Source organism: Canis lupus, chromosome 3, assembly GCF_011100685.1.
Source record: "Canis lupus familiaris isolate Mischka breed German Shepherd chromosome 3, alternate assembly UU_Cfam_GSD_1.0, whole genome shotgun sequence".
Classification (NCBI taxonomy): Eukaryota; Metazoa; Chordata; class Mammalia; order Carnivora; family Canidae; genus Canis; species Canis lupus.
In genome coordinates this window covers 82,560,868-82,632,956 of record NC_049224.1, presented here as the reverse complement: position 1 = coordinate 82,632,956, position 72,089 = coordinate 82,560,868, and the positions used below count along the sequence as shown (strand labels likewise).

Genomic DNA, 72,089 nt, shown 5'->3' with positions numbered 1-72,089 from the left:
AATGGGAATAATGATATTCTTCAGCTCGACTTGTTAACTACCTATTTCCTGCCTGTAACCTCACCAAGGAGAAATATAGAAAATCTTCAAGAAAGGCTTTGTTGTTATAATATTAGACTTTTAAAATTTCTCTTTGACCTCTTTGAATCAGGTTTCTTATCTGGGAATCTGACCAAAACTGTTCATATCAGTAGTTTTGATCTGCACTAAATATAGGGAAAGAACCAAATTTTCAAGTTCATTATTTTAGCTCTTTTAAGTTGTTTCTGATATCAAGGCAGAAGGGATTATATTCTCAGGGATAGAACACCGTCCATGACATGCTCGTGTAAATTCTTGGAGATGTTCAGTGTCCTGAGCCCTCCATATTCATTCTCAACTCATTATTGAATTATTGAACTTAAGGAACTTTAGGATTCAAGGTCCAATATTCTTATTTTATAAATAGCAGCATTAGGAAAGAAGAAAGGAATTTGGGAGGGAAAGAACGAAAAAGGAAAAAAGAAGAAAGATGGTTCAAAGTAATAAAACAATAAATTGACATAATTATTTGCCATGTTATGTATATTACACTTGTCATATATGCTGTCATGGTTGATGAGTTCACGATTAATGCTCAATAACTCAGATAAAAAAGTAAGATTTCAAATACAATAAGGAAGTTGTCTGGGCACTGAGGAGGGCACTGGATGGGATGAGCACTGGGTGTTATACTATATGTTGGCAAATTGAACTTCAGTTAATATATATATATATATATATATATATATAACAATAAGGAAGTTGTCATAAGCATGTTTCATGGGACAGTATTAGACTGAAGTCTAATAGGGTTTTATATCATGTTGCTCTTCATGATGTTCAACAATGTTAGTCTTCTTCAAGGTCACAAATTCATGAAAGATCCAAAATTTGAGTTAGTTTTTCTGTTTTCTACCCTAATGCCCTTTCTATTATGCCTTACCGTCTCTTTCCTATGACATGTATACCTATGATGCACTGTATGGCACAGAGATGGGCATGATCTTAAAGTCTTTGTATTATATGTCAATCAAGACAAGAACATTATGGGAGGGGAGTTTCTTTGAAGCCACACCCATTCCAAATTTAGGGAAAGATAAATTCAGACATGTGCAGTTGTCAGTTAGATAGACCTCACCAGACTGAATAATGTGACTGTGATTGTGAAAATTAGTATATTCAGATGTATGTTAGGGTTAAAAAGTGGTTCAATTTATTTTAGTTCAAAGGATTCATACTATGAACTTTCATTATTTAAAGTCAACTGCTTTAAAAAAGCAACGATGCTCACAACAACCTTGTGAATTAGATTATTACAATCCTTAGGGAAAAGGGAATATGAAGCACTGAAATTTAGAAAGACTTCTTGGTAGACTTAATAAATGAATGACAGACTTTGGCTTGAAGCCAAACACTCTTAGTAGTATATTTACTATACATAGCAAACCTGAACTAATTGACATTAGTAGAACCTTCCACCCTCGAGGAGAAAATTCATTTCAGGTGCACTTGAATCCTTCATCAAAATAGATCACATTTGATTTCAGAGAACTGAAGCTTGACCTTAAATCTCACTAACTACTTTTTTCTATTAATATTTAACTATTAATAACCATCTTTATGTAAATGATAACTATTTATATTTCAGTATAGGTGCTTGCTCACACATTAGGCAGTTTTGTTTTTAGATTAAATATATCACATCAGTAAATTCAGGCATCACTGCGTTTGAAATTCAGTGCTGTCAGCTGATGATACTGAAAACATATCACCTAACAGTGTGACTGTATAATGCTCCACAAATGAGAATATTATTAAAAATAATGATTTCATAAAAAGAACAGTAGGTAATTAAAAAAACAGTTTCAAGTCTCAGAAATAGCAGGATTTTTCTAGACTTCAGTTTCCTTGAATTGTTTTGTTTTTCTTTTTTCAATAGAATCAACCTGTTTGCAGTACTGATAAAATTAAAAATTGCATAGTGTCGTGGCATAAGAGGTAATTCAATACTTTTGATGGAAATTGTATGCATTTGGTGGACTATAAATGGACGATGTAGCAGTATTTTCTATGAATGAGAGTGCCATTTGTGCAATATTTAAGTAGGAGTTTGAATTGAATTCAATAGAACTGACATAACCACTAACTGGGTGAACTTTGGTAATCTGTTTAACCTCTCTGAGCTTAAATTCCATCATCTCTGAACAGAAATAGTAATATATAACTAATTCTGTAGGTTAAATGCAATATAAGGTTTTTAAGTTCTCAGCTTAGTGATTTTACAAAAGTACCAGAAAAAAAAATCTAAAGAAATCGGTTTACCAACTTCTGGAAGTCTATCCTTTAATTTAAATTTCAAGAAAACATTTATCAAGCAACTACATGACAAAAGTGATTTTTTAAAAAAAGTAAATATAAAGATTTAAAATATATGAGGAAAATCCACAAGCAGCCTCCAGAAATCAATATTTTGGTGGCTGATAGAACACGTATTGAAGAGTCTAACATCCCGCTTTCTCCCTTGATTCCATAGTTGTCTTCTTTTGTTGTTCTGTAGCTGGTTATTCAGTGTAGGTAGTCAATATTGAGTACATGCTAATGTACGGAGTATGCTTTAATTACAGGCAAAGGCAGCTATAGACAACACCATTGCACACACTTGGTTTGCTTACTATGATTGCGTCCCATAATTAATGTCCTCTTTCTTTTGGTACCTTCCAAATTCAGGGAGAACGAGAGGCCTATTTGGCTTATATAGCCTGTTATAACTCACTAGGTAAAAATGCTGACATATAACCATGTGGAAAACCTCCCCTATCACCCACTCCTCAGCCTGGTGAAATAGTGTTATCTTTCAAATCAGAGTCTCTCCAGAACTCTAGCCCCAGAGAATTTGTTTGTTTCCCCTGGGACTCCCAATGTATGTGATGTATAATTTGATTACTGCATTTATCCTATTCATTTTATTTACCTAGTACAAAAAACAAAACAAAACATTGTCTTGGGCTGAGTTCTCCAGCAGTAGATTACAAAATTGGTATTAATTTGAATTGATTATTAAGAAATGTTACCCTGAGAAAAAGTGAAGGGAATAAGGAAAGCAAAAACAGGAGGAAGATAAACTAGGATGTGATTTCAGGTAAAGTTCCAAGGATTATAACTTAAAGTATTTGTTCAGTAGGAAATAATAGTCTGGTGAAATAGGTGGGGCTCCATGCTTGCCTGAAGCATCCAAAGATAATCTGCTCCATTCCAGCTTCACCCCCAGTTGTAAACTTCTCATCCAGACCTGAGGAAAAGAGATTGTGGTAATTGCAAACTCATTTCAGTTCTGAGTCCCACAATTATTCCAAACAGATACACTGTATCCACATTTTAAAAATTCATAACAATTTTAATTGATGTTTTTAGATATGGTGGTAAGATGGCCATCTCTTTCTCCCATAAAACAGTCAAATGCAAATCCTATAAATAAGAAAATGCAGCATCAGATATGAAGAATACCCTGATGGGGCTCTACACTACACCAGCCACAAGTGAACAAAAGATCAGTAAATAGAAGATAGTTCAATACAAATCATCCAAATTGTTACTTAAGGAAGGGAAACAAGTAAAACAAATAAAAAGCAAACAAACAAAAATAATCTAAGACTTTGGGACAACATTAAAGATTGTAACATATGTGCAATTCAAGTCTCTGAAGGAGAGAACAAGAGAAAGAATGATTTTATGAGACAGTAGGTGAGCATTTTCCGAAAACTAATGAAGTACTACAAACCGCAGATCCAAAAATCTCAAAAGTATAAAAAAAAACAACAACACATGAGCTAAAAAACAGAGAGTGATGTTTTCAAATACTTAAGAAACAAACAAAAAAAGAAATAACCTTTCCATCCAGAATTCTAAATACGGTGAAAACACCTTTCAAAAATAAAAGAAAGTAATTACTTTTTTGAAAAAAACTAAAGCTGAGGTAGATTATTGAAGGCATAGTGGCCAAAACTAACAAAAACAAAACACAAACTGAAGGAACATTCTTGAGTCTACTGGATTTGAATTTACATTAACAAAACAAAACAAAACAAAAGATAAAGAACACCAAATCTGTAAAATCAAGGTAAATATAAAATATTTTTCCTATCTCATAGCTTATCGCTGCTATTATTTTTCATTTTTCCCTTTTCAGTAAACTTATCATTTACTTCATTTACTTTCAAATTTAGTATGGATATTCAAGTTAAAAGGCACTTCTTCAGAACTTTGACTGTTTTCATCCACATCTAAACCAAATAAAATTAAGTGAGGAAACAGAAAATTTACATGTTACACACTTAAGAAAAACTTAAGATATAGTAGAACAAAACAAAGATATAATCTAAGAATTAAGAAAATCCTGAGGTTCAAAGAGTAGAACTAAAGAAAGTAAACCCTATACTTGTAGATATTTGCTTCAGTTAACAAAAGTCAGTATATATTAGTTTATTTAATAAAGAGTATAATCAAATACCTAGCCATTTGAAAAACAAAAAAAGAATGATGTGGTGTACAAGGAAGATATTATCTATATCTAAAGCAAACTAAAATGGAATACAATCTAATACTTTAGAGTTAAGAAATGATTGTACATACTATCAGTCTGACAATGTAAAAGAAATAAAAAGAATGATAAGATATAAGGAATGAGCAACAGGAAGGGGTGGAAAAAATGAAAGAACACTACTTTTTTCTTTATATCATTTGGAGTTAGAATGCATTGCCTAAAGTCGAAGTATCAATTAAAAAAAAGTAGGAAAATAACAAATAACAGAAACAAAAATAGAATGCATATTAAAGTTTTGGTATACATGCAGTAGAGGTCGAAAGAGAGAGAAAAATACTGGAAAACACAGAGGGTAAAAGGTACTAAACGAATGTACCTAATTCTAGTGTATAGATTTCACATAAATTCTGATTTAAGTACCCAAACTGTTCAAAATATGATAACCTGTAAAATAAGTAAACTCATGTTATATTTAATGATATTAATGGATTTCAATTTTTAATTTGATAATGATGTTGTGATCATGTCTAAAACAATTCCTATCTTTTACATTTCTACGCTGAAATATTTAGAGACAATAATATATCTGTACTTCAGTATAATCAGAGGTGGATAAGAATTGGTTGAGGGTATGCATGAAACAAAATTGGATATGAGCTGATAATTGTTGAATCTAAGATACAGAGGTGTAACACTATTCTTTTAACTCTTATATATTTGAGATTTTCTATAATAAACATCAAAGGCATTAGAAAACAGAGAAAGGGAAAACCAGGTAAGTAGAATAAATGCTTCATTTTTCATGGTAGATACCGATTAATGTCCATAAATCATTTTTTATATATATATAATATTATATATATGTAATGTATATATATCATTTATATATATGATATATATATGAAAAAGTTACTATAACAACCTGAAGAATGAAAAATAAATGATTATATAAGAGATAGTAAAGAGAGAACTGTATTACATTATATGCTTCTCTGTTTTACTTGGATTCCACTCCCATTTGTATGTATTACAATTTAACTTAAATATTTGAGTAACTTTTTAAGACAAAACAGGTGTTAAGCTTGTAAGCAGGCTCCATTTTGAAAATGTAACAACAGAATGCCCTTTCTCCTATTTATTTTTTGAGATAAGTATCCAGTTTAAAAACAAAGCATTGACAATTTAAGTTACTCTGCATCTCCACATCTCCCAACACTTTGAGATTCTGTTAACCCTTCCCCTGGGAAGAACATGCTTTGTCAACATCCACTTTTGAAAATCATGAAAGCAAACCATAAAGTAGCTCCATAGAGCCATTTCCAAAATGACACCAGGACCTCTGAAAACTTCAGAAGAATATGGAGGAGTAAGGACTTTGGGGAGAAGTGGTAAGAGACTTTATTAAATTGTAAATAGTTTGGATATGCCCATGTGGCATATGGTCAAAGAAATCTATGACCAAAAAAAAAAAAAAAAAAGAAAAAGAAAAAAAATCCCCATTACACTTGGCACTTGGTAACAAAAACTTTAAAATACTGTGTCTTCAGTATTAAATTACCATCACTATAATCACTGATTTAAAAAAAAATCTTGAAAAAGTAAAATAAGAAATAACAAAAATAAATCTTAAGATGTTTGTAGTATCTCAGGACTCGTGGGTGGCTCAGGGGTTGAGCATCTGCCTTCAGGACATGGTTCTGGAGTCCGGAGATCAAATCCCACATTGGGCTCCCTGCATGGAGCCTGCTTCTCCCTCTGCCTATGTCTCTGCCTCTCTCTCTGAGTCTCTCATAAATAAACAAATAAAATCTTAAAAAAAAAAAGATATTTGTAGTATATCTTTTTTATCTCATCAGGAATGCTTTTTTAAATTTTAAATATAAAATCATTTTTATCTGATTTATATTATCAGTATTGTACTCCAGGTAGCCAGGGCATATCAACCACACAATTGACATAAACTTGTTGCATTATTACTCTGAATAGAATCATTTATGGAAAAAAAATACAGTCAAGAAAAAGCCCTTCCCAACTAAAACTTAACTGAATGTAACATGTGGAAGGATGGAACAAACTGGGAAGGACCACCTTGGCAGGTAGAGATTCTATTTTTCAGTGGATGATTACATTATATCAGCGCAAACAAATATTGTTTGTGATTAATGCAAAATCTACCCGTTGCTGCCGCGACTGCATCTCTCCTAGAAAAGCAGAACCTACTAAGAGTTTAGCTAAACTCTGCTTTGATTGACATTAACAATGTCCTCCAGAAAGTAAATCTACTAGATAATTCCAGTTCCTCCTATTATATCTAGGAGAATTGATCACTCTTTTTGCAGACACATCCTCTTATCATAGAACATTCCTCTAACCTTACCCTGTAACATTCTCCTAGAGTTTCTCAACTCTCACTAGCTACTCCTGCAGACAGTCCACTCCTGATGTGAAATTTTTAATGGACAACTTAATCATGATGTTACCCTTAAGAAAGCTCATGGGATGGGGGGCATGCTTGGGTGGCTCAGTCAGTTATGCATCTGACTCTTGGTTTTGGCTCAGGTCATGATTTCAGGATCGTGAGATTGAGCTCCACCCTGGGTGTGGAGCCTGCTTAAGATTCTCTCTCTACCTCTGTCCCCCTCCACCCCACCTCCCAGCCTCCCTGCTCACACGCTGGTGTGCTCTCTCTCTAAAAAAAAAAAAAAGAGGCTCACCAATTTCCATGACTTTAACCAACACCTACCTACCAACAACTCCAAAATACACATGTTAAGCTTAGACATCTCATTTGAGTGCCAGACATATATTTACAAAAGCTTGCTTGACAAATCTACTTTTGAATATTTCGTTAAGTATCTCAAACTTTGCATAGTCAAAATAGAAGGCATGATTTTCCCCTAAATATAGTTCTTGCTCAGGATTTTCATCTTAGGAAATGGCATTACCATTCAAATAATTACGGAAAACAAAACCCAGGGTATCCCCTCCTCTCCACCTCCATTATGAGGTTTTCCTAATAAAAAACATTTTCACCAATTAATTGATTCCCAATTTCCCTCTTGTCCAGAAGAAATCTATTTTTTTCCCACATAACGGCCTATATCCTATTTTTAAAATGCAAGTCAGAGCATATAACTTCCTTGCTGTTTTTCGGTTGTTTTCTGCAGTATGTGGAATAAAATTCCAAATCCGTGTTATAGCATAAGAAGTCTTGCTGATCTATCTCCAGCTTGTCTTCTAATCTTATGGAACTCCACATTTTTCTCACCAAATTGCAATCAGTACATTTTACCAGTTATAAGTGACGAGTAGGTTGGGGGTGGTGGTGGTTAGGGTACTCATTTTCTATTCTCAGGACCTTGATTTTTCTTTCTATTTCTCTGGCATGAATGGCTCTACATTGCTCATGAAGTGAACATTCAGTATTATGGAGACCTTTCCTGACCACTCTGTCTAAAGTAGACTTACCCATATTTATCCTTTCATGTCAACGTTTTACATGGTTGATGTTCATTTTTATATATATCATGCTTGCCCTTTCTAGAAAGTAAACTTCCTGACCCACTTGACTTTGTTCTCTATCTTTACTGAGAATATCTACCATACTGCTTGGTACACAGTAGGCACTCAAGGAAAAGTCTGTGGAATAAACAAATGAATGAATATCCAAGTTACTGCTTGTTGGGAAGGCTATGTTTCCTCCTGAAAGAGAGCAAAAGAGCAAGTACAAATGACTTCATAAGGTTCTGGCCATTCATGAACTTCCTAGAAAAGCATGATATAGTTTGTGTTAAAAAAAAAAAAAAAAAAACCTGAATAAAATGTTTTGTTGATATCAGTTAATAGGAAAAATGACAAATAACTTGTTTTCACTGGCTTCTTTATAATGGAATTTTCACACATGGGTGGTTATTCTTGAAAGAAAAAGAGAAAAAGGGAGAAACAAAAGAAAATAGTAGGGATCTGAGGTACTGAGAAACTATCGCTGTGCTTATGAAGGTTGTTGAATTAATCTATTCAGTTACATATTCATTTTCTAATTAACTGATATGAACAGTTCAAGCACTGCCTAGTAGTTTATTGCTGCAGGTCAAAATGTCTCAGTGGATACGCAATTCTAAAAATGGCTCTGCAATTATAGTAGTTTTATTTATCCACAGGCACTTAAAAGCATCAAGAAGCTTCTAATTGCTAACAGGGAAAGACCTCGCTTCTCTCTGCCTGTCCTCCTCCCTGACCTATATGCAGAACAGATATTGTCATTTCCAACAAGAAGAATGAGGCCGACCACAAATAATAAGTGACAAAAGTAATTAATTTGTACATGTGAGAACCTATCAATCCATTGTAGCCGAGTTCTCTAAGGAAGATTTTTCACACAATTGCACATCTTCCAGTCAGGTCCCTTGATAATTGGTAAATGTGAAATGCAGTGCCCGTACTTTAGAGAATGTGGTTCCCTATCACATAGGGCCTGTGATGTCCTAAAATTAGAATAACTGGTATAGGCAACGGTGACCCGACAGACAGCAAGTCTCGCTTCCAGACAATTACCGTTAAAGACATAACCTATTTAAACAAAGTAACAGGGGATCGCATATAACAGAAGGAAATAAGGGCATGGATTAGGGTAGCATTTTAAAACTCTATTGCAAATAGGTAATTAGCAGATAAAAATAGAAAATAAGCTTGCTCCAACTGTCTCCATTGAAGAGGGAAGGTTATTATTGGAACCCACATGGATTCAATATTTGGCTATGGAAAGCCAGGTAAGGAACATGGACATTGTGGAGTTCAGGTGAGAATATCAGGAAGAAAAAAAAAAAATTACTCATTTGTTTTTTTGAACCCTATACAAAGTGCCATGGATACAAATTTTATTAGGTAGCCCAGTTCTGTATGACAAAGTCATTTCATGTCTTAATGGATGACTTAGAGTAAAAAGATTGTGAAAATATGATTAAAGCAAGTCCCCTTGTTAGACATTTTTGTGAAAAATATTTCTTATTTTTCTATGTGTTCTTTAAAGCGATAGTACCTGAGTTGTGATGATAGAGATACAAAGAAACTTGTCTTACATTGATTAATGCGCAGTTTTGCAATTAGCAGCATTTTTTTTTTGTTAAAACCTTTCATTTTCTTTTAAGTATCTTGATATGAAACACTGTACCAAAACTACAAAACAACTGTTTTTTTTTTTTTTTTTTTTTACAAAACAACTCTGTTCACTTATATAACATCAGGAGCAAAACACACACCTTAGCATATGGTAATTTTTTTAATCTTTTTTTAAAACTTTTTTGGTTATGTTTTAGGAACTCTGTTAGGAACTCCTTAATTCTTATGGGAACATACACATGTTCATAAATTAATTTTAATTTTCTGCTAAATATGTAATATATACAAATAATATTGCCATCATATGTGTTCAACTTAAAAGTCTAAAATGAATAACTTTATTCTCCTCCAGAACATTTGCAATGACGTAAGCATGGTTTATGCCATTCAGTTCCTTCCCTCTTCTTTTCAAGTCTTGTTTAGATTTTGTTGTCTTATTTTAACCCCTGTGTGGGTTTCTCATGTCATCCAAAAGCAGCCTTTCAAATTCGGACCCCTTCTACCTAGGAAGGTACTCTTATTTAGAAATTGGGTCTTTGCTGATGAAATTAGGTTACAATGAGGTCATACTGAAGTAGGAATGGGACCTACATCCGCAATGAGTGGTATTTTTATAAGAAAAGATGTGATCCACAGACACACAGAGAGAGTGCCATGCAATCATGACGCAGAGATTAGATGATGTGTCTACCAGCCAAGGAATACCAAGGATTGCCGGCGGTTTATAAGAAGCTAAGGGGAAAGCATGGAAAAGATATTCCTCTGAGCCCTCAGAAAAAGCATGCCCCTGCTGACAACTTGATTTGAAACTGCCAACCTCCAGAAGTGTGAAAGAATAAACTCGTTATTTAAATCCACCCAGTTTGTGGGACTTTGTTATGCAAGCCCAAGGAAACTAATATACTACTCAAATGTGGTAACATTATTGTTATTCAGGAAGTATTTCTTTACCTATGCTCATACAGTTACCACTATACCTGGATCATGATCTCCTCTTTCGTGTCAAACAATTTTCTATCAGGGATTCTTACCCTCCATGTATAGTATAGTCTAGAAAATATTTCTAAGGAGGGCTTGGGGGCAATAAAAAAAATAGCAACCAAACCCAACTAAACCAAAACTACAACAACAACAACAACAGAACCCTCGGTTTGTATCCATCCAAGCATGTCTTTATTTTGCCTTCACTCTTGGAAGATGGTCACTGGGTGTGCACCGTTAGGCTAGCTCACAGTTGTGTCTCTCAGCACTGTGCAGGAAATTATGTTCCCTCTGACTCTCATTTTAGCTTTTGGGAAGTCAGTTCTCAGTCTTGTCATGGTTCCTGCATAGGCAATTTGTCTATCTCACTGTGTAATTTTAAGATATTTTCTTGGCTGTTTGTTTTGTGCAGATTCAGTAGGACATGTCCAAATTCGGATTTCTTTTAGACTGTTAAGAATTGATTAGATTTCCTGAATCTGAGGCTTACTCTAAGTTTGGGAACATGCTCAGTCATTGTCTCTGAAGATTGTCAATTCTCTCTCTCTTTTTTGGGAAACCAACTTAGATGCATATTGTATCTTTTCAATCATTCACATTGCTTGTTTTCTCTTTAATATATCAAATCTCTTTTTGCTCCCTTCTGTGACTTTATATGTAAAATGTAAATACATATACTTTTTTTGTATAATCCACTTCACATTCTAATTGGGCTTTTTTCATGTATCCTTAGATATTTGCATTGACTCGTATTAAATACATTTTAAATTATTTCATTTATCTAAGACTACTTAAAATTTTATCTTGTCTCATAACCCCGATTCTGTATGTCTTGGGAATTGAACTTTTCTGTCTTGGATCTGTAACTTCCTGCTCTTGGTGATTCTTTTATTGTTGTTCGTGTGATATTTTTTTTTTATATGTGATTTTATTTCTCCTGAAAAATTATCTATGGGATGTTTGTAAGGTCTGGCTGAAAGCCAGCATTCCCCTAGGGAGTACTTGCATTTGCTTCGGCTTGTGCCTGAAGGTACTTACATGGGATCACTTAAAAATAAATTTTCCACTTGAAAGTTTTAGCTCACTAGCTGCAAATTCAGATGAGAGCCAGTTTGTGAGTATGAATCCTCAGGAGAGATTTCTTTTTCTTTCCATCCAATGCCAAGATCCCAACAGACATGTTTCTTTCTTATTTTTTTTCCTATAGTGGATTTATTTCTGTTTTACTTTGTACCACTGGTACATGTGCACCTGAGCATAACAGGCTTTGGAAACTGTTTTATTATCATCACTAGATTTGAATATACTTATGCCCTTTGGTCTGGCAATTTCTCTCCTCTGTATATATTCAATGGAAATGTGTGCACAGGTGCAACAAAAACAACAAAAAACTACAAAAATGATGGATGCATTAGCTTTACAGCAAAACCCAAATGCAACCTAAATGCCCATCAATAATAGAATAAATGAATAAATTGAAGTATAGCCAGAATATAGACTATTATACAGAAAATGAATGGAATAACTCACTGCTGCTGCAGGCAGAAACATAACACAGAACAAAATAAGCCAGACACAAGAATATTTGCTCTGTGATTCTATTCATATAAAGTTTAGAGAGACAAAACTCATCTAAAGTGCTGAATGTCTAGAGAGCGAGCCCCTCTAGAAGAAAGACAGAGAGTGTGTATGAGGGTGGTCTCTGGAAATAGGTGCAGTTACAGAGTGTGTTCATCAGTTATTATTCTTTGAATACTACCCCCAGATGTTAGTTCTTGGAATTTCTTAGCCTCCATAATCATGTGAGCCAAATACCTTATCTATCTATCTATCTATCTATCTATCTATCTATCTATCTAATCTCCTACTAGTTTTCCTTCTCTGGAGAATCCAGACAGATACAAAATACACAGTAACATTTCTGCACTTTCTACCTGTAAAATGCTTAACTAAAACCACAAACCAAAAACAAAACAAAATAAAAAAAGAAGATTGCATTGAATCATATCACCAACTTTCTTAAACCTCCTCACTGATTCATTGTGCATTTATTTTATTTTTTTAAAAGATCTTATTTATTTATTTGAGAGGGAGAGAGAGAGAGTTTGAGGGAGCAAGAGCAGGGGAGGGAGAAGAAGACTCCCCACTGACCAGGGAGCCCAACCTGGGGCTTGATCCCGGGAGGCTGGGGTCATGATCTGAGCCGAAGGCAGACTCTTAACTGACTGAACCACCCAGGAGCCCCTCATTGTGTGTTTAGGACACAATGTACAATCCTTGTCAAGGTGTATTTGGCCACACAAAGTCTGTTGCCCACCTTCCTCTCCAACCCAGTTTAAAATCATCATCTCTCACTTGAATTCAACCACACAGATAGATCTGTTTTCTCCAAATACAAAAGTGTTTCTCAACTCATGGCATTTGTGTGTGCTATTCCCCTCTTTCCGACAGACTTACAATATATTTGCTTTCTACTCAACTTTAACTCTCTGAAAAATATCACTACAGCATATTTTAATGGACCTCCAATCTAATTATTACCCCCAATTTTCTTTTATAGATTCTAGCGTTTATCCTTATAGCTTTTATTATACTGTTTAGTTTGTATAGTAACTTGAAAGTTGTTTGTCTTCTGCTTTACTATAAGCTTCATTAATGGCAGAGACACTTTTATTTTATCCCTCATTTTACACCCTGTTATGATTCTAGCCCACCCTTGGTTCAGAGTGGATACAAGGTTTGTTGGATAAATGAAGGCTTTGGTCCATCTTTACGACAACAGAAATTAAAGAAGGAATAGGAAACAGCAATTAATCTTCTACCACTCATCACTTTATTACTATTGTTTTAAGGAACTATGAGGGTCATTGCCAGTGCTCGTTATTTCTTATCCATTATCTGTATGCAATATTCCACAAGGCCAGAACTGTAGTAATCCTGTACAATGTCGTATCAGTTATCTATTGCTAAGTAGCCAGCCATTCCAAAATTTAGTCTGTTAAATAATAACCATTTATTTTGTTCGTGAGATTGGTGATCAATAATTTAGTCTGAGCTCACTTAGACGGTTCTTCTGCTTTCAGTGAATTCTGTGACGTATTTGTAGAAAACTGTGGGTTTGCAGGCGGCTTCTAGGAGTAAGCTGTGTGTGAGCTGGGACATTCTTACACATTTTCTCTCATACTCCAGCAGGCCAGTCTAGACTTTTACTCATGATGAAGATACAGAGGAGAGGGAGAGAGAGAGAGAGAGAGAGAGAGAGAGAGAGATTGGAGAAAAGAGGAAGAAAAAGGAAAAGTTGTTTCTAAGACTTCTAAGGATAAGGCTCAGGACCACACACAATTCATTGCATTCCATTGTCAACAAAACAAAACAAAACAAAAAAACAAACAAACAAAAAAACACAAGTCTTGCACAGATTTAAGAAGTGGAAAAATAAATTTCACCTGTTGAAGGAAGAAGCTACAAAATTATGTGGTATAGATATAGGAGACCTTCAATTGGGGTTGTCACTGAAACCAATATGCCACATAATCAACCAACAAGTATTTACTTCATAGATAGATAGATAGATAAATAGATATATAATAAGCTTTGTGTACTGTTGAGAAAGAAAAATGTTCTCCTACTCTTCAAGGTTCTAACAGCTGATCTAAGAGTTAAATTGGCATGAGACAGATTAATAGGAAAAAGAAATACAAAGTTTAATTACAGGCCTATGGAGGCTTAATAATGAAATTGAGGCTTAAAGCAATGAACAAAGCAGGTGGTTTTATATTTTTTTAGAACTTTTAGAAAGACTAAATCTATGAGAAGTTGACAGGACAAAGAAAACTTATATTTGGGACTTTCGATTGGTAAGAAATTCTGCACAGATTTTGAGCTGGGCTAGTAAATTAAAAAAAGTGACAAGCTTTGTTTATATAGCCTTCTCAGCTCCAACTTCCCTCTCTCTGGTGTTAAGAATGTTCTTTAGATCCTGGCACAGGGATGGTACCTTTCACATGGGAGTTTTATTTCTCACTTTCTGGAGAGAAAAGGAGTGTCAGAATGGCTGCTACTTAAGTGACTTTTAATTCAAAATAATCAGTATGCCAAAGGGCACATTTGGGGCATCCTGTGCTTTGTCCCTATAGTACCATATGCTATAAAGTATATAAGTATGAAATGTCACTTCCTATATATTATCTCTATTTAACCAATATGGTTAATAATGATATGCTTTAATGATTTTTGATCTTTTTGCCCAATCTAATTTGAGGAGGAATATGACACCATTTCATTTGTATAAATAAATAAATAAATAAATAAACATAGTTTTCCAAAGATTCTCCATGACAAGTGCAAGATAGGAAAGTAAGGACATGTCTTACTGAATAATGCAGACATTTTATATAAGATAGTATGTTACACTATCATATATATTACATTGCAATGTATATTTAATGCCATATACAATATAGATTTAATAGGTTATGCAGATACTTAAAAATAGAGCTGTTACTATGTATTGTAACATTACTTACCAGCCCCATATTAATTATTAAATTGGTGTGATTAAAGCAATAGTGACATGTTTAAAATATGTATATACATATATTAAAGTCCTTCTAAGAGTTCATACTTTTCACTGAAATTTTTAAAATCTTATTTTCAAACTGACAATGAGATGATACATAGCACGAGAAATTGTTTTACAAATTCACTAGGGTAAATAATAGAAAGGCTTAACATTGAATGATTTGCAAACTCCAAAACTCCATAATTTTTATTACCCTAGGTACATTTTATAGCAACATAGATCTAACTCTCTAAATGTGAAATATACTGAAGACAGCAAAAAGCTTTTTTGTTAAATTTAGATCAGCAATATTGACACCTTTAAAGTCGTAGAATATCTAGATTACTTCACCAACGTCTCTTGGGGATGTCAGGACAATAAATTAGTATATTTGCAAAGCACTTGTAAATGAACAGTTTGTAACTGAGTGCTATGCATTTGCTGGGTATAATATAATATTTAAGACTCTGCTGGAAAACATTCTCCTATTTGCCAGTTTCACTTTATGTGCAAAACTCTTTTCCCTTTTGGGAAATAATATATAATTTTACATGCAAGCAAAATCCATTTTTCGTGGTAATCTATGAGCCACAGTGGAGGTGATACTAAAAGTAAAAGTTGAAATATGTCTTGCAGTGCAATGTGAAGGGGACGCACACATTATTTGAGCTAATTGTCACAACTGGGAATTAAGCTGAGACGGAGATTATTTAGTCAATGAGAGGAAACTAAAGTGATCCTGCGCAATTTGCTAACTTAGGACAATCATACAGCATCTCTGAGTGTTAAACATTTTAATTGACATTTTATCTTCCCAAACTGTGCTTTAACTCCACAGGCAACTTTCTGTTTTGGGAAAAATATCAAATGGTAGACACACACACACACACATACAAAAGGAAAAATAAAAAGATTATGTAAAACGAAAATAGGAAGAAAGCATTTTAACCAGGAATAAATACAGATAGATAAGATAGATGATAGATAGATGATAGATAGGCAGATATAGATAGATACAGAAAACAGCATGGTGTTAGGAAAGAAAAATTACTGGTCTGGGGCTCAAGAGGTCTAATTATGACAGAACTTCTGCTACTAACTCTGTGACCTTTGTCAACATGGCTACCAGTTGTGTAAACGTGTAAGTTTTACACATGAAATCATTAATAGTAATAATAATAATAATAATAATAATAATATCAAGAACCACCACCACAATAACACTAATAAATGGATCTCTCTCTCCAATGGAATTCGTAAATAAGCAAATGATTGGAGAAAGAGCAAATAATAAAAAATAAAAACTGAACCTAATTCCGAAAAAAATCATGTAACTGAACTAGTGATTATCAAATACTTAAAATGTTGTTTGACAAATACAAGAAAGGATGGATTAAAATAACAGGGTTTGGACTGCTGGAAGGGTTGAGATATTAAAGAGGGTGGTCAAAATATTTCCATGAATAATAATGCATTCTCCCATGGTAAATCTTGAGAATGACAGTAATATTTAGATCTTAAATTTTGATGAGCTTTATTAGAAAGGAAAAAAAAAATCCAAAAAAAAATTCGCTATCTTAAGCAACAGCTAATAAATCTAATTCCTCTGACAAATGTCAGCCCATCCAAAAAATTAAACAGAGTATAATATCTCTCAAGCCTTCTCTTCTCAGTTTTAAGCAGCCTGCAATTTGAAAAGACTGCACTTTACTCTCAGTGCTCAAAGTACTTTACATGTATAAGAGAATAATTACAGAGATCCTCCATTGATCTAGGTGTTAAGTATTATTATTCCTATTTTATGGAAATGGAATTAGAGTTGACAAGGCTCAGGGGGTCAATCCAACTGGGAAAATAAAAACTATTAATTTAAATCAATAGCATAATGCTGGCTGGCCTAGCGCCCTTGAATAAGTCACTTAGCTTCTATCTCCTCGTCTGAAGACAATGATGGAAGGGAGGGAAAAAATTATCAAAGAGTTTAAGTCAAAAAGAGAATGGATATGAGCTTTTATGATAATATAATATTCTGACCCCAGTGTCATATGGCAAAGGAGGTTACACTGATTGGGAAATGGGATGCTAAGTGTTTAAATGACTTTACTCATAGCACGAAGCAAGCAAGTGATAAGAGTTTTATAAAGCACTTTACACTCTGACTTCCAATCAGGTATTTTAACCCGAACCTGCGAGCAGTATTCACACATGTATCCTTAATATTTATTTCTGTTTTAAATTCCAGGGTATCTTTAGCACTTTTTTCTTTTACTTAACAAAAATGTATTTATTTGACTTCATATCAGGAAATTTAAGTATATTTAAAAAGGCATTGATTGCATATTAAGTGTGCAAGCTATAATTTTCCTGAATCTGGAATTTCAGATTTGAAATATGAAAATTTCAGAGTTATATTCTGCTTATGCTCACCCTGGTCCTTTCTTTAAACAAACAAACCAAAAAATTATCTGTAAAGCCAATGAATTATTCTGTCATCTGAAAACATCTCACTGGGATCTCATTCTAAAATGTGAGTACAAGACAATGGGGTCTTTTTATCGTCTTCATTTCTATAGTATTTTTAAACCTCCTTCATTTTTCTTTCAAACTACTGTGCCGAATTTTCAGGCTTATTTCCAAGAAGAAAGAAGAAAGAAAGAAAGAAAAAAGAAAGAAAGAAAGAAGAAAGAAAGAAAGAAAGAAAGAAAGAAAGAAAGAAAGAAAGAAAGAAAGAAAGAAAGAAAGAAAGAAAGAAAGAAAGAAAGAAAGAAAGAAAGAAAGAAAGAGAAAAGAAGAGCAAGAGGAAGAAGCAGCAGCAGAAGTACCTATATATGTATGCATTTTTAAGTTTTATTGTTTTCAAAATGTGAGATAAGGCATTACATAAATGTATTACTATATATGTCTGATGCCCAGCTGGAGGCTGAAGTGTGAGCTAGGAGTAATTCAATTTTTTCATCTTTCAATGTTTGATTTATTTACCGGAAATACCTTACTAGAGTCACCAATAAATATTATTTTAAACAAAATGGCTATATCATTTAAAGTTATTTCTTCCAGGAGTTCACTAAATCTGACCACTTGTGTGATTTTTTTTTTTTTAAGATTTTATTTATGTATATCAGAGAAGAGAAAGAGAAGCAGAGACACAGGCAGAGGGAGAAGCAAGCTCCATGCTGGGAGCCTGATGTGGGACTTGATCCCGGGACTCCAGGATCATGCCCTGGGCCAAAGGCAGGTGCCAAACCGCTGAGCCACCCAAGGATCCCCGAAATTTTTGACTATACTTTATATAGAATTTTGACTATACATTATTTAGAAATCTTGACATTTACTAAATACTTTGTCATATATTTATTATTTTAAAGTAGAACCATTTGCTTACAAAAGCTTATTTTAGACGACCATAAAAGTTCTATATTACTCATTTTTCCTTGTTTGGTTTTACGCACAGACATGGGTTGTAATCCTCTCTCTCTCTCTCTCTCTCTCTATCTCTATCTATCTCTATCTCTATCTCTATCTCTATCTATCTATCTATCTATCTATCTATCTATCTATCTATCTATCTATCTCTATCTCTATCTCTAATCTATCTCTATCATCTCTCTCTCTCATAATCGTGTTCTGACCTAGGGAAGTTTTGTTCATTTGACTAGGCTTGCTCTTTTGTAGGTGGGAAAGTCCCTTCTCTGAGAATACAGACCGTGGATGTTGTGTTAGTTTGCTGGGGTTACCATAACTAAGCACCATACTGCATTTGTTTGCTAGAGTTTGCTAGAGCTGGATAAAACAGTATCCATAGACTGACTAGGTTAAATTTGTTTTCACGGCCAGGCTGGAAGTCCAAGGTAGGTATGGACAGAGTTGATTTCCTCTGAAGCCTCTATTGGTTTGTAGATGGCTGTCTCCTCCCTGTGTCTTCACATGTTCTTCCTTCTAGAAGTCTGTGTCTTCATCTCTATCTCTCTCTCTTTTTTAAAAGATTTTATTTATATATTCATGAGAGACACAGAGAGAGGCAGAGACAGAGGGAGAGGAAGAAGCAGGCTCCTTGCGGGGAGCCCGATGCGGGACTCCATCCCAGGACCCAGGATCACGACCTGAGCCAAAGGCAGACACTCAACCACTGAGGCACCCAGGAGTCCCCTCCATGTCTTTTTATAAGGATACAAGTGGTATTGGACTAGGGCCCACCATAATGGCCTCATTATAATTTAACTATCTTTAAAAGCCCTACCGGCCATTACAATGATATTCCAAAGTTCTAGATGTTAAGATTTCAACATATGAATTTTGGGGAACACAATTCAGTCCATAACAGTTGTATTATATGATCTTTAAGTTATTTATCTTTCTCATATTTGCTTTACTTCATACATGGTTGTGTCACTATATCTCCAATCCCTGTTTGTTGACTTACTAAAAAAAAATAAAATAAACTGTATGTTATAATTTGTCTCCATAGTACTTTATTACCTAAAGACCAAGACATGCTTTTTCTGTTGTCCAAGCAAGCATTATTGACTTTTCACTCATAAATCATTAGTAGTAAAATGAAAAGTTTGAGAACCAGGTTTTTCTTTTAAAGGCAATTCATCACACACAAATATTGTGATTTTCATGAAGATCTGTTTATTTATGCTATATTTCCTTCAAATTTGATATTCTGCTTTTCTAACTCATGTAGATTATTTTTTCCAATTCCGTAGATCCTGTGGTATTTATTCTTCCAGCTTTTTCTAACCAATATTAAAAGTACAATAATTCTTTTTAAAAGTTTAGAACCTAACCTATTTTATGGAAAAATGCAGTTCTTGCACTTTTATTCTGTTCTTTGGGGCATTACTTCCAGATGCATTTATTCTACTCCTTTCATATTGACTCCGGGTAACTTTGTATTTGAAATTCCTGAATCTTATTTCAGATTGATCATTTCTATGTAGGTTTAGTATGATGGTTGCTTTATACTCCTTAATGAATGTATACGGAGTGAGTAGTGGAATATATTAGTTTTATGTAATTTTAGAAGAATGTTTTCTTAGATAAGTTTAATCAATTCTAATGCAATTACAGATGCTGACAATATGTAGATTCTTGAAACGTGTATTGATTGAATAAAAATTTCTCCTTTTCAGTAACTGTTGAGAAAATTAGATTTGATAATCTTCATACTTATTTTCTCTGTTACTATAAGAAATAGACATTTGTTAACCATCACGTGTAAAATGCAGCTCTTTCTGCCTTGAGACACATGGAATTATCTTTAAAATCATTCTTTACATTTTGCTATTTGAAGTGCTTTTTCTGACTTCTCATCCTTTTCCTGTGGTCATAATGCAGATGTGTAGTTTTCTTAGCAGATACTGTCATTTGATGCAATATCCATTTCAATCTGATTAATGAGTTTGGCTGTACTCCACAGGATAACGTCTTACATCTCTTGGCTCAACATTTTTACTACAAAGACCATGAAAACGAATTTCAACTCAATCTTTTTGTCCTATATGAAAGAGCTAATTGGAATATGTAATTTACCCAGTAGGTTAAACCAGATTGTCTTTTACAAATAGTTATAGTATTCTTAAATCTTTTATGTACACACACCATTGGAAGAGGTCATTGAGAGGACATGACTGCTGGTTGACCCTCAGTCTAGACTGGGACAATCAGGGGCTCCTCACCCAGTCCTTGGAATGTATGGTCCTCCCACCATTCAGGTGGATCCATTTTCAAGGATCAGGTAGGATCCATTTTCAGACAGCAATGTGTTACCAAAACTATCTGGATGATATACATGAGGCAACCCAGGTAAGGCTTCTATAGAAACTTAAGATTCTGACTGGCAGGTATAGAGAGCTATTTGCCTATGCCTGCCCAGGACAAGCCTCATATGTAAGTTCCTTCTGTGTACGGGGTCAGTCTGTGAACCAACAATTGACAAGCAATACAGGATATCAGAGATGGGTCTTGGGAAAGAGGCATTCAGGAGGAAAATTCCAAGTAGGCCATCCACCTCTGTAGGAAAGGATGACTTGTATATCAAGTGCTTGTGGAGTGTGGCATGAGTACAGACCTGCCCCCAAATGCACCTGGTTCCATGCACTTGCTGAAGAACTGTGCAGAGTGCACTGTGGTAGAAAAAGAAAGCGATCAGCTATGGGATGGGTTGGTCCCCACCGTGGGCAGGCTGGCCTCCATTGAGAGCAGTTCTAGAGAACACAGATGCTCAGCCAGAGGCTGAAGTGTGGGCTAGAAAGTTGGAAGAAGAGCTGGGATCAAAGAGAGACATGCGTGTGTGCACCAATCTGCCGGCTTCAGGGCTGGCAAACAAGGAAGGAGAGCATGATAATCAGTTGGAATCTTAGTGTGCCATTGCATAAAGCTGGGGGTGAGGGAGGTAATGCAAGCTGCCAAGGATTAAGTTTTGAGCACTTGTGACACAGCCTGATCCAAACACTAAGAGATGGATTCACCAGATTGGCACAATGGTAGGGGTGGAGGGGGAGTGAGGAGAGCAAAGGGAAAGATGTTGGGTGGATTGACAAGGAAATGGACTGTGGTCTCCCTACAGTCAGACCCCTGACACAAAGGGAAATTTTACATAGTAGTTACCTGAAAAACTCCTTGGAGAAAACTTGCATTGTTTCCTGAAGGTGTAAATTTTATCGTGTTTTTGAAATGTCGTCACTCCTGCAGATAATCAAAACCTTCCTCATACTTGCCTGAGACTGAAGGAAAACAACAACATCAGGAGAAAGAGTCTTTTTATTTCAGATTGTATTTATTTATTTGGCAGAGAGAGAAAGGGAGGGTGCTAGCAGAGCATAGAGGGAGAAGCAGACACCCCAGTGAGCAGGGAGTCCCAGGGGCGCTCCCAGGATACTGGGATCCTGACCTGAGCCCAAGGCAGACCCTTAACCCATTGAGCCATCGAGTTGCTCTGGGAAGAAAAGGGTTTTAAAAAATATAGACTGCTGTAGAGGCTCCTTCACTCAAAATCTAGTTCACAGCCACTATGAGATTATTCACCAAGGACAAATACAAATCTTAAAAGTTTACCTCCAAGGTTGAGCAGGCTGCAGGCTGAGCTTCATGAGTATGTAGGCTGAGAAGTGCTTCCCTGTGGGGTGAGATTGCTAGCTGGGCTTTCTGGCTGGGAGGGGCCTCCAGCTGCATCTCACAGTTGGGCTCAGTGATGAGGCAGGGTCAAGGTCACTTATCAGGTGGTCTCCCTTATCAGGTGGGGCTGTGGGCTGTGCTGTCTGATGGGACTGCATCACTGGGCCAGGCTCCCTGCTTGAGCCAGGCTGCAAGCAGGCTGTGTTCACCATTTATCAAGGCCAGGCTGAGGCTGACCTCTACATCTGGATAGTCCTGTGGTCTGGATTGAAAGGTTCTCTAGGGGACACATGGGTGGCTCAGTGGTTGAACGTTTGCCTTCAGCTCAGGGAGTGATCCTGCGGTTCTGAGATCGAGTCCCACATCAGGCTCCTTGCATGGAGCCCGCTTCTCCCTCTGCCTATATCTCTGCCTCTCTCTCTGTGTCTCTCATGAATAAATAAATCAAAATCTAAAAAAAAAAAAAAAAAAAAAAGAGGAAGAAGAAGAAGAAGAAGAAGAAGAAGAAGAAGAAGAAGAAGAAGAAGAAGAAGAAGAAGAAGAAGAAGAAGGAGGGCTCTCTAGAGTCCCTGTTAACTCTCTTTTTGTTCTGTAGGGCTCACAGGTTGTGACCATAGTTGGGTAGGATTGCTGGTTTGGTTTCCTGCTTCAGGACAGGCTCCATAGCTACAGAAGGCTCTGATGGATCTTCCTGGTTGGCCAGGACTGGAGGCTATATTGCCCTAAGGGAGGACTTCAGATTTACTTCTCTCTTGGCATAGTCTCAGCTCACTGGCTGGTGACCCAAACCAGGCGATATTGACCACTAGGCTGCCCGACAGATGAGGTACAGGCTTCCCTCTGCACCTGCACCGAGGTGCTGTCTGTAGATCTCCGGTTTGGGAGCAGCTTCCAAGACAAGTGCAGTTGGCCAAGATCTGAGCGCCGGGTGCTGTAATCTCTGCCCCCTTTTCTGTTTATGCCTCATCCTCAGTGGTCAAGACTGGCAGATTTCCCCAGTGGCCCATGTGAGGGGACACTCAGGGGGGCAGGCCATCTGAGAGCTGCCCTGCAACATGGGGTTGCCTGGAGGTCCACCTTGGGCTCATTTCCCCTACAGGATAAACCATAGGCCCAGGGTCCCTCTCTGCAGTGCTGTGTCCTCCAGGAAGGCAGATGAGGTCAGTGTAGCTGTTGCTCTTACCTCTCTGATGTGGTCCTTCTCGGTCTCTGTGGCCCAGGGACACACTCCCAGGTTTCAGCTCCATCCTGGGAGTTTTCACAACAGTCTCTTGTTTATGGAGAGTTAATAGCTGGTCTTCTTGTGACATAGACTGAAGTTGGAGACACTCTATGTGGCTCTCTTGATGATGTTGCTCCTTTTTTGGTGGTGGCTGTTTTGCTTTTATTTTCCACACAGCATTCTCATTCTCTACTGGTAGAAATCATTTTAAGTCTTCAATATCCATCTCACATCCTCCCTTTGTTAGGTCTTCTCTATCTACTCTATTCACATTGCACTCTTAGTTGCACATAGTCCAGGAATGTATCTGGTTTTGTGGGGTATTATAGTCTCCACGCCAAATACAACAGATAGTACATATCAGAAGTTCAATAAATACTACTGAATTGATGCTTTCAATAGATTAAAAGTGAAGTATTCTCTAAAGATAGTCTTATTTAAAACTCATCAAGAAATAAAGTCTTCTGCTTTACAATATATTAAAGTAAAACACAAAAAGGAATAAGTTAGCAAATAATTTTTCATTTGAATGAAATACATTTAGTCGTTAAAAGTGATCATTAGATCCGAGGAATAACTGATCAGCAAACTCATAGCAGAAGCAAAGTTAACTCTGAAATACCTTATCACCAAAAAACCAGATAGGTAGATATCATTACGAATAATATTTTCACTTATTACATTTTCAAATTCCTTTTGAACAGATATTATTGCTATAAAGGAAATATACAACCAAGTATCTTTTTTAAAGATTTTATTTATTTATTCATTAGAGATGCAGAGAGAGGGGCAGAGACTTAGGCAGAGGGGGAAGCAGGCTCCTGATGTGGGGCTTGATCCCAGAACCCTGGAATCACACCCTGACCCGAGGGCAGATACTCAACCACTGAGCCACTCAGGTGCCCCGAGTATTTTTTTTTCTTGTGCATTAACAGCCTTCTATTATACATTTATTCCCTAGAGACACATCCCCAGTAGTTAATTCAGGTAATAACAATGCTTTGGAAAGGAATAATGAAAGAGAAAAAAATGAACAAAAGAGAACAAAATAAAAGAAAAAAATAAATAAGGAGGAAAAAGGAAGAGAAAGAGCCCAAATGCTATTTATTTTTTTCAACAGTTTATCTTTTTTTTTTTTTTTACTTTTATTTTTAAATAATCTCTACACCCAACATGTGGCTTGAATTTACAATCCAAACTCGAGTCACATTCTCTATTGACTGAGCCAGCCAGGTACCCAATTTTATTAGCAGTTACATGTCAAGTCATTTTCTTTACCGATTTGAAACATTCCTTTTATGACTATCTTTCCAGAGAACAGATGTAATGTAATGTAAAATGAACAATAACCTACGTGTGACCTTTTGTGTGACCTTTTGATATCATTATGAATCTATTAATGATAAGGGACATTTAGTTCATAAATTTTTTAAAAAATTAAATTTCTACCAGACATAACAAAACACATCAACATGGAAGCCTATGGAATAATTGATACAAAGTTTATGTTACAAAAGGATCCCAAAGTGATTAATACATAAGCATCTAGGCAGATTCTCAAATGCTCTTTTTCCAGAGATTTTCACATACAACTACATAATCAATACTCAAATTATTTTCTCAAGGAAAGTGAAATATGAAGGCCTATTTTTTCACTTACAGTTCTTAAAACTCTGTACCTCATATCTGACCTTTAATGCAATAGTTAACCATAGCCAAAAGAATTATCTTTATTGGAGCCAAAAAATTGTTGTATTCATTTATTTTATAATCTTACTTAACAACTACATTTTAAAAAGTCATTTATTCAAATTTTCTATTAAATGAGTGTATGTGAAATTTTTATAATAAAAAAGATAGAAAAATACCTGTATTTGTAGTAATAATGTTCAAATAACCATTAAATAACCATTGCTCTATGAACTAAATCAGAAGTTTTAAGTAGTACACAATATATTTATAATATTTATAATATCTTGACCAAGATTACTTTAATCATTGCCTGCTTGTTGAATGAACAAAAACCTGGATCATTTCATCTGTTTACCTGTTATGAAGCTTCAATAAATGGAACTTCAAGAGTCTAATGATAGAAATAAAAGTGTACAATAAGATCAAGCCAAAGGATTAACTGGAGATCCCTAGAAGTGGGTATTGTCTCATCTTCCTGCAGCAATGGGATGTTTATATTTTAGTTTCCTTTTTAGCCAATATTGCCTTCATGTCATCCATTCTGGAGAAAATGATCAATCTTGCTAGAGCAAAAATAAGCAGCACCTCTAAGATCTCTGAATCTTTATTTTACTGTCATGTTAGCCTCTGAAGATGTCCTTCACAATCTAAAATATTATTGCTTTTTTCATAACAAAAATCAACCATATCATAGGAAACAGTAAGAAAAATTACTTAATTAGCTACTAATTCAATGGTGATAAAATTCGTGGTATACACTTTGGGTAGAAATTTATTTTCCTCCCAATGTTCTACTCTTATTTTATCAATACTTGCATAATGTTCTATTAATGACCGATAGTAGGTAACTTCAGGCACACCTAAACCTTAATATCATAGACGTTGTCTTTTTACCTTTTTTCCAAGAACATCTTTCTTAGTATCTTGCACACAATACAATATGTTAATATATAACATAAAAATACTGTAACTTAAAATAGCAGGAGGCGTAGCACTTCTCTTTCTTAGGACCTACACACTTTGTTGACAGTTGAATACTTAGGCTGTCAATTAATTCACACATGATCTGTAAATTAACAAGCATTTAATTATCTGTGCATCAGATGTCACAGGTTGTATTTTTTAAAGTTGATTCATTAGTTTTTATGAACAATTTTACTTTATGACACACTGTCATGTTAACAGATGGCAAATGCAGTTGGCAAGTATGTCTTCTTGATTCCACTCATCTCTTCCTCTTCTGACTACCTCTTTGCTATATCTTGTATCATTAGTGATGAAATCTGGTATTCCCTCTTTGCCAAGTACTCATTCAAGTTCATATATTCCCTGTCCTAGTACCATTGCTTCATTGCCCTGGCCTTCTGTTTCAGAATTTCCTTCCACCTGCTTTATTGTGAATGTTCCGCTAAATCCATTTTTCTGTGAGTACACAACTTTCTCTTTATTCCTTCCCCCTCTTCCTTTTTCAAATATAAAACTTTCCTGATCCAAAGATCCTACCACCATATAATTCCCGTTAGCTTTGTTCCTAGGTTTTTCATACGTCCCAATCTTAATATCCAAGTAAGGTTGTTTAATACATATCTTCATCCCTGCCAATTTTAAATGACATTTTACCCTTTTCCGTAGTATATTTTTTATCATTCTTATTTTGTTATATACTGCTCTTTCAATAATTCATTTGTTTTTAACTCGGATTGCTATTTTTTAATTGGTTAAGATAACTATCTCTTTCCAATAAGATCTTTCTTCTACCTTACTTTCCCTCATGATGAGTCACTTTGGCCATGAGCATTTTTAAAATCTGCTAAGAGGATTCTGCTCAGAAGCAATACCTTATATTTAGGTTTAGACTGATATATACATAGGGTTGCAATCACTTTCAAGACTAGTATTTCTAACAATACCCCTGTAAAAAGGTTTCAGGAGTTTTTAGTATGGACTTGCAAAACTAGACATCATATGAGAATGTTCTAACAGAATTATGTGAGTAGTGGAATGGGGGTAAGAATTAAAATTATTTGGAACAGAAGCTAACCTGTGGGACAGTCCTATAATCATCAAATGTGTACATGTTAAGAGCAGGATTTCTATTCAACACGTCAAAACAGAGTTATTTTCTGTCAGCAATATATTGAATTATTTAACTTTTTTCTTAAGGATCCCGCTTGAACATTGTATCAGACTCAAGCCCTAAAACAGGTGAGTTCGGTCCTTCCTACACTGATTTTTTTTTTTTTTTGAAGAAATGAAGAGTCAATATTTAAAAATAAGGCATGTTTTTTATATACATAGCTTATTTGAACCATTTTAAGCAGATGGCCTACTGACATGAAGTATTTGCAAAACTTAAAAACTGAAACTTTATACGCATTAAATAACTTCACTTTCTCCTCTTTCTCCAGCCTCTGGTAAACACAATTCTGTTTATTATTTCAAAGAATTGGACTGCCTGAATTACCTCCTGTAATTGAAATCATACAGTATTTATCCTTTTATGACATTTAGCATAATGTTGTAGCGTGTGTTAGAACTTCCTTCCTTTTAAAGGGTGAACGATATTCCATTCACATCACATTTGTTGTATGTGCACACCACATTTGGTTTTTCCATTCATCTGTCAATGGACACTTGAATTGCTTGCACCTTTTTGGCTATTGTGAATACTGCTGCTATAAACATTGATGTATAACTGAGTCCCTGTTCTTAATTTTTTAGTATATACCCAGAACTGGAATTGCTGAATCAGATAGTAATTTTGTTTTTAATTGCTTAAGGAACTACCATACAAAAGTAATTTTTATAAGGGAAAATGTTATACTTCATGGGGAAAAGATCTGAAATTTAGGAGGATTGAGGTCTCTTTCTGACATGCCAGAGATTCTCCTGAGTCAAGAACATGCTCAGTGTACCATGAGGAGTATAACTCTCTCAGTTACCACATGCCCCTTTCCTATAGCACTCCATTGTATTTCTTGGTTGCCCCTTTGAGGTACATATTTTTGGCATCCCAGCCTAGAGCTTAGGAGGATCTATATAAAAAGAATGATGAGAGAGAGAGAGTAGGAAGGAGGAAAACAGCAAATACAAATGTGTTAAAGATGTATGAGACCCTGCCTCAGTCCTTCGGTTGATATCAAGAAGAGAAGGAGGCTGAAAGAACAGCTAAAAATTTTAAATAAATTATATATAAGGAAAAGAAAGAATGCCCATAAAAATAGGAGTTGACTATTTGAGAATCATTGGTGGATATGTATGAATTTGACTTGCCATGCTTTAGTTAATTAAAAATTTCAGGTTAGTTAAATTTCAGTTGCCTTATTAACTGTAAACAAATTGCATAAAGTACCAGCTTTACTACTTTTACTACTGGGTCTTGAGTTTACAAACTGCTACATGATTAACAGATGTGTAGCAAGATCAGTGACCAGTTATGCTATTTCTTCCAAACTCTGCCGGTAGTTGGTCACTGCACATTTGTTAGTCAATCATGCACAGACAGTGAAGGATGTAGTGTTGTCTGTATTGCCTTGCTAGTAGTAAACCCATAAGGCAATTTCAAAACCGAAAAGCTGGGAAAAGGAATTGGACAATAAAGATAAAAATGCAACAGGTGAACAAAAAAAATGATGATATAGGATGTAAACTTTGAATCGAACCTAAGTGGAATTATAGAAGGATTACTCCTAAGGATTGACATTGCTACCATTCTAGAAACTTTTATTTTTTTTTAATTTTTTTAAAATTTATTTATGATAGTCACAGAGAGAGAGAGAGAGAGAGAGGCAGAGACACAGGCAGAGGGAGAAGCAGGCTCCATGCACCGGGAGCCCGACGTGGGATTCGATCCCGGGTCTCCAGGATCGCGCCCTGGGCCAAAGGCAGGCGCCAAACCGCTGCGCCACCCGGGGATCCCCATTCTAGAAACTTTAGAGAAGAAACTTAATTAAAGGGAAGCTTTATTTACATAAGTGAGGAAACTTGTTGTGAAGAATCAAAATGTGTCTAAGGAGGTAACGCTGACAAAAGATAAAGCAAAACAAAGCACATTTCACATTTAAGAAATTCTTGGAATTTTATATGATATTGAAAGTATAACAGGTAACATGTTGGAGCCTTGTCCATGATTAGAAAGGGTTATGCCCTAAATAAAATATTTTTAAAAAGAAAGGGTTACACCAATTTGCTAAGGCTAGAAAAGGCGTTCACTTCATATAAGTTGTGAAGAAGTTACTTTAAATAAGTTTTATGTAAAAGAAGGCAAGCAAGCGCTATTTAAACTACACTTGGTGACTTTTTACAAAGAAAGAAAACATTAATTCTCAGTGTTTCTAATATTTAAATTGTGTACTAAATAAATATTAGCTTTTTTTTGCTTTTCTTTTTAATTTTACTATATGTTCCTATCAGTACGAAAACTTTTAATATTTGAGAAAAAATTTTACAATTTGTGAAATAATCACAATTTTTATATTGATTATTAAGATAGCTTTGAATAGTTTCAGTTCTCATGGTTGTTTACATGTCTTTGCTTACCCTTGTTTTTGAGATAAATAAGCACAATGCAAGGCAAAATTACTAGCAGAATGCAGACAAATACAAATGGTCTGAGTTGTAAACTTCAACACTAGCACTTTCTACTGATGAAATTTGGGGCAGAAGATTCAATCCTTGTAAAGCTAATTATCTTCCCTGTTGAAGTGCAAAGTGCAAGCTACTTGTTAGGGAGATTACTGAACAGTGACTAACATGAGGTTTAATCTAGTGGGTGTTCAATTAGTAAGTATTAGACTTGGTCATTTGGGCTTTTTAGGCAGTTTGGAGAAGATAACAAAAGTTTAAGTGAGAAGCCAAAAGGTTTGGATTTTGTGCTGTGGCAAAAAGGAAGGCTTTGGGGGATGTGCACAGAGGGAGCTGATTAATTAGTGTCTTATGAAGATTAACCGGGAAACACTGGGCAAAATAGATTAGAGAATGGAGGGTCTAGTGACAAGGTGGTAAATTGGGAGTGCAGAACAGTTGAACAGGTGTATGATGATAAGACTTAAATTAGTAAGACCTTGATAAACATTGTTCAATGAATAAAATCTAAAGAAATATTGTAATTAATGTATACTTTTAATGCAGTTCATCATGATTTAAACTATCAGTAAAAGTATACTTGGAAAAAGTCTTGAAAGTCCTTTTATGCTCTGATAGTTTGTAATTATTTTACTAGTGCATTCCATGACTTTTAGACAGGACTTTTTTTTTTTTTTTTTTTTGTGGGGGTTTTATGTGTTTGTTTGGAATGGCGCTCATATTAAGCAGGGAAAATTAATTGTTATGGCAAATTGAATCGCTGTGGCTTACAATAATGTAAGCTTATTTTTCAGACCAGAGAGAGTCTGTATGATTGGGCCAACATGTATCGAATCAAATCCTTCTGCTTCTTTCTATGGCCCCAGAATCCTTTACTTTAGTTTCTGATTTGGCCTGGAGAAGGTGGAAAAAAGAGAAACTCCTGGGAGATTTCAGAGGCTAGACCTGCAAGTGGTATATTCCACTAGCCAGAATTCAGTCAATGCCCCCACTTAATTATAATATGAGCAGATGGAATGATCTCTACCAAAGGAACTATGTCGGGGGTGACTTGGACTATGTGTGTTGAGACTGTCCCAAAATTTGTCTTCCTAAAAGAAATTTCCAGATGGAACTGAGAGAATGTGACATCATAACAAGACATGCATGCAATCAAAACAACTATTATTTTACATCAGAGTTCTAATATCTTCAGTTCTAATATCAATATTTTGAAACCAGAAAGATGTGGAAAAAAGAGAAAGGAATGACTAACAGAGTGTAATGAGTCTAAAGAAACCATATAGACAGGAGAACAGCAGTCCTTATTGAAGAGGTCAAGGATGACAAAAATGCAATCCCAGAACTTTGAGGTAAAAAGAGAAAACAACAAAATTCCCCAGATGACATTCGTGATCTGAAAAAAAAAAAAAAAAAAAAAAAAAAAAAGTAGATTACCTACAAGTAAGGTAACGTTAGTACACCATTTGCTTGGCAAAATCCAGTTACAGCAAAATAAGTATCAAAAATGCTCCAGTTTGGACAGTAAAATTCATGATCATCTTGCTCAGAAAAGTGTAGCTATGAGAATTTAATCAAGTAAAGATGAACTAATATTTAAGAGTATCGCCTAGTTAATTCAACTTTGAAGTCAAAATTATTTATTAAGATCAACCAAATTAATTGAATAGGACTCTGTTCTCAGAGAAACTTTTGGCAAAAGAGGAAGAATTCTCACATTATCTTAGAAATAAGGGTTCGATACAGCAACAGTATGTCAATGTACCTACAACAATGTCTAGGGAAATATTTCATAATAAATTGAAACAGTAATGCAGTCTGCTGAGTAAAACTATTCCTATAGAAAAGACAAATGAATTACAAATGACTTGATAACACTGGTCATTAATATTTTCAAGGAATTCTCCTTGCTATGATTGTGTGCTTAATACATAATACACTGATTAGGATTTTCTTTCCAATAGAGTTTTTTTCATTGGAAGAACTTACACTAATCTCTCCAATGTGCACATTTTGCTAAGTTTTCCAGTTGCATTGTTTTAATGATAAAATAAATTGAAATTCTGGACTTTACATCAGACATTTCTGTCTGGTTAATGTGAGTCAGATCCCCTTAAAAACAGTTGTATCGGGATCCCTGGGTGGTGCAGCGGTTTGGCGCCTGCCTTTGGCCCAGGGCGCGATCCTGGAGACCCGGGATCGAATCCCATGTCGGGCTCCTGGTGCATGGAGCCTGCTTCTCCCTCTGCCTGTGTCTCTGCCTCTCTCTCTCTCTCTGTGTGACTATCATAAATAAATAAAAATTAAAAAAAAAAAAAAAAACGGTTGTATCTATGAATACTGGAAAATCTTTTTGATGCCTGAAAAGTTGATACTAGTTGATACCAAAATACTAGTCCTATTCCACCCAAGAAATTGTCCTCTTGATGTCCTTATTAAACAGCGAATTGGTCTCTCTGGATGAAAAAATATATATTTTAATTTTTTAATTTAGTTTCATTTGGTCAATGGCAATATTCAAAGGAATGAAAGGAAGATATGAAGTTTATTTATTAAAAAATATTCTCATGAAACATTTGTGGATTTAAGGATTTTCTGGTTGACTCTGGGGTCAGATTTCTAAATCTAAGTGGAAATAGCAAGATGATTGAACCTACAGAAATTAAGGTTAGATCTGACCTATAGTCTAATCACAGGGAAAGCAAACATCCTAGTCAGAAATTTGAAAGTTCCTGGGAACTCTGCAGTGAGGATTTTCAGTGGAATGGAAATGGCTTTACTGACAGTCAGAGTGAGATTTCAAAATCCATAGTTAGTTTGAAGGCAAAAACATTAGTGCTTATATGACAAAGCTGATAAAGTCATCACAGCCCTGTAATGTTAGAGAAAATTTAATGATTCCCAATCATTTCCTTCCGATTGGATTACTCTGTAGACTTCAGAGCATATTCAAAAACAGCTTTCTTCCTGATGAAGACTTTATGTGTTATAAGGCAAGACAACAGATATTTCAGTGACAAAGGAGACAGCAACCAGAGGTGGCAATGCCCAGCCAAGCAGACACAAAACATAAACGTGTCCAGTTTTCATAACAAATTTATTTCTTTACTGGCATCCCCAACATTGGAAATATGACAAGAACTGACACAAACAAGAGTAGTGAATCAGAATTGATGTTTGTCAAATAAGAACAGAAAAGAGATACACTTGATAGGCTTTTGGCATTTGCACTTAGAATTTGATGAGGAAGCATCATGCTGGGAGGTGGAGTAAAAGGAATGAATATACTGAGTGAGGAAGAAAGTGAATATGAATGGTTGTGCCATATGTGCAGTAATGTAATTGCTAGTTTGGAGATAAATAACTTCTCCGTATATATTAGGAATGGTTTGATTGATAGTGAGTGCATAAAAGAAGGCATTAAATATTGAACCCATATACAGGTCATTTCACTTTCTCTCTCTCACACACACACACCTCACACACACACACACACACACACCACATACACATACTTAAATACATATGCAAAATATGCATGTGGAAACCTGCATAAAACTATAGTTCAATGAAGACCAAAAAACTCTATCCATAATATTTGCATTTATGCATCATTTATGTATCCTTTATACTATATCAACTGTGGATAGCATTATTTGAAAGGATCACACATACTTCATATTAGCAAGAGATGAATTTTTCATTATCCAAGCCTAAAAATGAACGTAAGCAATTTAAAAAAGTGCTGGCAGGATTGGTGAAATATTGTATGGGATAAATGAGATATTATTAATGCTGTATCATTAGGTTTACTTCTCAAATATTAATCTTGAAATCAAGAAAATAAAGAATGCTTTTCTAAATCCAATTGATCTTGTTGGCCTAACACTTCACTATGTAAATTAACTTTGCCTAGGGCAAATTAAAATGTGATATTAACATTAAGGTATTACAGTAGCCCCTTTTTCCACAGTTTCACTTTTCATGATTTGAATTACCTGACATCATCTGGGACCCAGGAGCAGATAATCTTCCTTCTAACAAATTATCAGAAGGGCAATGAATAGTAGCCTAATGGTAGGTCATCATGCCTACATCATTGACCTCATTTCATGTCATCACATAGGCATTTTGTCATGTCACATCATCACAAAAAAGGACAGTACAATAAGATATTTTGAGAGAGAACTGCATTCACATAACTTATTACAGTGTATTATTATAATTGCTCTATTTTATTATTAGTCATTGTCGTTAACCTCTTTCTGTGCCTAATTTATAAATTAAACTTTTCTATAGGTGTGTATGCATAGGAAAGACATGGTTTATATAGATTTTGCTTCTACTGACTGAGGTTATGGTTAGGCATCCCCTGGGAGTCTTGGAACATATTCCCTATGGATAAGAGGGAACTAGTGTATTTCGTAGTTCTATGTCATATTCAGATTGCTTTTAAATGTATTGACATATTTGAGAAACAGCTAATTCAAGGAAGTAGGAGAATGCATGATCTGTTTTTTTTTTTTTTTTTTTTTTTTAAGGAGTATAACTATAGGGCAGCCCCGGTGGCACAGCGGTTTAGCGCCGCCTGCAGCCCGGGGTGTGATCCTAGAGACCCCGGGGTCAAGTCCCACGTCGGGCTTCCTGCATGGAGCCTGCTTCTCCCTCTGCCTGTGTCTCTGCCTCTCTCTCGCTCTCTCTGAATAAATAAATAAATTTTAAAAAAGAGTGTAACTATAAACAAAAAGATAAATTGGTATTACAGAAGGATAAAAGCCTGAGGAAAGGAATTTTTTTTTTTGGGGGGAGGGAGAAATATTAAATTAGTACTAAATACTAAATAGGTCAAATATTTAACATCATTTAAAATAAACAAACAAACAAACAAAAAGCAAAATCCCAGTCTGGTTGAATAGGAGCTATATTGGAGCTAGTTATTTATTTTCAGTTTTATAATTGAGATTGGTTTTGGACCACTGAAGTTCACAAAACTGCCATAGTTTTATTGTTTGTATCACAATGACGTGGATTTAGGATTGATTTAGATGAAATTTGAGATAATTATTGTGACTGTGTAGAAATTGTCTGGCACCATAACTTATGTCTCATCTGCTTCACCAATATTTTTCTTTTTTAATACCTGCTTAAATTATCCTAAAGGCTTTAGGATCTTATTTCACTCAGAGCTTTCCTCTCAAAATGACAATCTTTATTACTGAAGGCCATATTTCCAGGGTTTTGTGGAATCTCTGAATTAAAACCATCACATATACCCTGGGATCAGAACATTTCCAGGCTAAAAGGATACTGACTAACCATTTAAAGTAGAGTTGATCCTTGAACTGCAAAGTTCCACTCATATGAATTCTTTTCAATAAATACATGTACACTATTGTAAATGTATTTTATTTTTTATGACTTTCTTAAAAACATTTTTTCTAGCATGCTGTATTGTAAGACTATAGTATAGAATATATAGAAAACAGGTGTTAATTTATGTTTAAGCTATTAGTGATTAAGTTTGGGAGAGTTAAAAGTTGGGCATTGGTGCTTCAACTCCCATGTTGCTCAAAGGTCAACTGTGATTTTGAAAGTTCTTTTCTTGAATTCCTTAAAACCTATGACAATTCTATACAAATTTTTTTTTTTTTTTTTTTAAATTTCCAGGGTCTATCCAACGCACTTTCTTTGAAGGCCAGAGCAGCCTATATTCTCAACTATCCCAGTCCAAACTATGCCAGAGCAGTACTAATAGATTTTTTTATGTCACGACCATCTTATATCGTGTCCACTGTTTTCATGAAAGGGTCAAATATAATCCCAGTTCCTCTAGTGCCTAGTCTAGGATTCTCTTTATTCCACCACAATCCATGTCTTATTTCCATATGACCTTCCTCTTTATTTTAAAGTGTCAAGTAGCTCAAATGAAATTGATTCAAGAATGAATATTGATTGAATGCCAAGTGAAACATTGCCCAGGTTAGATGATACCTTATTCAACAAAAATGAGTCCTAGGTGAAATTTTTGTAGCATATGCTTTCCAGCTATTTTGTGACAAGTTCTATGACAGAGGCAAACATATATTTCATCTAGTTTCTTGGAATAGTTTACAAATACATATATGTTACAGTTATAATAATATAATTATATATAATATAAAAGCATATAATTATTTTAGTTATTTTAACTATTTATTTAAAAATAGAATGCGTAATTATTATATTAATAATGTAAGAATACCTTTCTCTTAGAATAATATAATACAGTATAACATGTAAAACAGCACTAGAGTCCCAGGAGACATTTTCTTAGAAGCAGAATGTTCTGAGCTGCATAAGTAAATCAGGCTAGAGGGAAGAAGACTTACTACTTGCAGTAAGTACTGCAATTGGACCCAGTTAGACAAAGGATGAGAGAGGAAAGGTGATGGGAGCAAGCAAGCAAGAGAGAAAAGAAGCGAGTCAAGGCATAGTGATGATTGTGTTCAGTGTGCTATTTCATGATTATTCAGTTGAAATCATCATCTCCACTTTATGAGGAGATGGAATTCAGGACATTTAAGAGACGGAACCAAAAATAAAAAATTAGTGAGCGAGACCATATTCATAGAGGTTGCTATCCCTTTTATATAACTATAATAGTAAATCCTTAATGCTTTATGTAATTATCTTTGCGGTTTAATCTAAAGACTTTCTGACTATGGGGAAGCTTCCTTCTTCCCAGGTTTTTCCCTTTACCACTTAAAAACCCTGAATATAATGCAATAAACCATTATTGGAAGTCTCTGAAAATTTTGAAGAAGAAAGCAGACTGCCTAAGGAGAAAGTGAGGAGATGAAATGATGATGCGTCCAAGACTTTGTCTCATGTTTTCTTTCTGGAAAGGGAGTTCTAGAAGCTTCCAACTTGGAACGGTGGTAGGCACAGACAAAAATAGATTCAGGAAAACCTTCTTCTCCTTAGCCAAAGAACTGATGGTAAGGGACGCCTAACAATAGAGTTTTGGCAATGATCATTTGATTCTGGCCAAACATCAATAGAAAAATTTCACCTATACCCAGGGCTCAGCAGGGAGATGGAGCTTCAGCCCAATTTCCCAGTTTGTAGAAGCAGATGATGATGTAGTTCTTTACCTGGTGGTGTCAGCCACTAAACGGAAAACTAATCTCCATCCCTCACTTAGCGGAAGCAGGCAGGATCTGATTCTGCTGCCAAGGTATATCAGCAAGGTTTATTGATGGAATAAAGCTGTGTATGTTGGGCTTGTCAGCCCTCCAAATTCCCCTGGCCCCTGGTTTCAACTGGACTTAAGCGGGAAACTAAACCTCCACACACACTCATCAGCATTAAGTTGAATGAGGAAGTGTGGAGAAGGGCTAGTCATCATGATTCCCACTCTGCCTCATGTCAGTGGTGCCAAGCTGGTTGCTGCCTGAATCCCCACCTGACCCTAACAAGATAGTGTGAGTTAGATGGTGTCAACAGTACCCAACATAGAAATGAACATCTACCTTCCCTCATATCTGTGCACTACAACTAAACAGAATGGCTGCCTGCTAAAAAATAAATAAATAAATAAGCCCAGAATCTTACAACATGATACCCAAAGCATCCAATATAATCATAAATGACTCATCATGACAAGCACCAGTTCAATCACAACCTGAATGAGAAAGGAAATTCAGAAGTAACACTGAAATAATTCAAATGTTGGAATTATTTAACAAAGATTTTTAAAAAATGCTTCCATGGCAATTACAGATAGTCTTGAAAAAAAAAAAAGATATGAAAGTCTTAGCAAAGAATTAAAAAATTTAAAAAGGAGCCAGATGGAAATAATAGAAATGAAAAAAAAAAGATAATGACCAAAAAAAATTTACTAGATGGGCTCCATAGCAGAGGGAGTTGACAAAGAATAGTAGCAGAGAATTTGAAGTTGGATCAGAATACTCCATCTGAAAAACAAAAATAACTTACAAAAATAAGAATAGTGCTTCAGGTACCTATAGGACAATAATAAAAATGGTAAATTTCATATTATTAGAGTCCCAGAAGTAAAGAAGGGAGAGGGAGCTAAAATATATTCAAAGAAATAACAGCTGAACACTTTCTGAATTTGGTAAAATACATAAATCTACAGATCCAAGAAGTTAAGTGAATACCAAATAGGATAAAATGAGCAACATCCATGCCAAAGTATATCAAAATTCAACTGGAGACAAATATTTTTTAAGGTTTTTGTTTTTATTTATTTGACAGAGAGAGCCAGAGAAAGAACATAAGCAGGGGAGCAACAGAAGGAGAGGGAGAAGCAGATTATCTGCTCAGCAGGGATCCCAACATGGGATCCTGACCAGAGCAGAAAGCAGATGCTTAATTGACTGAGCCACCCAGGCATCCTGACAAAAACAAATTTTGGAAGTGGCCACAATGAAAGGGCCACTATACTATAGAGGAACACCAATTTAAATAACAGTGAATGTCTCCTATGAAACCACAGAGGACAGAAGGAAGTAGCATATATTTTTCAAGTACTAAGAGAAAAGAGGTGTCAAATCCATATTACTGTATCCAGTAAAAATATCCTTCAGTAATACAATAAAAATATTTTCACATAAAGGAAGACTTTTTAAAAGTATTTCTAGGAAAGCCACCTTTCAACAATGAGGAAAATAATTTTTCAAAACAAAGCAAATGATAAAAGGCTTGAATCTTCAGGGGGAAGAAAAAGATTAAAATGGTAAAAATAGGAGCAATTTAATAGATTACAGTTTTGGTGGATTTTTAAAAACAGTTTTTGATGGTTGAAACAAGAATTATACTACTATATGATGTATTCAGTGCCTATAGCAACAACATTAAAGAGAATCATACTTAAAAAATGAGGACACCTCATTGGAAGTACATTTTCTGTATTTTCTTTGAAATGGTAAATTGTCAATGCCACTGGACTGTGATAAGTTTTTTTAATAATAAACAATATACTCAAATACATTTTAAATAAACAAAGGTAGAATCCTAAAAAAAAAAGTTTGAGAAAATAAGAAGGTAAGAAATGATTAGGAAAGCAACTAGAATTAGAAGAAGCAAACAAAAGAAAAAACATGAAATATCACACTTAAGTGGTATAAATAATTATCTGAAATCTTTATCAATAATTATCTAGCATAACAATAATGATCAAAGATATAAATGGTCTAAATACACCAACTAAAAGACAATTAGTTGGCAGTGGACCTGGTGTATAGGCTAAACAACATGTTCTGAAACTCACTTAAAATACAATGAAATAGGTTGAAAATAAAAGAAAGAAAGAAAGAAAGAAAGAAAGAAAGAAAGAAAGAAAGAAAGAAAGAAGAGAAAAGAAATGTCATGAAAACATTACTTTTAAAAAAGCAAGACTGACTATCTAGATAAAATAGGCCTCAGAGTAAAGAAAATTACTAGAAATAAAAAAAATTAGTAATGACTAAAGGATCAGTCTACTAAGAAAACATAATAATTTTAAATGTTCACACATGAAACAACAAAACCACCGATATAAAGCAAAATATGATAAACATGGAAGGAGAAATGGACAAATCCCACAATTATTGTTTGGTATTTCAACATGCCACTTTCAGTAATTTATAGAACTAATAGATAGAACATTAGTGAGGATATAGAACTGAGTGACATACCATCCAAAAAGATCTAATTGACACATACATAACTCTCCATTCCATAATAGTAATACACATTTCCAAAGATAGATCATACCCTGGACATAAAATATTTTTTCCAAAGATAGATCATACCCTTGACATAAAACAAAACTGAATACATTTAAAATAATTGAAATTGGAGATCCCTGGGTGGCTCAGTTGTTGACCACCTGCCTTCAGCCCAGAGCATGATCCTGGAGTCTTGGGATCAAGTCCAACGTTGGGCTCCCTGCATGGAGCCTGCTTCTCCCTCTACCTGTGTCTCTGCCTCTCTCTCTCTCTCTGTGTCTCTCATAAATAAATAAATAAATAAATAAATAAATAAATAAATAAATAAATAAAAAAAAATATATAAAAAATAATAGAAATTATACATGTTTATTCATGATCATAAAATAATTAAACTAGAAATCGGTAATGTAAACACAACAGGAAATTCTACAAACACTTGAAATTTAAGCAACACAGTTCTACTAAATCCATAGATCAGAATGAGAGAACCAAAGTAAATAAAAAACACAGAGAACTGAATAAAAATATAAATAAATTAACTTATGTAGGATGACGTTAAAGCAGTGCCAAGAGGGGTATTTATTTATAGCACTAAAGACTTGTATTATAAAAGAGAAAGGTCTTAATATAAGTTTCTGTCTCAAGAAACTAGAGAAAAAAAGAGCAAAATAAATGCAAAGCAAACAAAGGAAAGAAAATAATAAAGATAATAGAAATCAATAAGAGTGAAATATAAAAGAGAATATCAATGAAACCAAAAACTGGTTCTTTGAAAAAATCAATTAAAAAAAAAACACAAACAAAAGCATAACTGACAAGGATAAAAAGAGAATAAAAGGAGAGAAGACACAAGTCACCAACATGGGGCATGAACAGGGTTATCACTCAGATCTACCATTCATGAAAGAATAGCAAGAGAACATTACAGATCATTTTACAATCATAATTGATAAATTAGACAAAACAGATCAATTATTATAATCTGAGGGCTCCATCCCACAGTGCCTCACATTAAATTGAGTTTAGCATTCAGTACATATCAACCTTGATTTTTTTTCTCAGCGATAATAGTTCTATCTCCTATGATATGCTGTGATTATAACATGAAAATATACATGTAGAGCACAGGACAGAGCATGAGATGGTGAAGGCTCAAGAATGGTTAGCTTTTGTTATGGTATCAATCCCACAAATACTTCTTGAGTGCTCACTGTCAGTCACTAGTCTAGGTGCTGGGAAAACTCAAGTGGATTTATTAGTCAGAATGCAATCAGGAGACAAAAATCACACCAGTTATTTGAACAGAGAGAATTTAATAGAAAGAATCATTACCTAGGGGGACCTGGGTGGCCCAGTTGGTGAAACATCTACCCTCCGCTCAGGTCAAGATCTGGGGGTCCTGGGATCAAACCCCACGACTGGTTCCCTGTTCCGTGGGGAGCCTGCTTCTCCCTCTCCCTCTGCTGCTCCGTCTGCTTGTGTTCTCTCTCCAATAAATAAAACCTAAAAAAAAAAAATCATTACTTATACAGAAGGTTATTAGCAGAAAAGGAAAGAAGAGAACATGGAAAGATCTTAGAGATAACTGCAGGATGGAGCTACCACTCATAGGGCTGAGAAAACCAAGGATGGAGATTGAAGTAATTAAAACAAGGAAGCTTTAGACCTCTGCAGGGGTGAAACTCCAATAAGTAGGGTGTAAGGGTTGTTGGCATTTTCTACACAATAAGGTTCTATAAGTTTCGGAAAAATGGTAAACCAGATTCAGCTACAACTGTGAGGAGAAACCGCTGTTATAAGGGTGAAGTAATTTTTATGGGGTGATACAAATTCAGGAATCCTACAAGAAGAAATAATCCCCTTTTCCCTCCTCTGGTCTTGCAGTCACTCTGTTAAAATATCTATTGTTAAGAGCTTAACAAAGAAGCTGCTTTTGGCAAAGCAGAAAGGTGTTTTGCAGAGTTCCTGCCCTAGCATTAAAATTTAGATTATAGTTTGGAGTTAGGAGACAAGATTATAATAACGAGCATAATCCGTTGTCGACTCAGTGTCCATACACACCCTCTTCACATAGTGGGCATACCGTAACCTCTACAATAACCATAAGTGTAACCATATCATAACCCAATGAAAATAATTCTTTATTTTTAAAGAAAAATAAAAGAGGAAAAACTACTAGAATTTGAAATCACAGCCCATCTCAAAGCACTCAAATTTCCTCTGTATTTTTATAATACCTTGCATATACCCACTCCATAGCACCTCTTATGCTAATTAAAACTTATCAGTTTATTGTCTATCACTTTGATCAGATGGAGTGCTGTTTCGGAATGGACAGAGCAATCCATTGTGTTTCTCCAGAAATCGGAATGCTTTTTCATTGAAAGGACACAGTAAATGTTTGTGGTAAGAGTATAGGAATCCCACAGCCTGAGTAAGGCGTTATTTTGACAACTAAAAATCATGGCATGGTTACTTTTAGATAATTTTCAAAGAGCCATCTGTGTATTGATTTGTTTAATCATGAACATAACTTTAGAGTCTTAAGCACAGGGAATTGTGTCATGCTAAGCTTGGACGATGGTATCAAACCTCAACCATAAACCAAGCCTGACCAAGTCACTTCAGGAAGGCAGGTGACAGTCTTTTCATGGTAGGAAGGAGAGGGGGAAGACATTGGTACAGGAAGATACCACAGGCAGGGATATGGTCATCAAATCAGTAAACATACCTAGAATATGGTCAGGTCACTTGATTTGATGGAATTTAGAGACAAGCAATGCCACTGCTGAAAATCATTCTTTATTTTATTTATTTATTTTTTTTTGAAAATCATTCTTTAATCAGGTATTGCACAGTATCTCTAGGCCTACTTCCTTTCAATTATAAAGACTGAAAAGTGAGTAGTTATGTTTTATGCAGAGGGCGCGCGCGCGCGCGCGTATGTGTGTGTGTGTGTGTGTGTGTGTGTGTGTGGTGTGGTGTGGTGTTTATTGATTCAGTTTCTCTTGGCTTCTCTCAGTAGGTGACCTAACGTCTTCAGATGGAACTGAGGCTCTTTGAGAACCTAGATAGAAGGAAAATAGTTGAGTCTTTGGAGCAATAACTTGGAAGTTTCACAAAATAACACAGACAGGTTCCGAGTACAGAGGGTAGTGTTAAACCCTGGTAGCTGATACCTAGAGAAAGAAAGAAGTATTTTCTCTCAGAGGTTTATACATGAAACACTGAAGAGCTCTAAGGGTATGAGACAGAACACATTAAAAGGCAGTTCCATGAAGATGTCATTGCAATTGTTCGACTTCATTTCCCACAGTCTAGACAGTGATTTTGTTCTTGGAGATGGAGGAGTGTCTGTGAGAAAATTGGACGTTGATATGAGCCACAATGCTAGGTTGTGTTTTGGGCTCTCAGCTTTCAGAAAGAGACACATTATTTTCACTCATTCTTCCTTCAGTATTTATTGGTTACTGTTAAATCATCTCTTCTTTGCACTCAAGAGGCACCAGTGATTATTCAGGCTGCCTGAGGTATTTGGAGTTTTCAGTGAGGATACACTGAGGAAGGAAGCCCTATTATCTTATTTATCACTCCGGATAAGATATAATTGCTTCCTTCCATTGCTCTTGTGCTTTGCAGTTATTGTTATTTTATAATATATTTGTTCCGTTTTGTGTGTGTGTGCCTTCGCTGCTACTAATTCACTTTTTTATCTTTATTGTTCTTTTTCTGTTCATAGTTTCTATAATTCTATAGCTGGAAAAGCCTCAGCTGCATTTTGTAATATGCTTTCATTGCCTGGGTTTGGTTATGTAGGACCCTAGACTCAGGACTTATCACAAGTCCCGATGATCATTTTGTTTTTTGCAATTGTCTGTGCTATGATCCATCCATGAATCCTGTCAAGAATCTTGAATATCATTCCACAGTCATTGACACATTGGGTAACTCAAAAAGTCAACCTGCAACAGAAAGATCAAAGGAGACCAAACTGTGTCTAAATACACATTACATTTCCTGGACACCTTCCTAAGCGGTGTTGGCAATTACATGATCTAGATATCATGAATTAATGCCCTGAAACTTAACTTCCTCTTCTGTCTCTCTCTCTGTCTCTCTGTCTCTGTCTCTCTCCACCCCTCCCTCCACCCACACACTCAAACATACAGAAGCCACTGACATCTGTCCATTCTGGCATTAAAATCTAGGCCATGGCTTTCACCTATTAAACATAATTTCACTACCAAGCTCAGATGGGGTCACTGTGTGACACTGTGATGAGATGAGATGAAAGAAAAGCAGATCATTTCATGCTCATGTTTGATCATAGACAAAACCAGTAACTCACTATACACCACAAATATAACCAAGCATCCTCTTTCTAGACTCACAGAAGTGCTTGCTAATCCTTTACCAACAGAGCTTTAACTTACTGCATTTTTTCTGCCAACTGGATATAAATGACTAAGAAAACAAATGATAAAATTGTCCCATGTTTGTCAGTTGTCAGTCCAAAACAAAGCCATACTTCCTCGGATCTTCCCTAAAATCCCAGCCGAGATCTTATAACCAGTCCCTTCCAATATCTCCTTAAGCAGATGCCCAATACTCCTCCCACAGTGTTTAATCTCTCTTGCTGTAAGTACCAATCTGCTCAACTTTGTTTGACTGAGGACTAATGGGAAATTCTATCAGTCATTTTATTTTATTTTTATTTTTTTTAAAGATTTAATTTATTTATTCATGAGAGACACACAGAGAGAGGCAGAGACACAGGCATAGGGAGAAGCAGGCTCCATGCAGGAAGCCCGATGTGTGACTGGATCCCAGGACTCTGGGATCCCGCCCTGGGCCAAAGGCAGATGCTCAACCTCTGAGCCACCCAGGCATCCCCTATCAGTCATTTTAAACGATGGAGAGAGGGACCTGACATGATTTAAGTTTCCAAAAGCTCTCTTTGCCTGCTGGGTGAAGAAAGAACAACAGGGGTGAAAGAATGGAAGCATGACACAGGTTTTCAAGATGTGAGGGAGGCTTGGAATATGGTAATAGCGATAATGGAAAGAAATGGATGAATTTAGGCTGTATTTTAGAATAACTATTTTGGATAGAAGAGGGTTTTTTTTCTTTTTTCTTTTGTTAGATCTCAGATTTGGAGTATTGAAATAATCATATGTGTTCAGAGCATGAAATAGTATCCTTTATTCACTCAAGGTTTGTTTCTGGTTTCCTTAATCCTTATCCCCCACCCTCCCCAATCCACTCTCCACTGCCCCCAGTTCTAATTCATTGAGCAACACCTTTATTTGTTAGTTGGTGTTCTTGGAAAAGTACATTACTCTTTTCTTTGTGTATTCTTCTTTATTATGGTACTTATATACTTATTCTCCACTTAGTTTTTCCCTTACCAGTATATATTTACTCTTGTCATAGATTGTTTGGTTTAGTTAAATGCTTAACTGTTGTAAAGACCTTCAAGGTTTTTATCTACCACAATTGGCTTACTCACTGCCTCAAAGATGGAGAAACCAATAGTTTCCGCTGACCTACTATCACAAATAACATTGGGATTAGTAACCTTGTATGTGATTCTTTATTTTAATTTAATTTTCCTTTCTTTGACACAAGAATTACTAAGATGTACTTAAGCATACTTAATTTTACTTAAGCATATAATTTGATGGAGTATTGTAAAACAACAGAAAAGAAAAAAAAACTATTGCTATGTTCAGAAGCATAAACAGAGCTCATGAAAATAATTTGGGCAGAAGAAGTTAGGCACTAAAGAATGTATCCTGTGTGAATCCATTTATATGAAGTACATGAATAGGCAATACTAGTTGACAGAGCTATAAATCAGGATGAATCAAGGTAGGTGTGAGGAAGAGAGAATATAATTCTTATGTCCATCAGGAACAGTACATGCAAATGAAACAGCAAAGGAATATTGCAGGAAGTTGCCAAGCAGACAAAATAGATGGTGGTCTAATGGGAGAATAATGATGGAACTCAAGGGCACAAGCCAGCCACATAACAACCCAGAGTGGGGAGGTCAAGTTCTATTGCAATCAGGAAGCTTCTTATATGAATGCCACCAGGGGAAAAAAAAAAAAAAAGATTTTTGTTGTGTGACCATTACAGAGAGCATAATAAGTAAGGAAGAGAGCCTGAGTACATCTGGTGGGAAGTATAAATGTCTACGGTCGATAAGAAGAGATGATCCCACATATATACCTGCTTATAAGGAAAAACCAGTATCATTCATCATGTAGAAAAGATACTCAGGGATCCCTGGGTGGCGTAGCGGTTTGGCGCCTGCCTTTGGCCCAGGGCGCGATCCTGGAGACCCGGGATCGAATCCCACATCAGGATCCCGGTGCATGGAGCCTGCTTCTCCCTCTGCCTGTGTCTCTGCCTCTCTCTCTCTCTCTCTCTCTGTGACTATCATAAATAAATTAAAAAAAAAATTATTTAAAAAAAAAAAAAGAAAAGAAAAGATACTCAATAGGTAAAAGTTTTAATGAACTTCCTAAGGTTTACTTATAGTTTCCATTGAGTTGTATGACTTGAAAATCTGTTTAAAAAATCTGTTCAAATGGTCTAGGAAGTTCTACTAATATAGACCTATTAATACAAAATAATATTAATATCCTAGTTAAAAAGGAAAAAATACTCTAGAATTTTTTTTTTTTTTTTACTATCATGTTATCTGCTAGCAGGAGCCATCCTATATGAAATGGAAGTGACTAATCAGAAAATATCTTTTTTTTAATTATGTAAATCATAGAGAAGTAGAATTAAATGAGATCTCTAATTGTTAAAATAGAGTTTTCATATTTGGAAGGAAACTAGCAAATATTTATATCCACATTGAATATAATTTTGAAAACTCCTCATGTGATCTTAATCTCTTTTTTAAAAGCAATAATTATTTTTATTTAAAGTGTTGTTTCATTTGATTTGATTTTGTTTTTACTCAAAGGAGTCATACAGATTTGCTGTTTTTATGTGCAAACCCCTTGACTCTTTAATTAGAATTTATTTTGCATTGGAGAGATTCCCTTTTTTCCCTGAATGAAGGGAAATAAGAACATTAAGACAATGAAGATACCTCACAGGGGAAAGACAAAATTTACCTATGGCTTTATTTATTAATCTGGTCTTTAAAGCAGTTATTTTGGGGAATCCCTGGGTGGCTCAGCGGTTTAGCACCTGCCTTCAACCCAGGACGTGATCCTGGGGTCCTGGGATCGAGTCCCACGTTGGGCTCCCTGCATGGAGCCTGCTTCTCCCTCTGCCTGTGTCTCTGCCTCTCTCTGTGTCTCTCATGAATAAATAAAATCTTAAAAAAAAATAAAGCAGTTATTTTATATTGATCTGCCACTGAATGCTGCCACTTGCATTTCCCCAAATAGAATATGCCATATAAAACCTACACACCGCTCACTGCCCTGCCCCACCAACCCCTCCAAGACCTCACTTATCTTTCAAACTTAAGGTTATGAATCACTTTTATGTAAAGCCTTCCTCATGATTACAGTTTTATAATTCCCTTTGACCCCACACTCCCCCCACCAAGCAGAATTGGCTGTTTCCTCTGCTTCAGTACTTTTGCTATATCACTTACTACTTTGAATTTGACTTCTCTTCCTTACTAGCCTAAGGGCTTCTTGTTTTTTTTTTTTTTTTTTTATTGAACAATGGGTGGGATATAATGTTATATTAGGTTCAGGTTTACAGCATACTACTTCAACAACAGACTAGAAGCTTTTTGAGGGTCAGGTGTTCTGAATCTGTGGTGCTTAGTTTTCTGGTTGGCATAAAAAAGCGTTATGTATATTTGTAAATCATGCATGATGGACTAGTCCTGGGCTATGTGCATATAAATTCTTTTCACTGAATGAACTGGCTAATTAGGATGTACAGAGTTAGCAACCTTATCATGAATGAGATATACCAGTCATTAAGATAATCAAAATACCTATCTCAGTACATTATAGCCTCCAGACAAAAAAAAGGAATTGTAAATGGTGGATGTGATTGCACACTTGAAAAGACGTGTCTAGAACACAGTTTATTAATTTTTTATAGCACGCTTTAATTTGACAGAGGACTATCTGAAGTACATACAAACCAAAGAAAACTGTAAATGTTGGAGTATTATGCTGCTGGATTGAATCAAGCTTCTTACTTTTCCCCAAACAACATGAAAGTATTATTTTAATTTCCTAGATAACTACTTAAGAGTTTGGAGTATTAAAAAAAAATAAAGAAAAAAGAAACAAAAAAGAACTCAGGCTATTAAAATGAAGATTAAATGTTCAAACAAATATACATAAAATGTTTATTTTTAAGGTCTTGGCTGTTAAGTAGTGACTTTTTAAACATAAAAATTCATAGTAGGTATTTGGGAAAAAAATTCAGAATATATGGTCTAATTACTTGCTGGTATGTAGTGGCAGCATATGTGTGTCCATATAATCACCTATCGTTTCAACATTTAGGATATTTATATAAAGTATTTGTGCTTAGACACGTAAAATTTTGTTTACTACCTAACTGGTAAGTGGATTTATAAATATCTTTGCAGAGTTCAATGTGTTGAAATTACTAATCTTCATACTAGACATTTCAAAATTTGCATGTATAATTGCACATTCCTTCACGCAAATAAAAACTTAGTTTTTGCCCTCCTGGAAAAGGTATTTATGTATTTATCTATGCACACTTAACGTGTATGCAAACATTTGGATTTACATATATACATATTTATTGTGTTTATGCAACATTGGTTTATATAGTGCACTCTACACATTTTGCTTTTATTATGATAAATATTGTTATGCTTGATCTTTACCAATCTAAAGAAAAGTATGTTTGTCATTTGTCCATGGTATTGGAACTTTTGAATATTCTGTTTCTTAAGATCATGGGAAGTGTTACTTAAGTGGATTTCAAAATATCATAACTTTGTTTTGGGAAGGCATTCAAATATCAAATATGTATTTTGCACATATATAACTTTTATAAAAAGGAACCTATTTTGGCTAGGATAAGTTAGGGGATTTTTAGGCCTGGACACCATTCATTCTCAGCTGTGTAAACAATATGAAGGGATGATACCAAAAAAATAAAATAAATAAATAAATAAAAGAAAGAAAGCCCTGTATATATTATGTATGACTGTGCATCCACACAGAATTTCCCACACACATATGCTGCCTGGGACATGGTATATGTCACAGCCATTTTATACGTGATTCTTCTTTCTAACTATAAAGGTTTGGTGTTGTCATAGTACATATTTAGCTTCTGAGATTGATGGATTGTTTCAGTGAACAAGATTATATAGCATTTTTTTTCTTATCTGAGTCAATGTTTTCCTCAATACCATGAAGTAAATTAAAATAAAGTGTTTAAATCTACTGCTTATGATAAAGAAGACCAAATCTCATTCTAATAAATATGAAATACAGCTTGTCATGTTCCTTTCACTCTGTAGAAATGCTACCACAAGGCTTTGCCAGTTAAGTCTAATATGTTGACATTTATTTTTGCTGCAATAAATGTTAGGATTATATTTTTGCATTAAATTCTGGCATTTTTAAAGATCACGATGACAAGTAATTTATTCCTCAAATCACTCTGGTTTGTTTTTACTTTTTGAATATGGATTTGGCCATGTGTCTCCAAGGCACAGTACAAAGCATATTTCATATGTTTTGCAACCTATTAGTTTGATTTAAATCCACTTTTTCCATCTGGATTTACGCAAGCCTTCCTTGATGTTATTTGCTCTGAATTATTGCCCAGAAATAATCACACTGAATCCAATTTTACACTGGCTGTGTGGCCTACCAAGTCTGTCACTGTAAAGCTTTAAGGCTTTTATAGTTTGTTTCAGTGAAGGCAATTCCTCAAATTTTCTGTATATGAATATATAATATGCTGTTTTGACATACATTTAAAATTTTTTCTCTACCTTTTTTTAAATATGGAATGAATATGATGACATATTTAAGAAACTACAATGGTTACAGAATCAGTGGAAAAAAAGCAATGTGTGAAACAATGTTTTTGCATATTCAAGATAAAATTCACATACAGTAGATTGGGTCAATCTTTATATGATTCGAATCAAAACCTTGAAGATAATAATTTAGTTCTGAAAGCACTGATGCAGTTCTTTTGCACCTTGAAGATTTATTTCTTTTAGTAATACAAGAGCTAAAGGAGAATGTAAATTTGAAATTCATCTTTTTTTAAAAACCATATTTTTAAAGGACTATCTTTCTCTAAGTTGAGTGAAGAGTGAAATAGAACATTTTTCAAAGTAGGTAATAAATCTAGATTATGCAGACATAAACCCTTGTCCTTTGTTTTTTCTGTCTCCCTGGTAGATAGTTTTGGTCTATATCAATCAGAGAAAAAGAAAGAAATGTCAATTGTCTACCTATATTTAGTCATTAACTTTCAATAACCTTATGAGAAAACCTGAAATTTTGAGTATGTAACAAATTATAGTAGAAAGCTAAATTCTTTTCAGCCTCATACAAAAGTCCAGAGAATTCTTATTGGTTAGTTTACATAAATAAATGTGTGGGTGGTTGCTCACACTTACACATCTGTAATTTGCATTCTCACCACTTATAAGAAAGTTCAGACTATTTAATATTTGCTAACTAGAACTACACAGTTGATAATCTTTCCTCTTTTGAATATAGGTACGTGATTTTTTTTTCTATGATAAGCTTAGTTTCAGTCTCTTTTGCTGAATTAGAATCCAAATCTACACTGAAGAATTTTTTGAGGATTAATTTAAGTATTCTTTTTAAAATATCTATCAAGGAAGAGAAATATGAGGTTTAAAATGTTCTATTTTACAAATCCAAATTCTTTCTCTCTCATAAAATGGTTTGGTAAGGCAAAATACACAGCGATCCTCTGGATGCTTTAGAGAGGGATAAAACTTCATGCTATTGAGTTCAAATATATAAAGGCAAAGTGAAAGAGAAATGAGGTAATCATCCATTGGATTCTAGACTTAAAAGGACAGCTTTCAGCCAAACTATCTGGAAAATTAGAAAAATTTCCCTTTACCTTATTTAAACAATTAACTTAATCTTCTTCTTCATTTTTTTACTATAGATAAAAGTGCCTTTTTCTTTTAGATAATTATAGTTACATTGTTAGAAAACACCAGATAAATAGCTATTCTATTTATCACATACCATCTTTGAGATTATTATTTAAATCACTTTGCCTAAAAATACCCTTCTGTACGATGGAGAAAAATTGCTATATTCTTCACCTGAACTATTAAAGGAGTAACAAGGAATCGTAAATGAACCAGACATCATGGGAAACATTATATGAACTATAAATAATGTGTTATGCTTTACTTTGAAATGCAGACTTTTATGCAAATCCAAATTGTTATAATTATATAAAAATTGATACACAAATCTAAGTCTAACATTTAATGTTATAGTCAATGCTGATGAAATGACTAAGTCATTTTCATACTAAATATTTAAAACCTTAGACCATTTTTATGACATATACATGACTCATATATGTGAGTTGTTTTCAATTTTGGCCATTATGAATAATGCTGCTATGAACACAAGCATACAAGTTTTGTGTGGACTGTTTTCATTTATCTTGGATATGTATTAAAGAGTGAAATTGCTGGGTTATATAGCTACTCTATCTTTAACATTTGGAGGAACTGTCAAACTATTTCCCAATACAGCTGCACCATTTAACGTTCTTACCAACAGTGTATGAGGATCCTAATTTCTCCATATCTTTCACTCCACTTATTATCTAGTCTTTTTGATTATACACCTTCTAGTGTATGTGAAGTGGTGTTTTTGGTTTATATTTTGTAGCCCTGATAGATAAGACTGTTGAACACTTTTTCACATGCTTATTGGACATTTATACACCTACTTTGGAGAAATTTATAACCAAATGCTTTATCTATTTTTAAGATTACTTATCTTTTTATTATTGAGTTGTGTTTTTTATATGTTTTGAATCTAATCTGTTATCAGATATATGACTTAAAAATGTTCTGTCATTAGGTGTATGTGTTTATGTTTGCAATGATATTGTTTATATTACTGGTTTTTTAAATGGATTTAAATTTTTCCTTTTTTGTCTTGTACAATTGGTGTCATATCTAGGTAAGTTCTGGTAAACCTAGGTCAAGATTTACACTTGATCTTAGCCAAAAGCCCAAGAAGCTATTAGGTCAAGATTTATGCCTTTGTTTTCATCTAAGAAATTTATAGTTTTTATTTTAAAATTTATTTCTGTTGTCCATTTTGGTTTATTTTTAATGTTATGTATAAGAAAAACATGCAACTTTATTCTTTTGCATGTGAATAGCTAATACCACTATTTCCCTCCCTCCCATTTTTTCCCCATTGAGTTGTCTTGGCAGCCTATCCTTGTTGAAATCAATTGACCATAAATGTAAAGTTTATTTCTGAATTATCAATTCTGTCCATTTGTTCATGACCATCCTCCTGCAGCACCACACTTTTTTGATTACTGTAGCTTTGTAGCAAATTTTGAAACTAAGAAATATTAGTTATTAAGCTTAGTTCTTTTGTAATATTTCTTGGTTATTCTTGGTTCCTCACATTTCTGTATGAATTTTAGCATGACTTGTTAATTTCTGAAAAACAACAAGAATAACAAAACTTCCAGTTGGATTGTGATAGGCATTGAGTTTAAAATGTGAATTAATTTGAGGAGATTTGTCATTTTTGCCAATATTAAGACATTCAGGGCAGAGAGGAATGAGATAATTAAAAATGGAAGCTTGCCCTAGCCAGGGAGAATCTGAAATTTGTAGAGAGAGAGCCCTGATTTGTTGGCTAACATTTCCCGGAGTACAGTTTCTATATCATTGACCTGAGGGAATGGGAGGGAGTGGGTTATGGTCAAATGCCATAGACTTTTGCTGTTTCTGAAATTTAGTAGGTTTTCTTGAATAATTATTTCTCCATTTGCTGTATGATCTTAGGAAAATTTCATATATGTTAAATGGTTGTTTTTATTTGTTTTGCTTGGAGATATTGCTTGTGTGTATTAAAGAGTATATTTCATCAGTTTTGGTTGTTTTGCTGGGAAGATGGTCTACAATGACATCAAGCCACCATTCCAAAGTAAAATAACCGTATTAATTGCATAGGCATCAGAGTTGAAGCCAGTAGTTTAAAGAGTAAATGAAAATTTAAAAAGTAGATATATCTAATATAGACACGTTTAGCAGTTTGACTATGAAAGAAAGGAGAACAAGGAAATGCCACTTTTAGGAGCAGGGGAAATACAATATGGTTTCTGTTTAATTTTTTAATATAATAGTAACATAAGTATGTTTAAATGAGAAGAAAGAAAAAAAAATTAAAAAAATTTAAAAAAATGATTAGAAAGATCCAGATACAAAACAAATTTAAGTAAATTCTTACATTTTTGGCCAAGTGATGAAGATGTGGGAAGCCCATGACTTCAGTTTTCTATGTGAATTGAGAGCTGGTGATAAGAAAGAAGTCTGAGTCTGCAGGTGGAATGTGGAGAAGGTCTGATTATCCACGTGGTCAGTGGGTTGGAACCTATCGGTAAAATGTAGTCAAACTGTTATGTATCTTTTATGTGCAGCTGACATTGATAGACATGGTTTCAGAGTAGCACCGATTTAAATATTTTATTTGCAAGCCCCAAACTCATTTGTTCTGTATTTTTTTGGAAACAGGATCTTCCCTCAGTTAGTAAAATGAAAGGAATTGTTTCTCCTATAACATTGAAGAAAAAACTTTGCATCAGAATTTATTTCCCCTAGATGCACAATTATATTAGATTGTTTTGGTGTAAGTTTTCACATAGACGTCTAAAATGCAGATTTAGTGTGGGTGATCATACATAGGTCACACTTAGTTAGGCATCTTTTCTACCATGGCAAACTCTCATTGCTGTAACACCTCTGGCAACACTATTCAAGGTCACAAACAAAATCTTTTCAACACTGACCTAGATATGAATTTTCAGTGTTTCACCATGTGGGTGAATTCATGACAATTGTTCCTGATAGCTGTAGAATTATAACAGCCACTAGAGAAAATATTTGTACTTCTTACCCCTCTCCTATTGTATTAAAGAATCAAATTAGTAACCACAGCTATCTTTGTTGCAATGACTGACAAGTAAAGGATTCAGTCTGGCAGTTGACAATTAATAAATTACATTTCTTCTTCTTCCTGAAGGCTTTAGGGACATGATATTTTCCTACTTTTTTACTAATTAAGAATGGGTAAATCTCTTAAGGCTTTGTGATTGGATTTGGTTTGGATAACGTTTGTTTGTCAAATTGATACATGGTATGACATGAATCAGAGCCGTCTAAATCTTTACACCTAACTGAATTAGCGCTTCTCTTATATCTAATGATCCCAGCCTGTCTTCCTCATTCTGTCACAAATTGAGTCATTATAACCCACTTTGGATTGTTCTATTCTAATCTCTGACCTTTTTTCTTTCAAATCTCACTTTAAGCTTAAATATTATTTCACTATTTTATAACTTGAAAATGAGATCACCCTAAGAAAGAAACTAACAACTTAATAATATAGAAGATCAATGACACGGAAATTCTTGATATGACTCAATAGCTGCTGGGAGGCAGTAAGTTTGGCATATTACCACATCTAAATAAAAGTACCATAATTAAGAGAAATTTGATGGGGAGGAAGGGGATTATGTAAATAACTTGGTCAATTGTAGAGGTATAAACCACTGAAATTGGAGGATATATGTTGGAAGTTTTGCTAATATCAATAATGTCTACTAGCATTTAAGTATCATTTACTTTGATCCAGGACCCTTTGGAAGATCTTTATAAGAATGACTTTGCACATGATACTCACAAAAGCCCCTAGGTAAATGTTTTCCCTTTAATCATACTTGACAGGCAAGAAATCACCACCTTGGGGATTTTAAGCATGGGCTCAATATTCAGAATGAGCAGATGGTGGAAAGTTCGATGAGATTGAATTCCAGAGCCTATCCCTAATCATATCCTGCTCTTGGTAAGGTGAATGATGGGGAGTAGAGACTCTGTTTCGTTATTCTTATCTGTGAAGATAGTATGGAGATATTTGTATTCCCAACTGCCTTGGATCAAATGAGAAATTGTACAAGAAAACATTTTACTGAAAGATATTGTAGCTTTGAATTTCTGTGGAGCAATTGAAACCATAAACTAAGCAAGTGTTACTTGTTAATACAGTAGACATGGCGCTGGTAGATCAAATGCTCTGAAGACAATAGTGAAATATCAGATAGTATAATGGCAAGAGTGTGAGAAATATGACCATGGTGATGAGTATGGAGTGTGAAGCAGTGGCCAAAATTCAAAGCCCAGGAGTGTGTTCATGAAGCCCGATAAATAATGAAGCCTGGAACTACCATGATTATTGCTATCTGTAGTTTCTCCTGAGGACACTGTCTCTTTTCAATTCTGCATATACTTAATTTATAAATGATGCAACTATCTGATGAGCGTACTGATACTTCCCTCTAAGGCTGTCAAATACCCACACAATTAGCTATGAATGAATTAGTAATGTTTCCAGTCAATGTTCTTTGCATGTTTGGGAGTTAAGGTCATTGCATTTTTCTTTATAATTATTCAGCCTTTATGCGTTAAGCTTCATATAGGTTTCATTAATATTTAATTTTTTGTCTGTATTACTATATTTTATTTCATTCCATTCCCCTGCTAGCTGTCAAATTATTTGAGGGTGCTATGAATTGAAATTATTTACTGGTATAAATCGAAAGAAAATACCTAGACCAATGCTTTTTAACCTTTTTTTACTCATGGCACACATGACAGATCTTTACATGATACCTGGAAAAAGTTGTTCCAGATTTTACAGCCTGGGATTGAGGGAAATAGTATCTGGGTAGATCACTACATTCTGGCCAGTGGGAACAGTGGCAGTATTCATTAGACAGAAGATTTAGTGAGTTGGAATGAACTAGAAATATACAGAGCCACTAACATGAAGGGGCCAAAATATAATGTTTTTATTTCTATAAAACTGAATATAACTTTGCATTGAGTGCCCTTTCCTGCTGATTAAAAAAAAATCTTTTTTTTCACATTAAATTGTTCACTTCTGACTTAAAAGATAATTTATTTTGATTGATTTCAGCATGCCTAAGGAATTAACTTTTGTCTTAATTTTTGTGGAAAGTCTACTCAGGGGAAAAAATAAAACACCAAAAAACCAAAAACAAACAAACAAACAAAAAACAAACAATTCTTATGTACCAAGGAAGTTGGCTTAACTCTGATATTAAACAAGGATACTACAAAAGAAAATTCATATGCCAACCAGTTTCATATAGTTATAAACAAAATCTAAATACACTGTGATTTATAGAAAGTGAGTAAGATCCATTGTATGAGGATTTGGGTTAAGTTCTTAAAGGAGTTTAATTAGCTTTAGGCAATCATTTGCACTTAGACATTTTTTTCATTAAAACAAAATCATTTTCGTGATGGTTATACCCCAAGTGCCTACCCTGAAACCATGAGACATTAGAATAGTCACATAAAAGAAAGAGTCATTTATTTCTTCATTTATTCAATAAATATTTTTTTGTATATCTATTAGGTATAAGGCTTTGTTATTAAGTACTATATTATTCTAGACTTTGAGAACATTCTCAGTGAAAAAAACAGAAAATGACCCTATCTATATGGAACTGCATTATACTGATGTAAAATAAAAAGGAAAAATTAGAAATAAGAAATTACGTAGTGGATTAGAGAGTGTTGACTCCTAAGTAGAACATATAGAATAATCATGAAAAAAGTAAAGTTTGCTAGGCAGAAGGGGAGTGGAATTTTGGAGGATTGACAAAAATGTCTTACTGAAGATCAATATTGAAAACAGACCTGAGGAGTGCCTGGGTAGCTCAGTCAGTTAAATGTCCCAACTCTTGGTTTCAGCTCAGATCAGGATCTCATAGGTCATAGATCTGAGCCCCATGTCAGGCTCTGTGCTCAGTGGGGAGTCTACTTGAAGATTCTCTCCCTCTGTACCTTCCCCCACCTTGCTTTCTCCCTCTCAAATAAACAAATTGATCAAAATAAATAAAGAAAAAAAAAGAAAAAAAGAAAAGAAGAAAGAAAGAGAAAAGAAAGAAAGAAAGAAAGAAAGAAAGAAAGAAAGAAAGAAAGAAAGAAAGGGAAGGAAAGAAAGAAAGAAAAAAAAAAGAAAGAAAGAAAGAAAGAAAGAAAGAAAGAAAGAAAGAAAGAAAGAAAGAAAGAAAGAAGAAAGAAAGAAAGAAAGAAAGAAAGAAAGAAAGAAAGAAAGAAAGAAAGAAAGAAAGAAAGATGAAACCATCTGAGATGAAGCTATGGTGCTGTCTCAGATAAGATCTTTTCATAAATAGGGAAGAGCAGAGACAAAAGACCTGTGACAAAGCAGAACTAGACATGTTTCAGGAACCTTAAGGAGGCCCATGCAGTTGGACAGATGAAACTGGGAGGAGAATGAAAGAATTAAAGTCAGAGTTTCTAGAATCCAGATTTTGTCAGGCCTTGTAGGTCATAGTAAGATGTTTATTATGGCCTGATGTTTGTATCCCCTCCAAATCCATATGTTGAAATCCTAATATCCAATGTGACGGTACTTTGAAGTGGGGCCTTTGGAAGGTGATTAGGTCATAAGGGTGGAACCCTCATGAGTGGGATTAGTGCTCTTATAAGAGTCCCCAGAGAGATCCTTTGCCCCTTCCACAGTCTGAGGACACAGCAGGAAGATGACTCTGAGAAAGTGGCTTTCATTAAGCTCCAAATCTGCAAGTGCATTGATCTCGGACTTCCCAGCTTCCAGGATTGTGAAAAATAAATTTATTTTGTTTATAAGCTACCCAGTTTGTGATATATTTGTTACAACAGCCTGAATGGACTGAAACAATATTGGCTTTTAATCTGACTGGGAAGAAAAACCATTGGAGGGATTTGAGCATAAAAGTGACTTGATTTGACTCAGGTACTAATCTAATAACTCTGGGTGCTATGGTAAGAACATGGGCAAGGGTACAGATTGGGAGAATAGTTAGAAATATATGGAAGTAATCCAACTGAGATTTGATAGAGAATTGGACCTGGTGGTAGAGTAGGGCTGGTACCCTTTTACTACCCCACACCTACCACCTCTGGCAACTACTAATTTGTTTTTTGTATCTATAAGCTTGCTTGCTTGTTTGTTTTCTTTTCTTTTTTCTTTTATTGACATATTAAAGATAAGAGAGATCATAAAATATTTGTCTTTCCCTGTCTGAGATTTCACTTAGCATAATGCCATCAAGTCCATCCAATGTGGTTGCAAATGGTAAGATTTCTTTCATTTTCATGGCGGAATAATATTCCTGTGTGTGTGTGTACTACAATTTCTGTATTCACCCATCCATTAATGGTCATTTAGATCATTGCCATCCATTGACTATTTAAATAATGCTGCAATAAGCACTGGAATGCACATGTCTTTTCAAGTTAGTGTTTTTGTTTTATTGGATAAATACTCAGAGTGGAATTGCTGGATCATATTGTAGTTCCATTTTTAATTTTTTGAGGAAAATCCATACTGTTCTCTATAGTGGCTGACCAATTTATGTTCCCATCAACAGTGCACAAGGGTTCCCATTTTACTATATCCTAGCCAACTCTCATTATTTTCTTGTCTTTTTAGATCAACCATTCTAACAGATGCCGGGTGATATCTCACGTAGATTTGATTTTAATTTCCCCAGTGATTAATAATGTTGAACATCATTTCATGTTGTTGGCCATGTCCTCATCTTCTATTCAAATATACTATCCATTTTCTTTTTCTTTTTTAAAATTTTTTTCCATTTTCTTTTTTTAAAAAGATTATTTATATATTTACTCATGAGAGACACACAGAGAGAGAGAGAGGCAGAAACACAGGCAGAGGGAGAAGCAGGCTTCATGCAGAGAGCCCAATGTGGGACTTGATCCCAGGACCTTGGGATCACAACCTGAGCCAAAGGCAGATGCTCAACCACTGAGCCACGGAGGTGCCCCTCAACTAGTCATTTTCTGTTCATTTTTTTTTTTTTTGCTATGGAGTTATCTGAGTTCTTTATATATTTTGAATATTAGTTCTCAGATTTGTAAATGTTTTCTATTTAGTGGGTCACCTTTTCATTTTGTTGATTTTTTTTTTTTTTACCATATAAGCTTTTTTACTTTGATGTAGTTCCACTTGTTTATTTTTGTTTCTTTGCTTCTATTTTTGGTATTAGATTCAAAAAATCATTACCAAGACTTATGTCAAGGAGAATTACCACCTATGTTTTCTTATAGGGGTTTTATAGTTTCGAGTATTATGTTGAAGTCTTTAATTCTTTTTGAGTTAACTTTTGGCTTTGGTGTGAAATGGTCAAATTTTATTATTTTGCAAGGAGCTGTCCAGGTTTTCCAACAGTATTTGTTGAAGATCTTGCTCTTTACCCATTGTATACTCTCAACACCTTTATCATAAATTAATTGGCCATATATGTATGGGTTCATTTCTGGGCTCTATTCTGTTCCATTGATCATGTGTCTGTTTCTATGCCAATATCATACTGTTTTTTTTTTTTACTTTGTTTAAGGTTTTATTTATTTATTCATGAAAGACAAAGAGAGAGGCAGAGACATAGGCAGACAGAGAAGCAGGGTCTATGCAGGAAGCCTGATGGGGGACTTGCCAGGGAATTGAGCCAAAGACAGATGTTCAACTGCTAAGCCACCCAGCCATCCCATTGTTTTAATTACTATAGGTTTGTAATATAGTTCAAAATCAGACAGTGTGATGCCTCTAGCTTTGTTCTTCTTTCTCAAGATTGTTTTGACTATTTGGGTTCTTTTCTGATTCCATACAAATTTTTGGATTATTTGTTTTATTTCTGTGGAAAATTCCACTGGAATTTTTATAAGAATTGCATTGAATCTGTAGATTGCTTTGAGTAAGTATGGCCATTATAATAATATTAATTTTTCTAATCTGTGAACATGAAATACATTTCCAATTTTGGAGTCTTCTTCAATTTCTTTTATTACTGTCTTATAGTTTTCAATACACAAACCTTTTACTTCCGTGGTTAAATCTATTCCTAGATATTTTATTCTTTCTGATACAAGCACAAATGGAATTATTTAATTAATTCCCCTTTCTGGTATGTCACTCTTAGTTCTAAAAACTCAACAGATTTTTTTTTGTATTGATTTTATTCTAGGCCATTTTACTAAATTTGTTTATTAGTTCTAGTTTTTGATGGAGTTCTTAGGGTTTGTCATCTGCAAATAATGACAGTTTTGATTCTCCGTTCTAATCTGGATGCAATCAATCTATCTACCTATCTGTCATCTATCATCTATCTATCTGATTGATGTGACTAGGACTTTCATTACTATTTAAATAAAAGTGACAAGAGTGTGCATCCTTGTGTTTTTGATCATGTCTTATACTCTGATATCAAAACTAGGCAAGGATACCACAAGACAAAGAAATTACAAGCCAATATCACTGATGAATGTAGATGGAAAAATTCTCAACAAACTGTTTTCAAACCAAATTCAACAGTACATTAAAAGAATCATACACCATGATCAAATGGAACATATTCCAGAAATGCAAGAATGGTTCAACATCCACAAGTCAGTTAATGTGATACACCACATTAACAAAATGAAGAACAAAAATCATTATCATCTCAGTAGATGCAGAGAAAGCATTTGACAAACTTCAACAACCATTTAGGATAAAAATGGGTATGGGGAAATGGACCTTAACATAATAAAGGCCATAAATGAGAATTCCACAGCTTATATCATACTCTATGGTGAGAACTATAGTAAATTGCTTGATTGGCAGAGAAAAGCTAGGTTCTAATGAGCAAGTTTCAGGGTTATCCTTAGCTAGGACCATATACTACTTTCAAAAGAACAGAATATATGTATAATTGGAGTTTTGTCTTTAGCATAATACGGACATCTGTCTTAACAACTCTCTAAGGTGTTCTAGAATTCAAACTTATAGTTCCTATTTTTTTAAGTCATTTACATTCATTAATTCCCATTTAAACTATGGCTATGTATTTTGTAGGATGATGGCCACAGATTTAATTTTTCTCAGAAACATGTAACATTACTTTTTTTTATGTCTTAGTAAGATAATGAGTTTTTTTTCATCAGGCAAGGAAGGAATATATTTGAAAAATCATAATCACAAATCCTGAAGGAATGTGAAATACCTTAGGAGTTTTTAAGTGGAAAATATTCTTAAAATTCTGTTTGGAAAGATATTTATGTCAAATTTTTACACCAGCATGAAATATTTATACATCTATACACATGAAGTGTGTACATAGTGTATTTATAAAATACATAAACAATGTGTCCTGTAACATGAGTGGTCTTCTGTTGTTCATGGTATCCTGGAGGCAAACTTTAAAGGTGTACCACCCAACCACCAGAGGGACTACGGAACTCACGAAAAGTCAATTGGGTTATGAAACACTCTTTATTCTCAAGGAGACTAAAAACATGAGGAATTTTATTATCGACTATAACCATGACAGTGCTTATATTTTTATTTTTCAGTTTTGAAGTACTAGAGATGTCTGAAGTTTAACTACTATACCTCTTCCCATGGAGAAGTAGCCAAAATTATGCTAGTCAGTTTCTTGGAAAAGAAGGGTACGTCTTAAAGAGCCAGCAAAAGATCTATATGGTGTAAACAGAGGTTTGCAGCAAGGATTAGATTGAGCAAATTCCAGGTTGTACACAGTGTAGAGAAATACTCATTGAACTGAAAAACTTCATTCCTTGAGTATGACATCTTTGAGATAAAAAATTCACAATTGCATTCCAGGTGCTACAGTGACAAATGGAGCAGTCAGGGAGGCTCACCATAGCCTCTGACCAAATAACAAAGCACCAAACTCATTTCACAGATGTTGAAATTATAGAAACAAAGCATTTTTTGTATTCTTTTCACCAAAATTTGTGACAACAAATCAAGTTGCAAAGACATCCTGTATTTCCCCTTTGTTTCTTAATGTGTCATGTGTTCAGTGGACTTATCACTAGAGGAAGTAGAACAAATACACACGGTTCATATCATCTCATAAAAGGGTATTCTTTGAATTTTCAGGAAAAAATCAAAGTGACAGATTTTTTACAATATGTACTAAACCTGGTAGCTGTAATTTCTACTCTAGCTCAGAAAGAGCTGGTGGTGCACCTGCCTGGTCCAAGATATAAAATTAATATCTATAGGCACATCAGCTAATTTTTATAATCAAATACTGTGGTGCTTAATGATTTCTCATCTTCTCAGTCTTATGGAGGGAAGTTCACTTCTCTATAATTTCCCTCAATTCAATCAGTCCTTTTATATTATATTATATTATACTATATTATATTATACTATATTATATTATATTATATTATATTATATTATATTATATTATATTATATATTATATTACATTATATTATATTGTATTATATATTATATTATATATTATAATATATTTAATATCTGCCCCTGGTAACACTCCATTCCAGGTAGTTTCTGTATTGAAATGTTTCCATTTAGCTGTGTTTAATCAAAACTAACTCTGATGGCCACAGAACAATAGCAGCAGTAGAAATAAGACAGTAACAGAGAGTGTGATATTAGGAAGATACTGTGGTGCCTCTGGGAAGCTGAGGACAGAAATGCTTATCAGGAATAGACTCTAAAGAAGATCTGGAGACCTACTAGACACCCTGGGGTAGATATTTTGGCTTTCAATTATTTCAACTTTTCTTTTGCCACTTGTATCAACTGCCTGTTTTTTTTTTTTTTTCCTTTTCCTTACTTGGCACTCTACAAGGTCATCATCTACAATCATTTACATGTTCAGCTAAAGGTGCCAAGAAGAAAACCATCATCTGTTTCTCACTAATGTTTCCTAACTTTCCAGGAAAGGTCACTAATTTGCTCCTCTTGGGCAAGATTGTCCCACAATGGCCACATTGTCCTAACTTGGTGATCTCTATGACAACTATGTAAGGAGAAACAGTTGAAGTACCTAGAACACTAGTGGTTTTTGGGAGATATGACAATGAACATCTAGAACAACTGGAATGTCACTTAGAATTCAATATATTTGCAACAACTGAGAAATATTTTGAGTCCATTACCCTGTAATAAGAACATCTTTATCCACTGTATCATTTGACTGCATATGATGAAATGTCCCTAAGCCTAAAGGCTTACAGATTTCTGAGTTTACCCCTACCTGTGAAATTTGAGAGACAAAGAGTGTCAAAAGTTGAACTGTGTCTCCTCCAAAATTCATACATTGAAGTTCTAAAGCCCAGTACCTCAGAATGTTACTGTATTTGGAAATCCACCGTTGAAGATGCAATCAAATGAGATGAGGCTATGACAGTTTTATGTGTCAACTTGCCTGGATTAAGCAATCTCCAGATATCAGGTTAAACATTATTTATGGGGGTGTCTATGAGGGTGTTTCTGGAAGAGAGTAACATTTGAATCAACAGACTAAATAAAGGGCATTGCCATCCCTCATGTGATTGGACATAATCTCATCCACTGAGGGCCTGAATGGGTCAAAAAGTGAAGGAAAGGAGGATCTTAGTATTCTTCATTCTCAGAGCTTCTGATTTGGACCGGAATTTACATCATTGGCTCTTTGGCTCTCAGACCTTTGATCTATACCATCAGCTTTCCTGTCTACGACTTGCAAACAGCAGATAATCATCTTCCATAATTGCATGATCCAATACCTTAAAATAGCTCTGTCTCTCTCTTTCACTGTACACACACACACACACACACACACACACACACACATATCCAAATATGGATATATTTGTCTCCTATTGATACTGTCTCTTGGAATAATCCTGACCAATTCACAGGGCATACTTGAATATGGCCAGCCCCTAACCCAATGTGATTGGTGTTGTTAAAAAAAGAGGTAATCTGGAGACAGACATGCTTTTAGAGCAGATGATGGGAGAAACATAGAGAGAAGACAGCCACCTACAAGTCAAGGAGTAGAGCCTTCCTTCACAAATCTCAGAAGGAATTGGTATTTCCAATATCTTGACCTTGGACTTCTAGCCTCCAGAACTCTGAGACAGCACACTTCTGTGGTCTAAGCACCTACTTTTGTTGTACTTTGTTACAGCAGCCATCCTAAACTAAAACAAACGGTTCTTTTAAATTTCACATCATTGCCATTTCTTTCAGTACAGGTTGGTCATAGTCTTACAAAAATATATTTGGCTTATTATCAACTTTCTCCTAATCAGTTTCATGAACTAATTATGATACACAAAGTTCTTTCTATTTTGTTGTCTTTCATCCATGCCAGTTTCTATGGAATTGGTTACAAGGTGTTGTGAGTCTGTCTTACATAAAAAGTCATATATTCGGTGTCTTCCTCTGAACCATTTTTTCCATTTGAAAGTATTTACTATGCATCATCTGAATCCATTTATTGCCAGGAGGTTTAATTTTAATCAATCCTTATGACTTGAAGTATTTCTCAAGTTTTTCTTTTATGGCTTCTAGTGGGAAAACTGGCTTCTTCCTGTTCAGTAAGAACCAAGTTTCTAGACTCCTTTTATTCTCCTTTAATCATATTTGTGAGTTTGGCTTCCTTTTTTTCACCGAGACCACCTCTTTCATGGGCTATCTTGCAAAAAGCAAATAATAGTAAACAGCACATGCTATCACTTTTTATTTTTCTAAATTCTTCTGGTAAAATAGTAAGCCCATTAGATGCTCTATCTCTCTGTCTCTCTTTCTCTCTATGCGTCAAGTTACTGTGACTTAATGTTTTACCAAATGTTTGCACTGATGCCAATAATTATCCTTTCAGCCTTCAATAGCAAGGTTGATTCATCTGCCACCTGATTCTCAAGACAATACTACATGTTTTAGGTAGAGTGTAAATTTAATGCCCCATTTCCCATTCTAATTTGTATATAAGACAGGGTAAGCTACTGAGAAGTAAATGAATTATAATCAGAAAAAAGGTTTTTTTTTGTTTGTTTTTTGGTGGGTTTTTTTTGTTTTGTTTTTGTTTTTGTTTTTGTTTTATTTTCCTATTGTTCAACTTGGAAAGTGAGTGAGCTGGGTTACTCATACTAGCTGTCCTTGACTGAGACTCAGAATCATGGAACAGGAACAGATGGAATGATTCCATTATAGCTTGCAGAGGAGAGAGAGAATACTGGTTGGTCTTTCATAATAATTACGATTGGCTTGAAAGTACGACATCATTTGCCTTTAAAATTCTTTGACCAGAAGAGGTCACATGGCCCCAGTCAACTAGAAAAGTCCCAATATATGTACTCCTACTATCAGTGTTAATGGAAGGATGAATCGGAATATTTGACAAATAAGAACAGTGTGGGGAATGATGATATTAGCCCTACTTCTTAAAGCAAGTGGGGCTTATTGGACCAAGAAACTTCACAAATAAATAGAATCCCATTGTAATCATTGTCTTCTATTTCCAAATTCTTTGTTTTTTATTCTCATCACTTAAAAAAAAAATCTTAGATTACATCATCCTGAGGTATTCTTGGGGATGAAACAAAGAAATAGAGACTAACAGATAATATAAGGGAGCAGAATAAACTCTGACAGCACGGTATATATTTTTTTTAATTTTTTGTTTAAATATTTTATTTATTTGACACAGAGAGAGAGATCAAGAAAGCACAAGCATGGGGAGCTGCAGGCTCCCTGCCCTAACACAGAGCTTGATCCCAGGACCCTGGCATCATGACCTGAGCCAAAGGCAGATGCTTAACCAACTGAGCCACCCAGGCACCCCTGACAATATAGTATCTTCATCAGGACAATAGATAAATATGTGGATCCCAAAAAAGGATTGAATTCCTACATTGTGCATGATACTTCACTAATCACTTTCATTATGATAATAATAGTTAATTCTTATAAAGTAACATAAAGAAAAATACCTGTGTATAAGCAGCTATGCAATTTAACTTCTTCAAAGTAAATTATCTTTTCCAGATACAATGATGACTGAAGACAGAGTCAGATGTAATTCGTTTATATAGATGGTTGAAATAATAGCACAGAACATGCAAGTGTCTGGCTCACACAACACATAGGCTTGAGGCAAATATAGGCACGCCATTTCCTCCCACATCTCCTAGCATGTAAGGTGACCCTGACTCCTTCTTTTTTTTTTTTTTTTTTTTTTTTCCTGACTCCTTCTATGAGAAGTGTCTTAGCAGAAAGTTCCAGGCCTAAGGGTCCTAACCATGATGAATGCATTCTCTCCAGATACAGATTTCTTCTCCCTCTCTAGCTTGCCTAGTGAGCTGAGGACTGTCCTTGATGGGGGTGTTAATAGGCCTCTCTAGCCTGCGGGCAATTTTGTCTTTTCATAGTCAATAGACTCTAAAAATTTTGAAAAGAAAACATAGCCTGAAACTCATTTTAAAAGTGTACTGACTTTTCTCTGTCTGTGAGCAGCCTTCATCTTGAGAATAAATTCTTTTTTTTTTTTCCATTATACATTTCCACACCACTCTCTTGTGCTGGTAACTTATTAGTTTCTTTATTTCTTTTTTCTTATTGGCAGTTTCCCTTCTACTTTTATACCTCTTCTATCTTAAAATAGCCTCTTACCTTCTTAGATCTTGTCTCCCTTCTGGTAATGCTTTCCTCTTTCTTCTTTGACTGCTGACCTCCTTGAACATATGGTTCACACTGACAGTCTTAATTCCCTAAATACTACATTACCTATCTATTAACTCTTAAAACTCTGTCCTTTGACCTTGCAACTGTCCTGAAAATATTAGTGATCTCTTTTATCCTTTTACCAAATACTTATTGAACGCCTTGATGCACCTTCTCTGTTACAATCAGGGCTTTATAGTTGTGAATCAGACAGCCACAGCACTGGCTCCTATAGTTGGTTACATAAATATGTAAATACAAATTGCAATTAGTACTTGAACTGTTTTTACTCACAGCATATCAGACCCCAAATGAGGTTTTTTTCCTCCTCACACCAAATACTTGGGGTCTTTTGCAATACCACTTCTCCCAACTTTCTGACACAAACTAGATACCTAATAACTTGGTTCATTTCTGATACTGTTTACACTTACTTGGCATCAGATCCTGCACATTGAAAGGCTCAATCCAACAAGACTGTCCCCACTTTAGATGCCAATCTCAAGTCCCAGGTGACTTCTGCTTCTGGCCAGATTGGCCATAGATCAGGAATTCCTATAAATACTTCCTCAGTTTTGATAATTTACTAGAACAGCTTATAAGGAAAACATTTTATTTTTGCTCACTGGTTTATTATAAAGCATAGGAGTTAAGAGGTAGCCAAACAGAAAAGATACACTGGGCAAGGTATGGTGTGTGTGTGTGTGTGTGTGTGTGTGTGTGTGTGTGCGTGTGAGCATGTAGAGCTTCCGTGCTCTCTCTGGGCAAGCAACCTTCTCAGTACCTCAATGTGCTCACCAACCCAGAAGCTCTCTGGATTCTGTTGTTCAAGAATTTTTATAGACCTTAATTTCTAGTTCTTCCTCTGCCTGGAGGTCAGAAGTGGGGATGAAAGTTCAAATCCTTTAATCACTCAGTCTTTCTTGTGAACATCCCAATCCTGAGGTTTTGAGGGGGCTCCTGAAAAGATACTTCACTGGAACAAAATATGCTTCTATTACCCCATCACTCAGGAAATTGCAAGGGATTTGAGAGGTCTATATCAGGATCAATGGACAAAGATCCAGTGTCTTTCTATGACCACAGTACTGTTAAAACACGTGTTAACTTTTGCCTCCAGGCCAAATCTAGACTGCTTTTGTAAATAAAGGTTTATTTTATTGGCTCTCAACCAGGGGTAATTTTGCTCCTGCAGGGACATTTGGCAGTACATTTTTTATTATCACAACCTGAGGATATTGTTGGCACCTACTGAGTATCATAGGGAAGCTCCTAAACACCCTACAATACACAGGACAGTCTCTACAACAAAGAATCATTCAGCCTAAAATGTCAAAAATTGAGAGATTCATTATGCTTATTCTACACAATGATGCCCATCCACTTACCTATTTTTTTTTTTTTTTTGCCTGAGTTTGTGCTACTTTGGCAGAATTGAGTAGCTGTGACAGACACTTATAGCTTGCAAAGCCCAAAATATTTATTCCTTCACCCTTTACAGGAAATAATGTATTGGTATCTGATATAAGCTAAATTGAAGGGAACAATAAGAGGTAGCAAAAAGTCAGGAGTAAATTGAAAGGTGTGATGATTGAGGAATACTTCTGTGATTAAATGCAAATTAAAGACTGGATAGATAAATACATGTTGATTAGAGGAAGAGAGGAACGAAGAATATTCCAGCACTAGAAAAGCTGGTGACAGACTTAAGGCAGAAAAAAAAAAAAAAAAAAAAAAAAAAAAGAAAAGAAAAACGACCTATCCCATAAGGTGAATATGGCTGCAGGGTGAGAGAGAGGCACAGCGGTGAGAAGAAACTAGAAAAGCAAGTAGGAGGCAGTCACAGAAATCATGTGAAGGCATTTGGGATTTTTAAGTGTAATGAGAATCCATTGGGTTTTAAGTAGCATAGTGATATAATGGACTTTTACTTAAAAAAGAGCAGACTGATATCTGTATAAATGGCATCACTTAGCAAAGAAAGATTAATGTAATTATCCATTTGGGATAGGAAAATATTCATCTGCAAATAACAAGGGATATTGGAACACCAAAGAATTGTCAAGAAAGGTTTGAGGAGGGAAGGTTCTGGTAGAACTATGAAGCATCTTTAATATTTGGCTATGAAGCTGTGGTTTTATCTTATCATCACTAAGCAGCCATCTTTGAAGAGAGGGAGTGTGCGGACTCTAAAAACCCCGAGGATGCCTAGAGTTAGTGATGGTGAGCAGAAAAGACCAGAGAGACTGGAGCAATTCATATGGAAAAACAAAAACAAAAACAAAAAGCCAATCTCAGGATTCTGATAATCCCAGCAGGCATGAAGAAGGAAGAAATTTTTTGAGAGATATGAAATTGGCCACTCGCTAGAGAGTGGCCCATTGGTTGGTTTCATTGGTGACAGAGGACAAAGAAACAGAACAAAGAACAGGGGCAAAACTGGGAGGTAAGTGGCCCAGGCTTAGATATTAATTCTATTCCAGAAAATCCCCACCTTTTCCAATAATCACCTAAAAGCAATCTTTCACATTTTGCCCCTGCCGTATTTCATAGATATTTACAATGCCTCCTTTGGATGTAATACTTGAATACCTCTCTATTTGAAAGTCAAAGAAGAGAAAACACTACATTTAAAAAAATAAAATAAATAAGAGCATTTCATACTATAAAACTAAATTGCACATACCAGTTTTTAGGTAAGAGTCTTAAAAATCTTCCAGGGACTCCTAAGAAAACTCTGCCTGTGAACCACGTAATAACCCTTAGGTATGCAATTTGTAAATGAAGTTTTTCCAGAATTGGAAGTTTACAAACAATCTATTTGATATTACTGACTAGCTCTTATTCTCCTGTAAAGATAGATGTGTTGGTCTTGTGTGAGGGAAACTCTAACTTCCTTGGCTTAGTAAATACTTTGGTTGTCAGAAAATCTCTGGCCTCATTAACAGAATGGAGTCTCCCCATGCCATGAATTCCCCAAGTCACACTGGCTGAATAGAACACTCTATCCTAATTTTTTTTTCCTTCAATTTTAAAAGTTTCCTCTGGCTGTCCAAAGGTTTGCAAGCTTTGAAGTGTCTCCTGATGCCCCGGACTTTGTTGTAAAATTCTCCTGGAAATAACCAAGACAAAAGTGATAGCAAGTGAAAGTCTGTGAGGCTATGAGACAAAAGTGGGGGTGCTTGGGAAAGAAGGCCTCTGTTAATTCTCTTCCTCTGTGTGGACTGCTTGGAAGGTCTAGAAGCCCCTCAGACATGCATTAAATTTACTTTGACCTAGATCTACCTTACCAGAGACTTTTCGTAAGAGAGAAAATCCAAATTTCCCTCTTTTTTTCCCTCTTGTTTCTTTTTCTCTTACAGTCTCTTACACACACACACACACACACACACACACCATTTGATCTTTCATGCACTTTTCAAGTACACATTCACAGAACTTGAGTTTTCTTTCTCCATGTAAAATTCTTATAAATGCTTATTTTTCTTTTTTTCTTACAAAATTAATTCATGACTATTGTAGAGTCCTTTAAGAAATAAAATCCAGAAAAAAAAAAAAGAAAGAAATAGAAGCCAGTCTTAAACTCACTGGAAAAAGATCTCTAACCTTAATCCCTTCAGGTAAATACTCCTAATATGTCCATACTGTTAGATTTTTGTCTCTGTCTGTCTCTTTACCTGCCAAATTGAGGTTGTTCACTTTTTAGTTTTTGCTATTAACACATGATTTGTAACTATGTTGTCAAAAAATTTACATTATATTGAAATACTCTTTTGATGATATCATATAACATTAGCCATGGCTGCATGATAATAATTATTTCTTTATTGAGATACTGTTTGCATAAAGTTCACAATTTTATTTTATTATATTTTTAAATATTTTATTTATTTATTCATGAGAGACACAGAGAGAGAGAGAGTGAGAGAGGCAGAGACACAGGCAGAGGGAGAAGCAGGCTCTGCGCAAGGAGCCTGATGCATGACTTGATCCCGGGACTCCAGGATCACACCCTGAGCCAAAGGCAGACGCTCAACTGCTGAGCCACCCAGTCATCCCAAGTTCATGATTTTAAAGTGTACAATTCAATGGTTTTTATTATGTTTGTTGTTTTGTGCAACCAATACTGTTAATTCCACATCACTTCCAATCACCCCCAAAAGAAACCCCATACATCTTAGCAGTTAGTCCCATTTCACCGCTTCCATCCCTCGGCAACTTACTCCTCTTTCTGTCTCTAATGAGTAAATGATGCAAATAATTATATAAACAAATGGAGGTAATTTCAAAACGAGAGATATCTGGCATGACTCTTGGAAAATACAAAATTGAGTTGCAATGAACAGTAAGTAGTAACACAACCGGCCAAAAAAATCATTGCTACATTGCATGTGAGCAATTATAAACACTATGGTTATCTGGAAATAGCATTCATCACTGTTGTCTGGAACAGTCAAGGAGGGATTTTTTTTTTTTTTTTTTTTAAAGAGATGGGTAGCAGGGCCTGGAAAGATGCAATGAATTTGAACCAAAGAAATGCTCTAAGAAGGTAGGCTATATAAGAAAGAGCAGTGTCTTGCAACTAGGGGGCTCCATACTGGCTGCATTCAAATATTTATTCTATCTTCTACTGGAGCAAGTTCTCCTACTTTCCTAAGCTTCAGGTCTCTACTTTATACAGTGGTTGTGCAGAGTAAGTAAAATGCATCTTGTAGGAATTCTGGCCTTTAAGAAGTGCTAAATAAGCTATTATGAGATGTATAGTTAACCAAAAATGGTGGAAGAGAACATGTCTGCTGGGTATAATTAAGATAAAGCTGGGAGAAACCAGGATTACATGGAGAAGTCTGTGTGAGCTGATGCAGAGTGTCCAGAGAAGAATCACTGTCCCAGTGACCACTGACTTAATTGATAGCCTTATATTATTTTGAGGACTTTCCCTTGATCGCCCTTAATTTGAACACAGACATAGAATACAGAATTCCTGGTTTTAGATGAGGAGGCAAATATAAATATATAATTATGCTGTTTAGTGATTAGATTCCTTGTTCTGTCAAGAACAGCCAGTGAACTAAGGGTTTTAATTTACTTAATAGCCATATAATTGAATTTCCTGATCTCTAAGGCACATTCCGTTTCTATATTACTATCATCACTGCTGATACATATTTATTAAAGAGCTGTGATATATAGGCACTTTAGAAGTCCTTTACATGGACTTCATCACAACATCCCTTTAAAACAGGAATTATTACTAATCCCCACAGCATAGACGAGAAATGCAAGGATAAAGAGGTAAAACAATTTGTCCTAACACAAATAGTTTGTGGATGAATGAAACGGGCATTTGCCAATAATCTTGTGAAGGTGTCATAAACAGAAACTGGGTGGCTCAGTGGTTGAGCATCTTCCTTTGGCTCAGGGCATGATCTTAGGGTCCTCATATCAAGTCCTGTATCGAGCTCCCCACAGGGAGGCTGCTTTTCCCTCTGCCTATGTCTCCATCTCTCTGTGTGTCTCTCATGTATTAAAAAAAAAAAAAAAAAAAAAAAAAAAAGAACTTGGACTCTTAATCCCACAATGTAATAAGAGATTTTATCTTCAATAATTTACTGGTATTAAGAATATTTTTAGAATGTTCTCTCAAAGGAGGGGGGAGATTTATTCTAGTGTCCTAATTTAATAACAATCTTTAA

The 72,089-nt window shown here is 34.9% G+C and overlaps 1 long non-coding RNA gene across 1 annotated transcript; it reads right to left on the bottom strand.

Moving 5' to 3' along the window:
* Positions 1 to 40,891: 40,891 nt before the first annotated feature.
* Positions 40,892 to 56,591, bottom strand: LOC111095398. The gene is made up of 3 exons (XR_005356442.1): positions 56,533 to 56,591; positions 53,039 to 53,182; positions 40,892 to 41,057 (listed from the first exon to the last, which is right to left on the bottom strand). It is a non-coding gene; the product is annotated as an uncharacterized LOC111095398 (long non-coding RNA).
* Positions 56,592 to 72,089: the final 15,498 nt, after the last annotated feature.